Source organism: Capsicum annuum, chromosome 6 (genome assembly GCF_002878395.1).
Source record: "Capsicum annuum cultivar UCD-10X-F1 chromosome 6, UCD10Xv1.1, whole genome shotgun sequence".
In the NCBI taxonomy this organism is placed as follows: Eukaryota; Viridiplantae; Streptophyta; class Magnoliopsida; order Solanales; family Solanaceae; genus Capsicum; species Capsicum annuum.
In genome coordinates, this window is record NC_061116.1 from 4450658 (window position 1) to 4512919 (window position 62262).

Here is a 62262-nt window from a genome sequence, read left to right on the forward strand (position 1 = left end):
GGCTTGTCTTTTATGAGTCAGTTAGTTGATTCACACTCTACCTCTATCAAGAAATTAGAGTATCAGATATGGTAGTTATCCACAACTTTAATCAGTGTAAAAGTGCTACTTTGTCAAGTGACATGGTATAGAATCTACAAAATCATGGGAGTGTTTTAGCAATCACTATGAGAAATGGTAAAGTTCTACTAGTAACACAATCGATGATGCAAACATAAGTGGAAGATATATATAATGAGTATGAAATAGTGGATTATGATTTTGGTATCGATGAGATATCGACCGAGGCTGGAAATCTAATATTAGGTGGATTTATGAACCTAAGTGACATAATTAACACTTGTTTAACGTTGTTTTGAGGACTTCTTGTGTGATTAATGAGGTGATATTCATTTAATTGAGCATCTGTATGTTAAAATACTGATAATAATGTTTAATGTGTGTTTCAAACAAGTTTAGAATCAATTTGGCTACTTAGAGTTTAGACGAGAAAACTAGTTTTACTAGCTTGAGCTATGTGTTGTTCTAGTTTATCTCGATGTATTCTAGTGTGAGTAATGAGTTATTAAGGATATAATTGTATAAATGTGTGTGTAATAACATGTTCATAGTTTTTATGGTTCAATTGAAACAAGTTACGGGTCATAAATATCAAATAGAGTTTAGACAACGAAACTAGTTGCACTAGCTTAAGCTATGCTTGGTTCTAGTCTACTTGTTTGAATTCTATTGTGTTTTATGAACTAATAATTGTTGTTTGATTTTATCGGAGACCATTTATGATGTTAAGATTATTTTTGAGAATCTAAACAAGCTGAAAGTGAAGTGGAAAGACACCCAAGAAGTAAGGAATGTAAAAGCAAAAAGAAGGAGTGATCGATGACGAAATCCGAAATTTCTAAGCACATGGGCATCCCGCCCTTGGACCTACGGGATAAGGGAGAGCCACGCCCTTAGAAATAAAATAAGTATGTCCAAAATAGTGTTCATCCGCGATAAGGGTGTGCCACGCCCTAAATGTAGAGCAACACTAGTGTGGCATGCCCAAGGCACCAAAACAAACAACTTTTGTCATATTATAAATGGGACACTTGGGACTTGTTGTAAACACCTTGGACGACTTTGGGGATTGAAATAAACTTGAGGTGCCTTCAATTAGATTCTTAATCTTTCTTTTATTTTAATTTTGGTTTACATACATAAATTTCTTAATTGTGATTCACTGTAAGATCATGAGGGACTAAACACCTTCATCTAGGGTTGAGGCCAAGAACATGGTTATTTATGCTAACATTTGAGTTGGTTTATGTTATTCATTATTATTGGTTGCTCATATATCCTCGTATTTAATATTCTATGAACTCGTGACCCTTAGAATAAATATATATTTCTATTATGAGCCTAGAAGGAGGAATGATAGATTAGAACGTGGGATGTATAGAGTAGGATCTTAATCATTCAAGGGATTGAATTTACGATTTACATCTAAGATAGGAATATTACCTAATTTGTCCTATTTGGTTCATATATTGAATGAAATATAAATGTGTTTAACTTAGTACTCGCATCCCGGCTCAACGATGTAGTTGTGGGGCTAAGTTAGATAAACGATTATAAGATTAGAAGACCATAGTCATGTTCTCAACCTCGTGAACCAACAAACAAGATAATTAACAAAAACAATGAGATTATATACCTAAGTAGTATTTTTTGTAGTACCTTAACCCTGGGTTTCTCCCTTTTATTTTCTAACACTTTATACTGTCAAATTGTTTACGATTACTTTTAGTTTTCAATTCTCAATATTTTTGGTTACTTTCGCACTTGTTTAATCTTTATAGTAAGAATAGAATGGTTGATTTTCAGACAACAGTACACCTGGACCCCAGATTCACTCCAAGAAATATGGGCTATAGCACACCAATTTGGCCCAAAAATGCCTCATTCATGCCGTTTCACCCGTTTGACCACCCAAATGGCCCCGCCTAAACTAGCGCTGGTACACCCCGGTCGATTTTCGGCCCATATCACATTTGGACCTCGATCCTACCCCCGGAACCGGGGGCTATAGAACACCGATTTGGCCTGAAAATGCCCTGTTTTCCCTGTTTCTCTCGTTTGACCACCTAAATGGCCTCGTCCACCCAAATGACCCACACTAGGCCACTCCCTAGCCTCCCTGGCACACCCCGATCTATTTTTAGCCCACAACACGCCCAAACCCTGGGCCCACCCTCGAAACCTTGGGCTATAGCACACCTATTTAGCTCAAAAATTCATCGTTCGTGCCTTTTTACCCGTTTAACCACTCAAATGGCCCCACCCACCCCAACAGCCCACACTAGAATGCTCTTCATCCTCCCTAGCATGTCTCGATTGATTTTTGACCCACAAAACGCCCGGAATTTGGGCCCACCCCCAGAAATGTAGGCTATAGCACATCTATTTGGCTTGAAAAATGCCCCATTCGCGCTATTTTGCCCGTTTGACCACCCAAATGGCACCCCCAATGACCCAAACTATACCGTACCCCAGCCTCTCTGGCATACCCCGATCGCTTTTTGGACCACAACATACTCGGACCTCGAGCCTACCCTCATAACCATGGGTTATAATGCACTAATTTGGCCCAAAAATGCCTCGTTCGTGCTGTTTTGCCTATTTGACCAGCCAAATGGCCCTGACACCCCAACGACCCACACTAGGCCACTCCCCAACCTCCCTAGCATGCGTCGATAAATTTTCAGCCACAGCACACTCGAACCCCAGGCCCACCCTCAAAATCTTGGGCTATAGCACACTGATTTGGCTCGAAAATGCCCCGTTTGGGCTATTTCGCTCGTTCGACCACCCAAATGGCCTCGCCCAGCCCCCAACGACCCACACTAGGTTGCTCCCCAACCTTCCTGTCATACCCCAGTTGATTTTGGCCTACAGTACGCCTAAAACCCGATCCCACCCCTAAAATCGTGAGTTATAGGACAATGATTTGGCCCAAAAATGGTCCGTTCGTGCCGTTTGGCCCGTTTGACCACCTAAATGAAGCTCCCACCCTAACGGCCCACAAGGCTACTCCCCAGCCTTCCTGAAATGTCCCAATAAAATTTTGGCCTACAACACGCATGGACTCTAGGCTCACCCCCGAAATTGTAGGCTATAGCACACCTATGTGGCCTAAAAATGCCCCATCCGCGATGTTTTGCCCGTTTGACAACCCAAATAGCCCCGCCCACACGAACGGCCCATACTAGGCCGATCCTCAATCTATCTGGCATGCCCCAGTAGATTTTTGGCCTACAGCATGCCCGAATCTCAGGGCCACCCCCAAAACTGTAGGCTATAGCAAATCGATTTAGCCCGAAAAGACCTCTTTCGCACCTTTTTGCCCGTTTAACCACCCAAATAGCCCTGCCCACCCCAATGGCCCAAACTAGGCCTCTCTTTAGTCTCTTTGGAATGCACCGATCAATTTATGGACTACAGCACTCCCGGATCCCGAGTCCACCTCCACAAACGTAGGCTATAACACACCTATTTCGCCAGAAATTGCCCGTTCGTGCTGTTTCACCCATTTGACCACCCAAATTCCCCCCATCCTAACCGCCTATAGTAAACCGCTCCCCAGTGTCCCTGGCATGCCCCGATCAATTTTGGCCCATAATACACTCGGGATCACCCTAAAATCGTAGGCTATAGCACACCGATTTAGCCCAAAAATGCCTTATTCACGCAGTTTGGCCTGTTTGACCATACAAATGGCCTCACCCACCCTAACATCCCATACTAGGTTGTTCCTCAGCCTCCCGGGCATGCCTCAGTCAACTTTTGGCCCACACCACACTTGGACATCGGGCCCACCCCAGAACCGTTGGCAATAGCACATCGATTTAGCCCGAAAATACTTTGTTCGCACTGTTTCACTCGTTTGACTACACTAGGTAGCTCCCTATCTTAGCTGGCACTCCCCGATTGATTTTTGGCCCAAAGAATGCCCGGACCCTAGACCCACCCCCAGAATGTGGGCTATAGCACACCGATTTAGCTAAAAAATATCCCATTTGCATTGTTTCGCCCGTTAGACCACCTAAATGGACTCGCCCACCCTAACGGCCCACACTAGGCTGCTTCCTATCCTTCCTAGCCCATATCATGCTCAGACCCCAGATCCACCCCAAAACCATGGGCTATAGCACACCAATTTAGCTCAAAAATACCCTGTTTGCTCTGTTTTGAATGTTTAACCACCCAGATATCCCCGCCCATCCCAACGGCCCACACTAGGATGCTCCCCAGCCTTTCTGGCATGCCCTGTTCAATTTTTGGCCCACATCACGCTTGAACCTTGAGCCCATCCTCAAAAATATGGGTATAACATACCGATTTGGCTTGATAATTTCCTGTTCGAGTCGTTTCACTCGGTTGATAACCAAAATGGACCCACCCACCCTAAAAACCCATACTAGGTCGTTCACCAGCCTATATGACATGCTCCAATCAATTTTTGGCCTAGATCACATCCGAATCTTGGGTACAGCCCTGGAACCATTGTCTATAGCACACCGACTTGGCCTGAAAATGCCCCGCTTACATTGTTTCATCTATTTGACCACCCAAATGGATCCGCCCACACTAAAGGCACATACTAGGCCGCTCCCCAACCTCCTTGCCATACCCCGATCAATTTTTAACCCACAACATACCGGACCCTGGGTCCACCCCCAAAATTATGGGTTATAGCACACTGATTAAGCCCAAAAATACCTCGTTTAAGCTATTTCACCTATTTGACTACCCAAATGGCCTCGTCCACCCCAACAACACACTCTTGGCCGCTCCTCAGCCTCCCTAGTATGCCCTTGTCGATTTTTGGCCTACAGCATGCCCGAACATTGGCCCTCCATCAAAACCATAGGCTATAGGTAATCTTGGGCATATTTATATGTTCAATCACCAATATTCACCCATATTTGGACTTGTTCTGAGAGATAAAATATGCCGTTAGGGTGGGCAGGGCCATTTAGGTTGTCAAACAGGAGAAACGGCATAAACGGGTTACTTTCTGGCAAAATCAGTGTGCTATAGCCCACGGTTCTGGGGTGGGCCTAGGTTACGAGCGTACTGTGGGTTGAAAATCTATCGAGGCATTCCAAAAAGGTTAGGGAGCAACCTAGTATGGGTTGTTGGGGTGGGTGGGGCCATTTGGGTGGTCAAACAGGCGAACCAACGCGAACAAAATATTTTCAGGCTAAATCGATGTGCTATAGCCCACGGTTCTGGGGGTGGGCCCGGTTATGGGCGTGTTGCATGTCAAAAATCAATGGGGGCATGCCAGGAAGGCTAGGGAGTTGCTTAGTATGGGACGTTGGTGTAGGCGGGGTTATTTGGGTGGTCAAACAGGAGAAACGGCATGGACAAGGCATTTTCAGGCTAAATCGATGAGCTATAACCCACGGTTCTAGGGATGGACCTAATATTTGGGCATGTTGTAAGCCAAAAATTGATCGAGGAATGTTAGGGAACGGCCTAGTATGGGCCGTTGGGGTGAACGAGGCGATTTGGGTGGTCAAACGAGTGGAACGATGCGGCTGGGGCATTTTCAGGCCAAATCAGTGTGTTATAGCCTACGGTTATATGGGTGGGCCTAGGGTCTGGGCTACTATGGTTAAACGGGTAAAACGATGCAAACAGGGCATTTTTGGGCTAAATTATTGTGTTATAACCCACGGTTCTAGGGTTGTGCCTAGCATTTGGGCGTGCAATCAGCCAAAAATCAATGAAGAAATGTCAGGGAGGCTGGGGAGAGGCTTAGTATAGGCCATTGGGGTGGGCGGGGAAATTTGGGTGGTCAAATGGGAAAAACGGGGCGATTGGGGCATTTTCAGGCCAAATCGGTATGCTATAGCCCACAATTCTGAGGGTGGGTCCAGGATTCGATTGTGTTATAGTCCGAAAATCGACAGCGATATGCCAGGAAGTATGGGGAGCAGGCTAGTGTAGTCCGTTGGGGTGAGTAGAGCCATTTGGGTGGTCAAACAGATGAAAAATTCAAACTGGGCATTTTCCAGCTAAATCGATGTGCTATAGCCCACACATCTGGGGTCGACCTGGGGTACGAGCGTGCTGTGGGACAAAAATAGTTTAGGGCATATCAGGGAGGCTGGGAAGTGGCCTATTATAGGCTGCTGGGGTGGGAGGGTTTGTTTGGGTGGTCAAACAGGAAAAATAATGCGAATACGGCATTTTTGGGGCACATCAGTGTGTTATATCCCACAGTTTCGAGGGTGGAGCTGGGGTATGAGCATGATGTGGGACAAAAATTGACTAGGGTGTGCTAGGAAGGCTGAGTAATAGCCTAGTATTGGTCGTTGGTGTGATATGGGCCATTTGGGTGGTCAAACATGTGAAACGGCGCCTAACGAGGCATTTTTAGGGAAAATTGGTGTGTTTACCCCACAGTGCCGAGGGTAGGCCTAAGGTTCGATAGTGTTGTGGGTCAAAAATCGATTGGGGTATGCTAGGGAGGCTGGGGAGCAACCTAGTATGGGCCATTGGGATGGGCATTGCTATTTGGGTGGTCAATAGGGCGAAACGACGTAAATGGAGCATTTTTGAGCTAATCAGTGTTTTATAACTGACAATTTAGGTGGTGGACCCGGGTTACGGGCGTGCGGTGGGTCAAAAATCATCTAAGGCATGCAAGGGAAGCTGAGGAGCAGTCTAGTATGGGCCGTTGGGGTGGGCAAGGCTATTTGGGTGGTCAAGCGGGCAAAACGGAGAGAATATGATATTTTCGAGCCAAATCAATATGCCCACGGTTCCGAGGAAGGGCACGAGGTGCGGGCGTACTGTTGGACAAAAATTGATTGGGACATGCCAAAGAGGTTGGAGAGCAGCCTAATATGGGTCTTTGGGGTGGGAGGGGCCATTTGGGTGGTCAAATGGGCAAAACAACATGAACGGGGCATTTTCAGGCTAAATCAGTGTGTTATAGCCCTAGATTCTAGGGTGGGCTTGGGGTCCAAGTGTGTTGTTGGAAAAAAATCAATCGAATCATGTCAAGGAGGCTGAAGAATGACCTAGTTGTCATGACCCGAACTAGGGCCTGACCGTGACGGACATCCCAAATAGTGAAGGCCCGGAACGCCCTTCTCTATCTGGTAATCATGCACAACACTCATATAAAAAAAATTTAAAAAAAATGCAAAAACATAGTCAGCTACAAAAACATGGTCAAATTCTAATATCAACATAAGTATGGAAAACTGTAGTGCAACTACAGCTAAATAATATCTGACTCAGTCCGCGAAATCTCTACTACATGAAAATCTAATAACTGTCTGAAAACTGGGACAAGGTCCCCAGTAGACCAAAACAATAATAAGGGTCATAATCTGAAAGACGGGCGGGCCTTCTGGAATAGAGAAGCCTCACCAACTGAACACTGCAAACTCTGTCTGACGAATCTACTACCTTTTTGGACCCCTAGATTGAGCCTCAGAACCTGGAGGGAGGAGAGGGGTCAATACAGATGTACTAGTATGCAAAGTATTCCAAAATAAAACTTTTACATAGATAAAATAGTTGGAGATCAAATCGTCAGATACTATACATGAAATAGTTCTAAAACACATGGGCACTTTCTGAAAATCACAAATTATTCTTATCAATGCAATGTCTAATCTTTGTATAACTTCTGAGTTAGGTGGCACTCCCCTACAATTCTGATATTCCACGGGCTGTATGGAACCTGCCATTGACTCGGCGGGGAAGCCCCCAACCCGAGTGTACCGCAAGGGTTGGAGTTTCTGATTCTGATATGCCACACGACTCTAGGCCAGAGTAATATAATATGCCCGGATCGGCAAATCACGGTTTTGGGCAACGCGTTGTCTGACTCATGCCTTCTTCGGGGAACCACCTAAGCTCTCTTTATGCCCAATTTTATCCTGTTCTGAATCATGCATTATTCTAGTTTCAACATCTAAAAATTCTTGCATTATTGTAGTTTCAACATCTGAAAATTCTGACTTTAAACATGTATTCTATTTGTTCTGAATTACCATGGCATAATCTGAGTTGGTGTCGTCACACCAAGACTTGAAAGTCCTATTTCTGAGCCATAATGCATCATGCATAATTCTTTCATTAAAACATAGTTCAGACCACCCAAACATGCAAATAGTATAAGAGATTTCATGTTCCAAAAGCATGAGTCAAAACTATGCAAGAACTCTTCAAACATCAGGTGGTCATGTTCTTTGGGCAAAATCCATGCACTCTTTCATTATATGTATTTTCAATATTTTTCAATACAAACAATCCTCTCTCTTTTGAAATTGAAATCATAATTTAAATATAACATTATTCAATACATTTTAATAACATGCTTTTCAAGATGCAGTTTAGAACAATTTATATCATATGGAAGATAAGAAAGATCATAACAAGAGAGGGGTTCATTATAAGTCATGCTCTCAATTGAATATTCATCCTTAAATACATTCATATATATATATATATATATATATATATATATATATATACACACACACACACATACATATACATATATAATTTTCTAAATAATTTGGGGGAAGGCCTAAAGGCCAAAACAATATCGTCAAAACTTCTAAAATATGATTATATTCATAAATCCAAAACCCTTTTTCTTGAAACATGATTTCTAAGCCCATGAGATTTTAGGAAAACCCCACGTACCTCAAAATAGGGAAACAATGGGTGTTTCTTGAAGCCTATGATTTGGGGATTTCGAATCTTCAATCGATTTTGAAAATCCACGGTTGAATCTTGAGTTTCTTGAAGTTCTTGTTTGAAACTCTAGAGAGGATTCTTGATGATTTTGATGAAAATAGGGTTAAGTTGCTCAAACATACCCTAAATCCTTTGTTTGGACAGTTTTAAAGGCTAGGAAAAAGTCAAAATTACCCTTAATGACTCCTAAACGGAACTGGAAATTTGAACTTAAAAACCCGATTTCAGGTTCCACCGCAACGCGCCACAATCGCACTGGTCCACTGGAATTCGACGAGTGGGAAATTGGGTGCATTCGCGATGCGCCACCATCGTGGGACCCCACTGAAATTTGATGATTGTCAATTTGACCCTCTCCGTGATGCGCTAGACACCAAAATGACAATGTTTACGACTGGAACCTTAAATTATTCATAACTTCTTCACCGAGGGTCCATTTTGGACGAATCTTATATCGTTGGAAAGCTAATTCAGTCATCTACATAATGAAAGGTTGAAATCTAGGAAATTCTACATGAAAATTAATTTAAATCATTCTAGAATCTAATGCTTAGACTTTCTATGGACGGAATTTAGCTAAGAAGACGTCGGGGTGTTACAATATTCCCCCTTGGGATCATTTGTCCCCAAATGATGATACGGAACATAGACAAGCACAATTCCAAGCATACTAAAGCATAGAAAGATTTAGGTAAGGGTTGTACCTTCAACTTTGCCATCTACTGGGTCAAAAAAGTGTGGGTATCTTGCTCTCATGTCGTCTTTTGATTCCTAAGTGGCTTCTTCAACCTTCTGATTTCTCCACAACACCTTAATTGAAACTATTTCTTTACTTCTCAATTTTCAGAACTGACGATCTAGGATTGCAGTGGGTTTCTCTTCATATGATAAGGAGGTTGTCACCTTGATCTCTTCTACAGGCAACACCAAAGAATGGTCTCCAGTACATTTCTTTAACATGGATATGTGAAATACCGGATGGACAGAACCCAAACTGGCATGAAATTCTAACCATACGCAACACCACCTATATTTCTTAAAATCTGGTATGGTCCTATATATCAAGGACTCAATTTACCTTGTTTCTCAAATCGTATGCCTCCTTTCATAGGAGAAACTCTTAGAAATACCTAATCACCAACCTCGAACTCTAAATATCTTCTTCTAACATCGGCATAAGATTTCTGACGACTCTGAACTGTCTTATGTCATTCCTTAATGACTTTCACATCTTACATTGCCTGATGAACAAGATCAGGCCCAAATATCTGCGTCTCACCCACTTCATACCACCCTATTGGTGACCTATATATTCTCCCATACAATGCCTCAAATGGCGCCATCCGAATACTGGAATGGAAACTGTTATTATGCGAACTCTATCAATGGAAAGTGCTCTTCCAACTACCTTTGAAATCAATCACACAGTCCCTCAACATATCCTCAAGGGTATGAATGGTGCGCTCAGCCTTCCCATCGATTTGAGGGTGAAAAGAAGTACTTAGGTTCACTTGGGTACCTAAACCTCTCTGAAAAGATCTTCAAAATTGGGAAAAAAACTGTGTACCTCGGTCGGACATGATGGACACAGGTGCACCATGCAAGTGAACTATTTCTATAATGAACACTTGGCATAGTCCTCACCCGAATAGTTAGTCCTGACAGGCAAAAAGTGAGCTGACTTGGTTAGTTTATCTACAATCACCCAAATGGAATCGTACTGGTTTCGGTACCTCTAAAGTCTTGTAATGAAGTCCATATTAATCATCTCCCACTTCCACAAGGGCAAAGCTATCTCTTAGGAAGAACCACCTGGCCTCATATGTTCTAGTTTAACTTATTGGCAATTCAAACACTTGGAAACAAAGTTAGCCACATCACGCTTCATATTATTCCACCAATATATAGATTTTAGATCATGGTACATCTTAGTAGAGCCTGGGTGAACAACATATCTCGAAGTGTGAGCTTTGTCAAGGATTCTATTCCGCAAACCATCTACATCTGGTAGACATAATCTACCCTGGTATCTCAAAATACCATCACCACTGATCTCAAAAGACATCACCTTCTGCTGACCCACATCATTCTTAATTTACATCAAGATGGGATCTTCAACCTGCTTCTCTTTAACTTTCGCACAAAGGGAAGACGTAGCTATCTCCTGAACAACCATTCCCCCATCTTTAGAATGCAAGAGTCGCACTCCTAGATTTGTAAGTCGGTGAATATCTTTCATCATCTCTCTCTTCCCTTCCTCAATATGAGAAAGACTACCCATAGACAATCTTCTGAGGGCATCGGCTACAATATTTGCCTTACCTGAATGATAGTAAAGTCTAATGTCATAGTCTTTCAAAAGCTCCATTCAACGCCTTTGCCTGAGGTTTAGTTCCTTCTATGAGAAAACATACTGCAACTCTTATGGTCAGTGAAAACATCTACATGCACCCCATAAAGATAATGCCTCCAAACTCGAAGCGTAAAAACCATAGCTGCTAATTCCAAATCATGAGTGGGGTAGTTCTACTCATGCACCTTTAACTTCCTAGATGCATAAGCCACTACCTTACCGTGCTGCATGAATACACACACAAGTCCCACACGGGACGTATCACAGTACACAACAAAACCCTCTGTACCTTCCAGAAGAGTCAAAATAGGAGCCATAGTCAACTTGTCTTTCAACTTCTCAAAACTATTCTCACAAGAGTCGGACCACAAAAACTTTACCTTTTTATGAGTCAACTTAGTAAGTGGTGCATTTATGGAGGAAAAACTCTCTATGAACCTTCTGTAATACCCTTCCAAGCCCAAGAAACTCCGAATGTCGATTGGAGTCATGGGTATGGGCTATTTCCTTACTGCCTCAGTCTTTTGGGGATCAACCTTAATCCCTTCACTAGACACAATGTGCCCCAAGAAAGCAATAGCATTCAGGTAGAATTCATACTTGGAGAATTTTTCATACAACTTATGATCTTTGAGGTCTGAAGAACAACGCGGAGGTGATTGACATGGTCCTCCTCACTTTTAGAGTAAACCAAGATGTCATCCAAAAAACTATGACAAACAGGTCTAGGATCTAACGGAAAACCCAATTCATTAGGTCCATGAAAGTTGCAGGAGCATTAGCCAACCCAAAAGACACGACCAAGAATTCATAATGACCATATCTGGTTCGGAAGGTTGTTTTAGGAATGTCTGGCTCGCTAACTTTCAACTGATGATATCCCGAACGAAGGTCTATTTTAGAAAAACACTTAGCACCCTGAAGCTGATAAAAAAGGTCACCGATTCTAGGAAGAGGATATTTGTTTTACACTATAACCTTATTTAATTAGAAGTAATCTATGCACATATGTAGGGAATTATTTTTCTTTCGCACGAAGAGTACAGGTGCACCCTATATCAAAATACTAGGTCTGATAAAACCTTTATCTAGGAGATCTGCTAGCTGTTCTTTCAACTCTTTTAGCTCTGCAGGAGCCATTCTATATGGAGGAATAGAAATAGGACGGGTATCCGGCAATACATCAATGCCAAAATCTATATCTCCCTATCAGGTGAAATTCCTAGGAGATCATCTGGAAAAATTTCTGGGAATTCATTTACTAAAGGGACATACTGAAGGGAAATACTTTCAGTGTTAAAATCTTTAACCCAAATAATATGATACAAGCAACCCTTGGAGATAAGTTTTTGGCCTCTGAGATAAGATATGAAGTGTCCTCTAGGTGCTAAAGAGTTCCTCTCCCACTCTATTGCTGGCTCATTCAGAAAAGAAAAGGTAACTTTTTAGGTCTTACAGTCTAGTGTGGCATAACACCGGTAGAGCCAGTCCATCCCTAGGATCGCATCAAAAGCAACCATATTAAGTTCTATGAGGTTTGCCACCGTATCCCTACTAAGAATAGACACTACATATTTTTTATACACCCTCCTTGCCATAATAGAATCACCCACCGGGGTGGAAATAGAGAAAGGTTCGGTAATCACTTTGGGCTCAAACCCAAAACTAACGACCACATACGGGGTAACATAGGATAAGGTAGACCCGGGATCAAGTAACACAAAAACATCACAAGAAAAGATTTGTAACATACCAGTGACATTATCTGGTGAGGCTTCCACCTCCTGTCAGTTGGTCAATGCATATAACCGATTGCAATCGCTCCCAGCATCTATAGTGGCGCACTTTTGGGGCGGTGGTGGTGCGAAAGAGTTTGCCTGAGACTTAGATCCACTAACAATTCTCCTAGCGAAGGGACAATCTCTCTGGAAATGGCCCATCTGACTGGAAGAATAACACACAAATGCACATAGCTGACACTTTCCCGGGTGATGCCTACCATAAGTCTCGCACCATGGAAAAGTATGATGTTGTTGCGCTACACTACCCTACAACTGAGTATCCTAAGCTCTGGGTCCATGACTAGTCTAAAAACTCTAGGGGCGTCTATCAACTGGGAGTCTGGGCACTGGGGTGCTAGATGCAGACTGCGCCTTGTCCCAAAACTTTTTCTTTTGCCACTTGTTACCCCAATTACCACCCTGCTGCTGACTGAGGTTCTGATCCGCTGATCTGGCTCTCTTTGTTTGCCTGTCCTTCTCTAGAATCAGCTATCTTCTTCTTCCTCTCCTCAACCTGCTGCATGTGGATTATCATCCTAGCAAAGTTCAATTCCCTGTTTAGCATCACCCCTTTACATTCAAGCACCAGATCATCTGAAAGGCCGGAAGCAAACTTCCTCATTCAGACCCTCATACTACTCGTCATCTCAAGAGCATAACAGGCCAGCTGATTAAACTTTAAAGTATACCCTGAACACTTATCCTACCCTGCTTAAGGTTCATGAACTCCTCTGCTTTAACTTTTCTCATCTCCAAAGAAAAGAATCGGTCAAGAAAAACTTCCATAAATTCATCGCACACTGTGGGCTCAGCACTGTCACCCTTCACCTTTTCCCACTCATCATACCATTGGTTCGCTACATCCTTTAGCTGATAAGCCACTAGTTTGAAACCTTCCACTTTATCCACATGCATCACTCTAAAAATCTTCTCTATTTCATCTATGAACTCTTTCGGATTCTCTTCTACTTTAGTGCCAGTAAAATTAGGCGGGTTTATTCTCATGAACTGACCCACCCTAGTAGCTTCAGATGTAATAGGTGTAGACCCAACATCTTTTGATCGTTAGGCCTGATTGGCCACCAACTGTGTTAGAATATGAATAGATTATCTGAATTCTGCATTCAAAATATCCCTCTGAGTAGTCGAGGAGCAGTTAACATTGGTCCATGGAGCCCTAGGTGGACTAGTTCAGACTGGAGGGACTCCAGAGTAGGGACAGGTTCTGGAGTGTGAGCTCTGTTATGTGTCCTCATCCCATGAGTGGGATGTATTTCATCCTCTTCAACATTAATGTTGGTGCGACGGAGAGGCATAGCTGGTTTTCTAAAAAGCTAGAGATCATTGATTAGGGGATAGATCAGACTCTGAAGCACGATCTAGATCACAAAGAAGAGAAACATTCCTAAACTCCTAGTAGCCTCCTGCCTATAAGTGTGGCGTGCAACACACCCATAAATAAGACTCTACCCAATGCAATTTTGCAGACACCCTAGGACCATGAACCGTGCTCTGATACCAAGTTTGTCATGACCCAAACTAGGGCCTGGCTATAACGGACATCCCAAAACGTGAAGGCCCAAAAGGCCCTTCTCTATCTGGTAATTATTCACAACACTCATATAAAAAAAATACGGAAACATAGTCAGCTACAGAAACATGGTCAAATTCTAATATCAACATAAGTATGGAAAACTATAGTGCAACTACAACTGAATAACATCTGACTTAGTTTGCAAAATCTCTACTATATGAAAATTTGATAACTGTCTGAAAACTGGGACAAGGCCCCCAGTAGACCAAAATAATGATAAGGGTTATAATCTGAAAGACGGTCCTTCTGGAATAGAGAAGGCTCACCAACTGGACACTGCAAACTCTGTTTGACGAATTTACTAGCTTTTTGGACCCCTAGATTGAGCCTTAGAACCTGGAGGGAGAAGGGGGGTCAATACAGATGTACTGGTATACAAAGTATTCCAAACTAAAACTTTTATATGGATAAAATAGTTGGAAAGCAAATTGTCAGATACTATACATGAAATAGTTCTAAAATACGTGGGCACTTTCTAAAGTCACAAATCATTCTTATCAATGCAATGTCTGATCTTTGTATAACTTCTAAGTTAGGTGGCACTCCCCAACAATTCTGATATTTCAAGGGTTGTATGGAATCCGCCATTGACTCGGCGGGGAAGCCCCCAACCCGAGTGTACCACAAGGGTTGGTGTTTCTGATTCTAATATGCCACACGACTCTAGGCCAGTGTAATACAATATGCCCGGATCAGGAAATCACGATTTTGGGCAATGAGTTGTCTGACTCATGCCTTCTTCGGGGAACCACCTAAGCTCTCTTTATGCCTAATTTTATATTGTTCTGACTCATGCATTACTCTAGTTTCAACATTTGAAAATTCTAACTTAAACATGTATTCTATTCTGTTCTGAATTACCATGGCATAATCTGAGTTGGTGTCATCACACCAAGACTTGCAAGTCCAATTTCTGAGCCATAATGCATCATGCATAATTCTTTCATTAAAACATAGTTCAAACCACCCAAACATGCAAATAGTATAAGAGATTTCATGTTCCAAAAGCATAAGTCAAAACTATGCAAGAACTCTTCAAACATAAGGTGGTCATGTGCTTTTGGAAAAATCCATGTACTCTTTCATTATATGTATTTTCAACATTTTTTAATACAGACAACCCTCTCTCTTTTGAAATTAAAATCATAATTTAAATATAACATCATTCAAGACACTTCATAACATGTTTTTCAAGATGCAGTTTAGAACAATTCATATCATATGGAAGATGAGAAAGATTATAACAAGAGAGGGGTTCATGATAAGTCATTCTCTCAATTGAATATTCATCCCTAAACACATTCATACATACATATATATATATATATATATATATATATATAATTTTCCAAACAATTTAGGGGAAGGCCTAAAGGCCAAAACAATATCGTCAAAACTTCTAAAATATGATTATATTCATAAATCCAAAACCCTTTTTCTTAAAACATGATTTCTAAGCCCATAAGATTTTAGGAAAACCCCGCATACCTCAAAATAGGGAAACAATGGGTGTTTCTTGAAGCCTATGATCTGGGATTTTGAATGTTCAATCGATTTTGAAAAAACCCACGGTTGAATCTTGAGTTTCTTGAAGTTCTTGTTTGGAACTCTAGAAAGGATTCTTGATGATTTTGATGAAAACAGGGTTAAGTTTCTCAAACATACCCTAAATCCTTTGTTTGGATGGTTTTAAAGGCTAGGAAAAAGTCAAAATTACCCTTAATGACTCCTAAATGGAACTGGAAATTTGAACTTAAAAATCTGATTTCAGGTGCCACCGCGACGTGTCACAATCGCAGTGGTCCACTGGAATTCAACGGTGGGAAATTGGGTGCATCCGCGATGTGCCACCATCATGGAACCCCACTGGAATTTGATAATTGTCAATTTGACCCTCTCCGCGACACGCTAGACACCAAAATGATGATGTTTACGACTGGAACCTTAAATTATTCATAACTTCTTCACCGAGGGTCCGTTTTGTTCGAATATTATATCATTGGAAAGCTAATTCAGTTATTTACGTAATGAAAGGTTGAAATCTAGGAAATTCCACATGAAAATTAATTTAGATCATTCTAGAAGCTAATGCTTAGATTTTCCATGGACGGAATTTAGCTAAAAAGATGTTGGGGTGTTACACTAGTGTAGGTTGTTGGGTAGGTGGGGACATTTGGGTGGTCAAATGGGTGAAACAGCACAAACGGGGCATTTTTAGACTGAATCATTGTGCTATAGCCCACAATTTCGGGTGTGGTCATAAGGTTCGGGCATGTTGTTGGCCAAAAATAGACCTAAGCATGCCAAGTAGGCTGAGGGGTGGCCTAGTGTGGGTTGTTAAGGATAGAGGGGCTATTTGGGTAGGAAAACGGGCAAAATGACACGAATGGGGTATTTTTGGGCCAAATCAGTGTGTTATAGCTCACGATTCTGGATGTGGGCACAAGGTTCGGGCATTTTGTAAGGCAAAAATCAATCAGGGCATGCTATGGAGGTTGGTTGAGTGGCCTACTGTGGGTCATTGGGGTGGATGAGGCCATTTGGATGGTCAAACGAGCAAAACAGCGCTAACATAGAATTTTCAAGCCAAATTGGTGTGCCCACAGTTTTGAGGTTGTGCTCGAGGTTTGGGCGTGTTGTAGGTAGAAAATATACCAAGGCATACTAGGGAGACTGAGGAGCGGCCCAGTGTAGGCCGTTGGGGTGGGAGAGGCCATTTGGGCTGTCAAACGAGCGAAAAGGCGCAAACGAGGCATTTTTGGGCTAAATTTGTGTGTTATAGCCCACAATTCCGAGGGTATGCTCAAATTTCGGGCGTGCAATAGGCCAAAAATCAATTGGGGTGTGCCTGGGAGCATGGGGAGTGGCCAAGTATGGGTTGTTGGGGTGGGAGAGGCCATTTAGGTTTTCAAACGATCAAAAAAACAGGAACGAGGCATTTTTGAGCTAAATTAATGTGCTATAGCCCACAGTTTTGTGTGTGGAACTGGGTTACGGGTGTGTTGTTAGCCGAAAATTGACCAGTATATGACAGGAAGGCTATAGAGAGGCCTAGTGTGGACCGTTGGGGTGGGCTAGCCTATTTGGGTGGTCAAACGGGTGAAACAACGCAAACAAGGTATTTTTGGGCCATATCGATATGCTATAGCCCACAGTTTTAGGGGTTGGCCTTAGATCCTAGCGTGTTGTGGACCAAAAATCAATTTGAGTTTGTCAAAGAGGTTGGGGAGCAGCCTAGGGTAAGCCGTTGGGGTGGGCGAGGCCATTTGGGTGGTCAAATGGGCAAAATGGCCTAACGGGGCATTTTTGAGCCAAATCAATATGCCCGATAGTTCCAGGGGTGGGCTCGATGTACGAGCATGCTATGGGCCAAAAATCAACCGAGCCATTCTAGGGAGACTGGAGAGTGGCCTAGTATGGTCTATTAGGTTAGGAGGGGTCATTTGGGTGGTCAAATATAAGAAACAACGCAAACGGGGCATTTTTAGGCCAAATCAATGTGCAATAGCCTACGGTTCTGGGGGTAGGGTCTGAGGTTCGAGCATACTGTGGGCCTAATATCAACCAGGGCGTGCAAGAGAAGCTGAGAACTGACCTGGTAAGGTCTTTTGGGGTAGGTGAGGCCTTTTATGTGGTCAAATGAGCGAAACAACGCGAACGAGGCATTCTCGGGCCAAATCGATGTGCTATAGCCTATGGTTCCTGGTGTTCGAGCGTGTTGTAGGCTAAAAAATTGACTGAGGTATATCATGGATACTGGGGAGTGGCCTAATATGAGTCGTTGGGGTGGGCAAGGCCATTTGAGTGGTAAAATAGGTAAAACGGCACGAATGGAGCATTTTCGGGCCAAATCAGTGTCTATAGCCCATGAATTCAGGAGTAGGCCAGAGCTTCGGGCGTGCTGTGAGTCAAAAATTAAGTAAAGTATGCAGGGCAGCTGAATACCAACCTAGTGTGGGCAATCAGGGTAGTTTGGGCAATTTGGGTGGTCAAACGGGCGAAACAGCGAGAACAGAAAATTTTTAGGCAAATCAGTGTACTATAGCCCACAGTTCTGGGGGTTGGCCCAGGGTCCGGGCGTGCTGTGGGCCAACAATCAATCAAGGCATTCCAGGGAGGCTGAGAAATATCCTAGTGTAGGCCGTTGGGTGGAAGGGGACATTTGGGTGGTCAAATGAGCGAAACGGTGTGAGCAGGGCATTTTTAGGCCAAATCATTGTGTTGTCGCCCATGGTTTCGGGGGTGAGCCCGTGGTTCAGGCGTGTTATGGGCCGAGAATTACCAGGCTATGTCAGGGGGGTTGAGGAGCATCCTAGTATGGTCCATTGGGGTGGTCAGGTCCATTTGGGTGGTCAAACAGGCGAAACAACATGAATGACTCATTTTTTAGCCAAATCGGTGTGCTATAGCACACAATTCTGGGGGTGGGCCCGAAGTTCGGGTATGCTGTAGGTTGAAAATCTATCAGGGCATAGTAGAAAAGATGTAGAATGGCTTAGTGTGAGCCGTTAGGGTGGATTAGGCCATTTGGGTGGTCAAACAGGCGAAACAACATGAACGGGACATTTTTGGGCCAAATCGATGTGCTATAGCCCACGATTCCAGGGGTGGACCCGGGTTTCAATCATTATGTGGATTGAAAATTTATCAGGGCATACTAGGAAGGCTGAAAAGCATCCTAGTATAGGACGTTGGGGTGGGAGTGGCCATTTGCTTGGTCAAATGGGAAAAAAAGCGCGAACAGGATATTTTTGGACCAAATCGGTGTGTTATAGCCATGATTCCAAGAGTGGGCCTAGGTTCCGGGAGTGTTGTAAGCCTAAATTCGACCAGGGTATGCCCGAGAAGCTAGGGAGAGGCCTAGTGTTGCCTATTAGAGTGGGCGGGGCCATTTGGATGGCCAAACAGGCAAAATGGTGCAAATGGGGTATTTTTGGGCTATATTGGTGTGTTGTAGCCCACGGTTCTAGGGGTAGGCCTGGGGTCCGAGCGTGATGTGGACTAAAATTCATTCAAGGCATGCTAGGAAAGCTGAGGAGCGGCCTAATATGAGTCGTTGGGGTGGTAGGGGCCATTTGGGTGGTAAAACGGGCAAAATGCCAATGAATGGGGCATTTTTGAGCAAAATCAGTGTGTTATAGCCCACGATTTGAGGGTGGGCCCAGGGTACAGGCGTGCTGTGGGTTAAAAATTGACCATGGTATGATAGGGAGGTTGGGGAGTAGCCTAGTGCTGGTTGTCGGTGTGGGCGGGGCTATTTGGGTGGTTAAATGGGCGAAACGGCATAAATGGGGCATTTTTAAGCCAAATCAGTGTGATATAGCCCACAATTTTGGGGGTAGGCCCGAGGTCCGAGAATGCTGTGGGACAAAAACTCAATCGGGGCATGCAAAGGAGGCTGGGCAGCAGCCAAGTATGGGCCTTTGGGGTGGTTCAGGCTATTTGGGTGGTCAAATGGGATAAACGGCATGAACGGGGCATTTTTGAACTAAATCAGTGTGCTGTTGTCATGCCTCAAATCCTATTGGGGCGGACTAGCACCCGTAACTGAGGAGGCCCGGGAGAACCAGCTCATAACCTTATACTTCCCATGCATACCTTTATGACAACCCAAAATTCGGACAGCATCATGTCGCATATAAAAGGAAATAATCACCTGTATAAGCTCGAGCACACATATATATGTATATACAATACTTGGCTGTTGGAGCCATCACGTCTATTAACAAAACACCACTTTGACTGTACATTAGGTCTACACAGCCTCTAGACAATACACAGAGTTTAACTAAGGCCGGGACACACCCCGCCATATAACTAACTTCTATACAATACCAAAAGTGACTGGATATGACACGGAAATCCCCAAAGTAAACTGGAGCTCACCAAAAGTAGTTGGGTATCCTAGCTCCTACTTGTGCGGTGTATGAGCTGAGGTACTTGTGCCTGCAGCATGAAATGCAGGTCCCCGTGGGGAACGTCAGTACGAAATATATACTGAGTATGTAAATCTGTAGATAATCACTATGATATAGGAGCGCAATAGAAATCAGAAACAAGTGAATAAATCGTAATAGGAGTGGACCACACTTACTAGAACTTGTGACAACTTGTACGTTGTATTTATTCAATCACTCTACCTTCGTTCTTATCATCTTTGTAATCATTACTGTACTGTACTGTGACCATTAGGCTGCCTCCAGTACATATCAACTGGGATCGACCCATGATAGGCTTATGCCCCTGGGATACCACCCATAAACACATAACTAGGGAACAACCCATGATAGGCTTATGCCTCTGGGATACCACCCGATAAGAGAGAACTTCCATCACTTAGTTCAATTAATCTTTGAGATTGTTATTTCGGTCGCCACTGCATTTTTGATACTTTGAAACAATGATACATCAATAAGAGACATATAAATAGACCATCAATGCAATAACAATGAAGTAAGAACTCATTGGCACATCAATGAAGTGTTTTGGAGTCATCAATGCCATAACAATGAAGTAGGAACTTATTGGAATATCAATGAAACGTTTTGGAGTCATTAATAGCACATGGATCTTGTTTGAGTAATCGGATACCTTCTGACATTCATTAGTGCAATAAACATGTAAGATTTGGAAAACAAGTAAGTATTGGAATGTCTTGATATCTTGTAGGGTGGAAACAAGTTCATTGGTAACGTAGGACATCATACAAAACCATTATGGATCACATGTTATTGAATAACTTTGGAAACTTTCTTAATAAAACAATTGTTCACTTTCATGCCAAAGAAGAAGGGGGACATACTAGTCCCAAATGGATTTCCCGTCTTTTCGGATTACTTATCTACAATGAACATATATAGCAATCTAGTATTAGCAACCAAATGTCACAATTCAATTATTTGAATTCACCAAACTAGTGGTTGAGTAGTAAGCCTTAATTACACCATAAAGGGTGTCACTTTAACCTTCTTATACTCCAATTACATTCACATGCCATGCATATTCATACAACATCCTCCAATATCAAGTTTGGATTCATTTATCCTTCCAACCAATCCATTAAGCCAAATTGAGCCATGGACATAAATAATCATCAATTCAATAGTATATCACCATATCCACCTTCCATAACTCAATTACCATATCCACCTTCCACAATTCCATACAACCAAACCATGCAAAATAGTCCATAACCCTATTTTCATCACCTTTCAATAACAACCAATACATATAATCCTCTATCACACATATACATATGGAAAAGAACAAAGGCAAACAATATTCAAACCTTATAATTCACCTCTTGATTATGCAATCCTTTTTGCACAAATAATAGGTGCCGTTCGAAGCTTTCGAGATGACAAACACAGTTATCGGTTTACTTTGGAATTTCTACGGTTGAATCAAAAGTAATTGAAAGGTTAAATTTGGCTAGGGTTTGTTCTTTCTCAATGATTGATGATGAAAATGAGTTTTTGAACTCACATACATGTATATATACACATATTCCCGTCCATAATATAATAGGAAATGACCAAAATGCCTTTAAAATTTAAATAATGCCAAATCTATCCTTTGGTGGACTGTTTTGATAAGCTAAAGTAGATCGACCATAACGCTTTGCTCCGATATCGGATTTGGGTGAAATTGGTATCGTTGGAAATATAATTCAAAGAGCTTTCATTTCATATAAAGTAGGCCACCCATTTCGTCCTGTACATGGAGTTATCATCATTTGAAGTTAAATCTAAAAATCTGTTTTGAGAGGCTGAAGTAAAACGAGTATAACTCCTTACTCAGACGTTGGATTTGGATGAAACCAATTTCATTGGAAATAAGACTCAAAGATATTTCTTTTAATAGGTTGCAGCTCTCCCAGTTCATTATATTAAGGGAGTTATGATTGTTCAAAGTTGATCCAAAAAATTGGCTGGCCTTAGTAGTTTGTGTGCAGGAAATTTTCCTGCACATTTACTATTCCCAAATATCCCGGCCACCGTTTTATAGTTTCTAACGTGCTTGATTATATTCAAAACCTATCCATTTTTGGAAATCTTTATATCGTTCGAAAGCTTATTCAATAACCTTCGCATCGAACCATCAACGGGCAAATTTCGGTATAAATAAAATAAAAAAATCAATTCCATATAAATAAGACCAATACACGTACTTGAATATGCCAATACATGTACTTAAATACGGGGTGTTACAGCTGTAACCCACAGTTTCGAAGGTGGACCCGGGGTTCGGGCATGCTGTTGTACAAAAATTGATCGGGGTGTGCCAGGGAGGCTGGAAAGCGGCTAGTCTGGGCAGTTGGGGTGGGCAGGGCTATTTGGGTGGTCAAACGAGCAAAACGGCAAGAATAAGGCATTTTTAAAATAAATCGGTGTGCTTTAGCCCAAGGTTCCGAGGGTGGGCCCAAAGTTCGTGAGTGCTATGTGATGAAAATTGACTTAGGCATGCCGGGGAGGTTGGGGAGCAGCCATGTTTAGGTCGTTGGGGTAAGCGGGCCCATTTAGGTTGTCTAACGGGCGAAACAGCACGAACGGAGCATTTTTGGCCAAATCGGTGTGCTATAGCTCACAGTTTTGGGGGGGACCAGGGTTCATACATGTTATGGGACAAAATCGACTTAGGCCTTCCAAAGATGCTGGGAAATGGCCTAGTATGGGATATTGTAGTTGGCGGGGCCATTTGGGTGGTCAAAAGTGCAAAACAGCGTGAACGGGACATTTTCTAGCTATATCGATATGTTATAGCCCACGATTCCAGGGGTGGGCCTGGGTCCAAGTGTGCTGCGGGACAAAAATCCACCGGAGCATGACAGAAAAGCTGGAGAGCGGCTTAGTGTAGGTCGTTCGGGTAGGAGAGGCCATTTGAGTGGTCAAACAGGCAAAATGGTCGAATGGGGCATTTTTTAGCTAAATCAATTTTCTATTGCCAACGGTCCGGTGGTGGTCCCGACGTCCGGATGTACTGTGCGTTGAAAATCAACTGAGGCATGCCAGAAAGGCTAAGGAATGACATAGTATGTGTCGTTGGGGTAGGTGGGGTTATTTGGGTGGTCAAACAGGAGAAATAGCGTGAATAGGGCATTTTTGGGCCAAATCGATATGCTATAGCCCACGATTTTGGGGGTGTGCTTGGGGTAGGCGGGGCCATTTGGGTGGTTAAATAAGAGAAACGACGTGAATAAGGCATTTTCAAGTAAAATTTATGTGATATAGCCTACGGTTCTGGGGTGGGCCGGGGGTCCGGACATTCTGTGGATTGAAAATTGACTGAGGCATGCCAAGGAAGTTGGAGAGAGGCCTAGTATGGGTCGTTGGGGAGGATGGGACCATTTGTGTGGTCAAACGGACGAACTAGCGCAAACGGGGCATTTTGGGGTCAAATCGGTTTCTATAGCCCACGGATATATGTTGTGGGCCAAAAATTAAGTGTTTCATGCCAGGGAGACTGGAAGAGGCCTAGAGGGGTCATCGGGATGGGAGGGGCCATTTGGGTGGTCAAACGAATAAGGCCAAATCATTATGCTATTGCCCCGGTTCTGGGGATGGGCCTATGGTTTGGGCATGTTGTGGGCTAAAAATCAACTGGGCATGCCAAGTAGGTTAAGGAGCATTCTAATTAAATGGCACGATAGTGCCGCATCGCGCCAAGGGTCCAATTCGGGGAATTTTTACTGAAATTAAATGGCGCATCCTAGGTTAAAATGGTCAACTTTCCACCCCTATTTAATCCCTTTAACACGTGATTCAGTTATTTTTCACCCAAAATATACTAGTTTCTCTCAAGTTTCTCTCAAGAACAAGCTAGAGTTTTCATAGAAGATCCAATTTCAAAAAAGTTTCACCGTCAATCTTCACAAAATCACGAACTAAGGTATGTGTTGTGTTCATTCATGGATCCTTCCATCCATGAAGCTCAAGAACCTTGTTTTATCTATAAATCATGGTATTTATGTTGTGGTTTATTTGTAATCATGTTGTTGACGCTGATTGATTTCAAAGTTGGAATCTTTGTGTATTTATCATGATATTATGTTACCATGCAAGATAAAATTCATGAATTTAGTTGCTTATGATGTATAATTTGATGAATTCACTTATGCCCTAAGTTGTGCATGCAAGGTGGTTGATAAAATGCATGAAAAAACAGAAATCATGCTTTATAGCTCAAGAAATAAGCTAAATATGACATGCTTGTCATCCTCCTATGTTTAAATGGTTTCTATGCTATCATTGTGAAATGTGTATGTTGTCGAAATGGCAATGATATTAGAATATGAGATTATGATATGATTATCAGCATTCTCATCCATGTTAGATAGTATGATAACCCTGTACTTCGTGAAATCCACAACTTATTAAATTATGTATTGTTGATGTAGGTCTTGTAATTGATAAAGTCATGCTTCATCAGTTTCCTTCTATCGAGTCTTGGGGGTACTTATACCCGAAACATTAGCTGTGTGTCTAAAGCCATGTCATGTTTTCACGATAATCTCAGTCAAGCTATGATCCTTAGACTTCGGACAGTCTTATGACTCAGTAAATCTCCATGATCTCATGAACTCAGTCAGTTGTCAGATATCAATAGTATTTCGCCAGTCAATGGAATTCACTAACTCAGTCCATATTCAGTTCAGTAAATCATGTTCAGTGTCTATTCATATGGGAGTAGAAATTAGCACCGAGCGAACCTAAGGATGGGAACTCACCTAATATATGAGGGTGTGATTCTTAGAAGCAATCCTTGCATTCCAGAACTATGTAGCCAGCATAGTTTAAGACATCATAGCCTGCTATATGAGGGTAGATGAGGTGTCTTCTCCTGCTATATGAGGGTTCCCACCATTCTTACTAGAGTTATATATTATATTAGGGTCACTCACATGTTGTCCTTACTAGTGGCGCGGTATTGGCACCCTTCCAATCAGGGCATAGATTGGACCCCAATTCAACTGTAATGCATTATTTGGGGCATATCGGTTAGATGAATACCTCCCACAGTCTCAGTATCAGTCTCAGTAAAAGAACTAAGATAGTTCTTTAGAATTCAGGACTGTCAGATATAGTCAACTTAGATACAGTACGGAACTCAGCTAGTTCCATCAGATTTGGGACTGTCAGATACAGTCACTCATGTTATCAGTTATAAGAATTCAGTCATTAGTCATATTAGTCATCAGCATACTCATGTTATCACGATTTCAGATATAGTTACTATGTATGCATGCATGTATTGTAATGTTCATATTAGTCAGTTAGCCAGTATTGTTCATGCATATGAACCCCATGCATTCAGCCTATCTCACATGCATACCAGTATATTCAAAGTACTGACGCATTTGCGCTATGGGGTCTTATACCATAGGTTCAGAGACACGAGCTTCAAAGCATCAGGAGATTCCAGCTATCAGCAGTCAGAGCTAACAGTGAGTCCTCATTCTTTGAAGACATGATTATTTCCCTATTATCTCATTAATTAGTTCATTGGTTGGAGTTAGTTGGGACATGTCCTATCAACTCCTTACTAAGACAGTTCAGTCAGTTAGAGGCTTTCCAGACTATTATATTCAGACAATTATTTCAGTTGTTTTGGGTATTTTATACCCCGTTTAGATGTTATGTTTTACTTTAGTTATATGAACCTTATGGCCTTTAAGTTCATGTTTCCACATTATTTAGTATATTATGCAGTATACAAGTACAGATATCAGTCATGGGTTAGCTTGTGGTCCTTCAGGATCATGAGCACCGTGTAGCATTTTGGGTACTAGATTCGGGGCGTTACACGAATCTATTTGTGTGGTCAAATGGGCAAAACGGTTCAAACGGACCATTTTTAGCCAAATCAATGTACTATTGCCCACGATTCTGGGGGTGGACCTAGGGTCCAAGTATGCTGTGAGCCAAAAATCAACCGAGGCATGCCAGGGAGGATGAGGAGCAGCCTAGTATGGGCCGTTGGGTTTAGAGAGGCCATTTTGATGATCAAATGGTAAAAACGGTGTGAACTAGGCATTTTTAGGAAAAATCGATGTGTTATAGCCCGCGATTTCGGGAGTGGACCTAGTTTCAAGCATGCTGTGGGCCAAAAATCGACTGAGGCTTCCCAAGGTGATTTGGGAGCGGCCTAGTGCAGGACGTCGAGGTAGGGGGTAATTTGGGGTGTCAAACGGGCGAAACAACGCGAATGAGGAATTTTTGGGCCAAATCAGGGAGTTATAGCCCACAGTACTTGGGGTGGGCCCAAGGTTTGGGTGTGCTGTGGGCCAAAAATTGACCAGGGTGTGACAGAGAGCTTGGGAAGCGACCTAGTAGGGTCGCTGGGGTAGATGGGGCCATTTGGATTGTCAAACGGGCAAAACAATATGAATGAGCTATTTTTGATCAAAATTGGTATGTTATAACTCATGATTTTTGCGCTGAACTCGGGGTTCAAGCATGTTGTGTGCTACAAATTGATCGGGGCGTGCGACAGAGGTGTTGAAGTGGCCTAGTATAGGCCGTTGGGATAGAAAGAGCCATTTGGGTGGTCAAATGAATGAAACACTGAGAAAAGGGCATTTTCATGCCAAATCGATGCTCTATTGCCCACGGTTCTGTGGTGGACCCGAGGTCCGGACGTGCTATAAGCCAAAAATCAATCGAGCCACGCTAGTGAGGCTGGGATCAGCCTAGCATGGGTCGTTGGGGTGGGCGAGGTTATTTAAGTGGTCAAACAGGCAAAATGGTATAAACGGGGTATTTTTGGGCCCAATCGGTGTGCTATAATCTATGCTTCTGGGGGGTAGGCCTGGGGTCCACGTGTGATGTAGACTGAAAATTGATCGGGGCATGTCAGAGAGGCTGGAGAGCATCTTAATATAGGTCGTTGAGGTGGGTGATCCTATGTGGATGGTCAAACGAGAAAAACAGCATGTACGAGGTATTTACGGGCCAAATCGGTGTGTTATAACCCACGGTTCTGGGGTGGGTCTTGTGTTCGAGCATGATAAGGGCCAAAAATTGATTAGGGCATTCCAGGGAGGCTGAGGAGCGGCCTAGTGTGGCCCATTGGTGTGGGTGGGGCATTTAGGTTGTCAAATCGTTGAAACGGTGCGAATGGGGCATTTTTTAGTCAAATTAATGTTCTATAGCCCACAGTTCCGAGGGTAGGCCCGGGGTCCGGATATGCTATAGGATAAAAATCGATCGGTACTTTCCAGGGAGGCTGGAGAGTAGCCTAATGTGGGTCATTAGGGTGGGTGAGGCCATTTGGGTGGTCAAACAGGCATAACAATGCGAACGGGGCATTTTTGGGCTAAATCAGTGTGCTATAGCCCACGGTTCCGGAGGTAGACCCGGGGTTTGGGCACGTTGTGGGTCAAAAATAGATCAGGGCATGCCAGGAAAGCTGGAAAGTGGCCTAGTTTGGGCCGTTGGGGTGGGAGGTCCCATTTGGGTGGTCAAACAGGTGAAACAGCGCGAACGGGGCAGTTTTGGGCCAAATCAATGTGTTATAGCCTACGGTTTAGGTGGTGAGCCAGGGGTCCAATGTTTTGTGGGCCAAAAAATTGACCAAGGCATGCCAGGGAGGCTGGGTAATGGCCTAGTATAGGCCATTGGGATGGGAGGGGCTATCTAGGTGGTCAAATGGGCAAAACAACGTAAACGGGATATTTTTGGGCCAAATTGATATGCTACAGCCTACGATTATGGGGGTGGGCTTGGGTCCGGGCATGTTGTAGGCTAAAAATCAATTGGGGCATTCCAAGAAGGCTGGGAAGGGTCCTAGTATGGGCCATTGGTGAGGGAAGGTCTATTTAGGTGGTCAAACAGGTGAAACAATGAAATCTGGGCATTTTTAGGCCAAATCGATGTACTATAGCCCACGGTTCTGGGGTGGGCTTGGGTTTCGGGAAAGCTGTGTGTCAAAAATCGATCGGGGCATGTTGAGGTGTCTGAGAAGTGGCTAAGTGTGGGTCGTTTGGGTGGGCAGCACCATTTGGGTGGTCGAACGGGTAAAAAGACGCGAATGGGGCATTTTTGGGCAAAATTAGTGTGCTATATCCTACAATTCCTGGGGTGGGCCGGGGGTCTAGGCATGCTGTGGGATAAAAATTGATCGAAGCATGTCAGGGAGGTTGGGGAGCGGCCTAATGTAAGTCGTTGGGGTGGCCGGGCCATTTGGGTGGTCAAATGGACGAAACAGCGCGAATAGGGCATTTTTAGGCAAAATTAATTTGTTATAGCCCACAATTCTAGGGGTGGGCCCATTGTCTGGGCATGCTGTGGGCCCAAAATTGACTGGGGCATGCCAGGGAGTATGGAGAGTAACCAATTACAGGCCATTGGGGTGGGAGGGGCCATTTTTATGGTCAAACTGGAGAAACAGCGCGAACGGGACATTTTTGAGCCAAATCAATGTGTTATTGCCCATGGTTCCGGGGATGGGCCCAGGTCCGAGCGTGTTGTGTACCAAAAATTGACTGGGGCATGCCAAAAAGACTTGGAAGCATCCTAGTATGGGTCGTTGGGGTGGGTGGGGCCATTTGGGTGGTCACCTAGGCGAAAAAGGCCAAATAGGGTATTTTTTAGCCAAATCGGTGTGCTATAGCCCATGGTTCTAGGGGTGGGCCCGAGGTCTGGGTATGTTGTGGCAAAAAATTGATCGAGGCATGACAAGTAGGCTGGGGTGCAGCCTATTATGGGCCATTGGGGTAGGCGGGGCCATTTGGGTGGTCAAACGAAAGAAACTGTGCAAACAGAATATTTTTAAGCCAAATCGATATGCTATATCCCATATTTTCGATGGTGGGCCTCGGGTCCAAGTGTGTTGTGGGTCAAAAATCATCCAAGCCATTCTGGGTAGGCTAGAGAGCGGCCTAGTGTCGGACGTTGGAATTGGCGGGGCCATTTGTATGGTAAAATAGGCGAAACGGCGGGAACAGGGCATTTTCAGACTTAATCGGTTTACTATAGCCCACAATACCGGGGGTGAGCTTGGGGTCCGTACGTGCTATAGGTTAAAAATTGACCTTGGCATTTCAGGGAGGATGAGGAGCGGCCTAGTGTGGGCCGTTGGGGTGGGCGGGGCCATTTGAGTGGTCAAACAGGACAAATATCACAAATAAGGCATTTTTGGGCCAAATCATTGTGCAATACCCACAATTTCGGGGGTTGGCTCGTGTTACGAGCGTGCTGTAGGCCGAATATCTACCAAAGAGAGCTAAGGAGGCTGGGAAGCAGCCTAGTGTGAGATGTTGGGTTGGACGGGGCCATTTAGGTGATCAAACAGGTAAAACAGTGCGAACGGGGTACTTTCAGGCCAAATCAGTGAGCTATAGACCACGGTCCCGTGGGCGGGCTCAAGGTCCAGGAATTTTGTATACCAAAAATCGACCTAGGTATGCCATAGAGGCTAAGAAGCATCATATATGGGTCGTTAGGGTAGTAGGGGCCATTTGTGTGGTCAAACGGGCGAAATGGCGCGAATGCGGCATTTTTGGGCCTAACTGGTGTGCTATAACACACGGTTTCGGGTGTGCTGTGTGAAAAAAATTGAACGAGGTATGCCAGGAAGGCTAAAGAGTGGCTTAGTATGGTTTGTTGGGGTGGGATAGGCCATTTGGGTTGTCAAACGGGCAAAATAGCATGAACAGGGCATTTTTGGGCCAAATCGATATGTTATAGCCCATGGTTCTAAGGTATGCCCAGGGTTCGGGCATTCTATTGGCTGAAAATCAACCAAGGCGTGCCATAGAGGATGGGGAACGGCCTAGTGTGGGTTGTGGGGGTGGTAGGGTTCATTTGGGTGGTTTAATGGGCGAAACGGTGCAAACGAGGTATTTTTTAGCCAAATTGATGTGCTATGGCCCACGGTTTCAGGGGTGGGCCTGGGGTTCGGGCGTTCTATGGGTCAAAAATATATCGGGACATGCCAGAGAGGCTGGAGAGCAGCTTTATGTGGGTCGTTGGGGTGGAAGAGGCCATTTGGATAGTCAAACGGGCAAAATAGCGCAAATGGGGCATTTTCGAGCAAAATCGGTATGATATAGCCCGCGATTCTGGGGGTGGGCCCGGGATTCAGGCGTGCTATGGGCCAAAAATCAACCAAGGTATGCCTGGGAGGTTGGAAAGCAGCATAGTGTAGCCGGAGTACGTGCGTGTCTCGGGCCAAAAATCGAGCGGGTGCCCTTAGGCAAGTTGAGGAGAGACCCAGTATGAACCTTCGGGTTTGGCTGGGCTATTTAGGTGGTCAAATGGGCGAAACGATGCGAAGGATAATTTTCAAGCCAAATCGGTGTGTTGTATCCCATAGTTCCTGAGGTGGGTCCAATGTCTAGGCGTATTTTGGGCCAAAAATTGACCGAGTACCCCCAGTTAGGTTGAGGAGCGGCCTAGTATGAGTCGTTAGGGTTGGCGGGGCCATTTAAGTGGTCAAACGGGCAAAATAGCATGACATTGGGCTAAATCAGTGTGCTATAGCCCATAGTTCTGGGGATGGCCCTGGGGTCCGAGCGTATTTTGGGTTGAAAATTGATCGCGGCTTCCCAGGCAGGCTGAGAAGTAGCCTAGTGTGAGCCGTTGGGGTTGGCGGGGCCATATGGGAGGTCAAACGGGCAAAACGGTGCTAACAGTGCATTTTTAGGCCAAATCGGTGTGCTATAGCTCATGGTTTCGGGGGTGGGCTCAGGCTCCGGGCGTGTTTTTGGTCAGAAATTGATTGGGGGCCCCCAGGTAGGCTGAGGAGCAACCTTGTATAGGTCGTTGGGGTTGACGGGGCCATTTAGGTGGTCAAACAAGCCCAATGGTGCGAACGGGGTATTTTCGAGCAAAATCGGTGTGCTATAGCCCACGATTCTGGGGGGGGCCAAGGTTCGAGCGTGTTTTAGGCCAAAAATCGATTAGGGGTCCCAGGAAGGCTGGGGAGTGGCTTGGTGTGGGCCGTTGGGTCGGCGGGGCCACTTGAGTGGTCAAACGGGCAAAACGGCGCGAACAACGCATTTTCGGGCCAAATCAATGTGCTATAGCCCACGGTTTCAGGAGTGGGCTCGGGGTATGGGCAAGTTTTGGGCTGAAAATCGATCGGGAGCTCCCAGACAGGCTGAGGAGTGGCCTGGTATGGGCCGTTGGGGTCGACGGGGCCATTTGGGTGGTCAAACTTGCGAAACAGCGCGAACGGGGCATTTTCAAGCCAAATCGGCGTGCTATAGCCCACGGTTTTGGGGTTAGGCCTGGGATCCGGGAGTGTTTTGGACTGAAAGTCGATCGAGGGCCCCTAGGCAGGCTTGAGATGTGTGCTATGTTGTTGTTGACCGTGTGTTCGAAACCTTGTGGAGGTTCCTTTTTCTCCTATTTAATTTTTTTCTAGCTTTATTTATTTTATTGGACCCCTGTGGAGGTTTCTTTTTTTTTCATTTAATTTTTTCAAACTTTATTTATTTTATTGGGAACCCACAAGTTTGAAATCCTAAATCCGCCTCTGACCAGACCTTATTTTTCTTTATAGTAATTAAGTTTAATCTTCAAAACTAATGTGTAACATTATATATGTAACGATGAGAAACGATACAATCTATCTAAATAGTGTATTCGTCAAAATAATACATACATTACAGCACAATATATTAATACTTACAAATCGATATGTAACAAGTTGTGTGGAGGGACAAAACGTCCCTTAATTTAAAAAAATATAATAAAGTTGTTATTTATACAAGCCGTGAAAACAGTCTCTGGCAGAAATGTAAGGTAAGGACCGTGCAAAATAGATTATTGTGATCCGACCCTTCCCCGGTTTCACACATAACGAAAGTTTTAGTGCACCGAACTACCCTGTTTCTTTACTACTTGTACAATTCCATAATCCAAGTTAAAAAATGAAAAAAGTATAACTTTGAAACCAGAAAATCCAGCCCAATGCAAATATTATAGAGCCCAAACAAGAATTTTCAAGAATGGCCATCTCTCTTGTTCTCAACTAGTGGACTTTCTCATATTGCTGATTTTGGGATCCCTATTTAAGGTATAACTAATGTTTATAATTTTTTGTAGGTTTAGTCACTTCAAATATATTTAATTAAAGTTGTGAAACACTGACAAACATTCTTTAAAGTTTGGCATAGTTTGTGCTAGCAAATTTAAGAGGTATATGATTAAGATTGAAATAGTTACTTCGAGAAAACTCTGTTATGAGCGTTTCCCCCGAATGGGGCCCTACGCGGCGCGAATCCGGATTAGTCGGACTCCAATGTGGGTACCGAATACCGGATGGAAAACCAAAAAAAAAAATTGAAATTGTTACAAGTGAGGCTTGCTCATGAGTTGAAAACCCCCACCATCAACTAGTAGGTTGAAGCCAGTGGCGGAAGCAGGATTTCCATTGAGGGAGTTCAGAAGTACACATACGAACTAGTCGAAGGAGGTTCAATATCTACTATATATAAGTAAAAAAATAAAATTTAACCATATAATAATAGTATAATTTTCCGTCGAAGAGGGTTCGGATGAACCTCTTGGATGAAAGGGGGTTCGGATGAAACCCTGAATGAAAGGTGGCTCTGCCCTAGTTGAAGCTTCGACTCGCACTAGAATTCAAGTTATTTTCAAAGTGACATTGTTATTTTGTAAAATAAAATGTATGAATTTGAATGACTTTATTGGGACAAATATAAAAGAGAAATGAGTTTACTAGATAATTTGGTTATGGTTGAATGACCATTCGAGAAATTAACTATAAATTATTTTCAAATATAAAACATACTGTTCTTTCTTTTTCCCCAAATGTTATTCTTTTACAGTAATATACAAATAAAATTATATTTTCACTTAAAACGGAATAGAGGAAGTGATATATATGCCATAAACATCAATTAAATTAAAGAACAATTAATTAAGTTGAAAATTTTAAGCTTGATGATAAGGTGTATAGTCTAAATGATGATATAATTAGCTAGTCTCTAGACTCTATACCTACTTATATGATTTATAAGCCAGCATGAGTTGTGGGGCGTACATTACTGTTTCTCGAGTTTAAGTTTATGGAGAAAGTTTTTCGGAAAAGTAACATAAACATACACATTAAATTATCATATTTACACAAATCTCCACCCTTGCAAAGTAATTACAAAAATTCCAACTAATTGTGCATCTTCATTGGATATATCGGGAGCTAATTATGTATTTCGACAGACCCAAAATAGAAAAAAAAAATATCAAGCGCTAAATATGTATCTTTATAAAGAAAAAAAATATATCTTCGTTGGATGTACCATGTATCTCGACAGACATAAAATTGAGAATATATATTGGGAGCTCATTATATATTCTTACAAAGAAAAAATGTATCTTCGTTGGATGTATCGAGAGCTAATTATGTATCTCGTCAAATTCAAAATTGGGATTTTCATTAATTATGAAAAATATCGAAATTTTCTGTAATTAAACTCCAAAATATTGGGATTTATGTTGTTTGATCAAATCTTATTTAGAATGCCATCCTCTATAATGGGTTCTATAGTTCGCGATTCAAGTTTGTCTCGACTCTAATATAAACTTGAGACACCGAATTAAAAAGTTTAAAAAATGAATTTTTTTTCGCAATTTTCATTTTAAAATTTTGATTGGATATGTTGTTCATGAACAATGATAATAGGCGTGCTACAACATCAATCAGTTAAAACAACAGTAAAAGATGTTGTCCATTAATTCAGACAAAGATATAATTTGCATGGCTCCACCAATTTGGAAAAAAAAAATGCAAATTTATAAAGGGAATTCTTTTTTGGAAGGAAATAGTAAATATTTTTTAGTGTATGCTTTTCGGGTGCTGCTTAGAATAGAGATAGTCCGACTCTAATTTAGTATATGTTTTTTTGGTGCTATTAAGAATATAGGTAGAGGCAGAGTCAAAATTTTTATTAAGGGGGCTCAAAATCGAAAGAAATAAACATACAAATTAGTCGAAGGGAGTTCAACATCAATTATATATTTATCAAAAATAATTTTAACCATATATAAATAGTATATTTTTTGCCGAAGGAGGTTCGAGTAGACCCTTTAACGATAAGGAGGCTCCGCCCCTAAATATTGATTGTCGAACTATAACTTAGCACGTGTTTTCTTAGGTACTATTTAAAATAGGAAATAATACATAAAGTAGCATACTTAAGTATTAAATTAAAAAAAATAGCAATACTTTTATCAAATTATATTTTGTAGCATATGTATTTGTATTTTTGTAGCAACAGTTTGCAAAAATACAAAATACATATCGATCATAAGGGCAGTAAAAATCATATCTATTTGTATTTTTGTAGCAACAGTTTACAAAAATATAAAATACAACTTGCTATATTATGTAATTATAAAATTATTGCTATGAAACTGATAATTAAAGGGACAATTATGCTATTTCTGAATTTTATCCTTTAAAATATAGATTAAAAGTGTCAAATGAGTGAGTCAGATCTGAATGAACTGAGATAATAATCCGTTCATAAGTCAATTGGCTTGAAATGAACTAAAAAGTGGGTTTTAATATCCAACCTTCCCAATTGTTATTAAGATATAGTAATCTTATTGTTCTTTTATATTGTTTTATTAGTACCTATAAAATACTTCTCTTTCTTTATTATGGCTATGTATAATATTTTGAATTTAAAACAAAATGTCTTTCTAAAAATATTTTGATAAGATTTCTCATGAATCAATTTGCATTGTATATCTATCTGAGCTAATAAATGAGCAAGTCAACAACCAACTCAAATTTTGACCAGTTTTTGTGTGTTAATTTTATCACCTCTAATAAAAATAGTCAAATCCTAACTTGAGAATGTTACAACGTTATGAAATAAGAAAATTTTGATCGACCTGATTGGCTCTCATTCTGATTTGACCTACACCTTCACTTGAAAGAGTATTATTTTCTCTACAGACAAATGACAGGTGAAAGATACTTTATTAGATACGGGAAATTTACAAAATTCTTTTGAGTTACTTAACATATATATGGTTTATCTATATATGTTTCCTTTTCAATTTGGAAAAATGGCATAAGGATATATAGTAAAACACAATCTAATCACTTGATTACATTCAAATTCATTTTGTTAATAACTCGAGCTAAAATTGTTTTTTTTTTTTGGTTTCCCAAGGTATTCCCACGGTCGGCAGCCGTGAGACTAATCCTTCGTTCCTACTGTTAGTTCACTAAGCGGTAGGGAACTGGCCACGGAGTTTTTTCCATTCACCAGAGGTGGAGATCGAACCCCAACCTCTTGCTTAAGGGTTGAGATGCTGAACCACCGCACTAACCACAAGCTAAAATTGTTTTGGTTGAGACAAGAAAATTTGATTGATTTGAAAATCAAATAATATCAAGTGGAAATAATATTTAATAATTGATCAAGTGGAAGAAAATGACCCTTTAAGTTGTCTTGTATGTTAAAATTTATCAATCATTTCTTATGTTCAAATCATCACTTAGTTGATGAGATTTTCTATCTAGGATTTTTTTTGGTTTTTTCGTTTTTTTGGGGCATATGATGTTTGTATAAGAATCTGATTAAATTTGAATTCATACATTATAGAATTTATAATTTGGGGCAATTTTTCAACATGATTTTTTTTTCGTTCACAACTTCTAATTAAAGATGGAAAAATCCTAAATCATCTCAAAATCGATATTAATTTCTCTCTAGTATTTGGTACTTAGAAAACATTGACAGTATATATAAAATATTTGTAAAATTAGATCATTTAATAAATAATTGCATTATAATTTTATTTAATTAATTGATAATCTAAAATGAATACTATATACTTATTGGAACAAGTTAAAGTACAATGTTAATATAAAAAATTATTATACTATTAATGTAAATAATTATATCCATTTAGAAATAATTCATCACACATGAATTGATACAGAAGTGATTAGCGCTTTGAGGAATATAACTATGCAATAACGGATATGCGACATAGAATATATATTCTTTCCGTCAGGTATATCCTTTAGTAAGTTTTCGCTCTCGTCTTCATTAACTAGACTTGGAAACAACGTCTTCATTCCCTTTTTCCGCTTTTCTAGTTATATCCAATTTTGGTTGGCCTTTCACCCTTAGCCACAAGTTATCCCCGTATTTTACCACATACGTGGATTCAATCCTCCAAAGCCTATTAGAGCTCTCTTCAAGCTGCTCATAGCTATATCGATCAATTTCGGATCAAATAGGAAGAACTAGAAGATTTCACCTCTGTTAACATAGTAAAAGAAAAAATAGATATAAGCATCCAGTACCCCTCCGAACTATGGTCAAAGTTGCTACGACACACTCCAACTTCACAGGGGGCATATTCCCCCCCCCCCCCCTCCCCCTAAACTCAATTTTAGCGTATTTGTGTCACCTTTTTGTCCTGATGTGTCACCTTTATTACATAAAATGGGGCACACATCAAAGATGATACATCAACTAAAAAGGTTGACAAAAGGTGTCACTGTAAAAAAGATTGACAAAAATATACTAAAATTTAGTTCTGATGAGTAATTAAACCTCCATAAAGTTGAAGTTTGTCGTAATAAATTTGGTCATAATTTAAGAGATACCAGATACTTTACTAAAAAAAATAAGGATAAAGGCCCAATAATTACATTTAAGAATGACTTTAATTTCATTGTTGCACAAAAGAATTCATAATTTCAACATGTGATGGATAAAGTAATAAAAATATTAGAAATTAAATCCATTAAATTATATTTTAAATATGCCTATGAATAAGAAGACTAATTCAAAAGGTTTTAAACTTTGAGGGGAATATTGACCACCAAAATAACTTTATATATGAGTGCATGCAGCATGCGTAAATGATTATACATATCCACTCATATTCTAAATCTTCTTTAAGGTTGATGTTTATCTTGATTAAATTCATTATTTATATATGATGAACAGACTTCTCTATAACGGCATCTCTATAATAACATTTTATTATAGGTTTTGTTTTAGAATTGACTTTCATATTAGTTGTATTATATTACATATTTTTTATAATAGTATCTCATTTTAGCAATCAAAAAATATCTAAACAAACACATTATTAAAGAGAGATCTGACTATAGTTTTATTAATTGATTAATAGTTTTATTGAAACAATATTTTCTCCTAAGAAGATTGATTTACAACTCGGCTCATTAAGAACAACTCAATACAACCAGAAATCAAGACCGATAAAGTTCTCCTCATTATTTATTAAAATTATCATTTTGTACTTTTGTAATAGTGATTTTGAATTCGAATCTTAGGAATAAATTTTCTTCGACAAAGAGTGTTTTACCCCATATATATATATATATATATATATATATATTAAGAATTTTCGATACGAATCTACATTAATGGGCTCTACCCAACAAGAGTGGAAATTCAAAAAAAAAAATTGAAAATATTACGGTATAAATTTATTGTTCATTATATAACTTAGGGATAGATTTTTCTATAATAATAATCCTCTCTAATAATATTTCATTATAGGTTTGCTTTGGAATTGACTTTCATATTAGTTATTTCATTATGTGGCCATTGAAGCTGCTTCTTTGTGCAGGGGAAGGAAGGAGAAGGAGGAAAGAATAAAAGAGAAGGAAAAGTAATCAATTTATTATATTAAAAAAAATGATGTGGCAGCGCGTGTAGGTCACTACTTGAAATAAAATCTGGGTATGAGTTTTTAGACAGTTATATATTTCATTTTTAAATAGTTCAGGGGGGTCATAGGACCCCCGCAAAGTATAGATGTGTAGTTGAAATTTAGGGTAAAGGTTGGGGAGGTATTTGGCCATTTTCTCTAATTTTTTATAATGATATTTCATTTTAGCAATCAAAAGATATCTAGACAAATATATTGCTATAGAGAGGTCTAACTATAGCTCTAATAATTGATCAAGTAATTCTATCAAAATAATATTTTCTCTTAAAAAGATCGATTTGCAACCCGGCTCATTAAGAATAGCTCAATACAACCCGGCACATTAAGAATAGCTCAATACAACCCGAAATCAAGACCGATAAAGTTCATCCTTAAATCGGTTAGGTTGGGCCCAGTCCAACCAAGTAGCTAGGCTTAAGAAAGGAAAAAATTTAGAAATAGCAATTATAGAGCCTTAATTATAACTTTTATAGCAATAGTTTCATAATTACGAAAAATAGCAAATTGTATTTTGTATTTAAGTAAACTGTTACTATACAAATACATATACAACAAGATCTACTGTCCTTGTTTTACTCAAATTAGTTGAGTTAAATAAGGAATAATTATCCCATCTAATTAAATTCCTATAAATTACTCTTATTTAAATTAGTAGATTTCTTTTCCAAATCAAACTCAAAAATGAAGATTATTATTTTAATGATCTTCAAAATTTCAAAATATCATTCTCTTATATCTCTAACTATTTTTTCTTGTTAGTTTTTTTCATTTTTTTTATATTTTTAATTTTAATTTCTTTTTCTTTTCCATTTTTTCTTCCCACTTTATTTTCTCTCTTCTACTTCTCTTCTCTTTTTTTTTCTTTTTTATTTTTTTTCTTTTTTTTTCTTTTCTCGTAATTTTTTTCATTTTCTTCTTCTTCTTTTTAAAAAAAAAAAATTGCTTTTGTTTTAACACTTCTATTTCTAGTTTCTATTTATCTTTCTTCTTTTTTTTTTTCCCTTTTCACTTCTTTTTTTTTTGAATTTTTATTTTTTATTTTTGTTTTTTCTATTTTTTTTTTTTTACTCTTCTATCTCTATCTTTTATTTTTAAAAGACAAATATCAATATCATATATACATATTCAAAAAATATACAAAATAAATAGACATACAGATCTGCATATGTATTTACAGAAATACATATCTGACTCACATGTATATATAAACGTATAGGACACAAAATCTCTTTAACAAAAATGACAATTATATACATATACATATAGGTGATAAAAAAAATACATGATACATATACATCTTAAACAGTAAAAGAAAATAAATAAGTACATATATTACCCTCTAAAATAACGTAGTATGTACAGTTCAAAGACAAATCCAATGCCGTATAAAATACATATAGCTCTGCATATGTATTTACAGAATACATACCTGATCCATATGTATACTCTTATTTTATATGAGTCACCTTTGTATTTCGCAACTACATATGAAACTATATAGTATAGTTATGTTTGTTACTGTTTAATATGAATATGATATGTATTTCGTAAATACATATGTATGTTTTATACTGAAATACATATCCAGATCTATATGGCTATGTATTTTATATGTTTTTTGAATATGTGTATGTGATATGCATATTTGTCTTTTCAAAATAAAAGTTAAAGATAAAAGAGTAAAAAAATGGAAAAAAAAATAAAAAGAAAAAAACGAAAAAAAGAGAAGTGAAAAAGAAAAAAGGAAGAAAGAGAAATAGAAGTATAAAAATAAAAGAGAAAAAAATTAAATTAAATTAAAAAAATTAAAAGAACAAAACGAAAATAGAAAAAGAAAAAAAAAGATACGAAAAAGAAAAAAAAAAAGAAATAGAAGAGAGAAAATAAAGTGAAAAGAAAAATAAATCAAAATAAAAAAATAAGATGAAAAAAACTAATAAGAAAAAAAGGTAGAGATATAAGAGAGCGAAAGACAGTAATAATGTTTTATATTGAAATCTTGAAGATCATGGAGATAATTATCTTCAAATATGAAAAAGAAAAAAAGAAAAAAAAAGAAATAGAAGAGAGAAAAATAAAGTGGAAATAAAAAAATAAAAATAAAATAAAATGATAAAAAATACGATGAAAAAAAAAGGTAAAAAATATGGCTATATTCGAGGGAGGTGAAATAATGGAGTGAAAATAGAAAAATGTAAAGTAGTGAGAGTAAAACATGCACTTGCCTAGTTAATGAGTAAAATAATGTTACTCTTGCTATAAACTGTAATTTTACAAAAGTATTGCTACTTATTGTAATTATAGTTTTAAGCATGCTACTTTTTGTAATTTTTTCCTTAAGAAGGGATCATCCCAATTTCCCTCATACGGGCTTTCATGGGTCGATTTGAATCGGTTATTAGTCAAAATTATAACCAAACTAACGTAGTCGGTTTTTAAATTTTTAAATCAAATCAAACCAACACAAAATATAACTGTCAGTTTGGTTCTTGTTAGTTTAGTTCGTTTTGATTCGATTTTTTCGGTTTATAACTTTAGCTAATGATAAAAGTTGAAATTTAAAAAAAAAAAAAAAGCAAATCCAATCCAACATATAAGATGTCGACTGAGTGTTATGCTTCAACCGTGAAACTAAGATGCCAATTCAGTGTTATACTTAGGTAAAGCCACAAACAACACCATATGAACGCTTCTGCAAAAAATATTTACAAAACACATATAAGAGAATGATATGATAAACCCCTCAAAAGGTGAACACATAATTTTTTTGCTTAATAGGGAACAAAAAGAAAGTTCAAAATTAGTGATTATCTATAGTCTAATGACACCTGTAAAATCCCATAGACAACAAGATAATTTTCACAATTAATATCATTTGCCATTCAAAGTGTGAAAATTATTTAGAATCTCATAACATACTGTCAACTAGATGAAGACATATGACTAAAAGTGCTACGGCTAAAGTTAAATTTATTACATTTAAAATGTAACAAATATTTATATTTTATTCATGAATAATGTAACAAATATATATATATATATATATATATATATATTACAATCTAATAAGAGGCAAAAGGAAGGAGAAGCAGGTAGCTCTCCGTCAACATGTCTGCTTCAGCTGTTTGCTCCGTAATTTTATTATATTACTACTAATTAATTATTATATATCATTTAAGTATTAAAAATTAATAATATTTAATAAAAAATTAAAATAGATATTTATGTCGTGTCTGCTTCAATCGCAATTTTGCTAAATATCACCGCTAATTAATTATTATAAGTCATTTAAGTATTAAAAATAAATAATTTTTAACAAAAAGGTAAAATAAATGTAAAATGATAAATTAACTCTTGATATTTTAAGTTAACTTGACGTTTCATATGAGATCCACTTAAATTTTTTTCACAAGTATTTTCTATATTAATTTTGTTATATCACTTCTAATTAGTTGTTGTGAGTCATACGATATCGCTTCTAATTAATTGTTATGGTTATATAAGCATTATGTCACTTAAATTAGAATAGAACAAAAAGTATTATAAATCACGATAATTAAAAATTTAAAATATTTTTAAAATATAATTGACTATTAATGTCATAAAAGTTTGTATAAGGAGATATATTATTTGAAAATTACATAAAAAGTATTATAAATTACAATAGTTAACAATTTAAAATATCTATAAAAAATTAATCTGTTATATATTTCAAAAGTTACATAAAAACTCCTATAAATCATAATAATTAACAACTTAAAAGTTTAAAAGATATAAAATATTTGGTTTGACTTTAGAAATTATATCAATATCACTTAAATTAGATTAGAAGAAAAGTATTATAAATTATAGGAATTAAAAATGTGAATTATTTTTAAAATAGAATTGACTATCAACACCATAAAAATTTGGACAGAAAGAGTAACATATATTATTTGAAAGATACATAAAAAAAATCTTATAAATTACAATGGTTAACAACTTAAAATATCTAAAAATATATTAAAAGTATGATTGATTATCTAATTTATCTGTGACTCATAAATTGTGACAAAAAAATAACATATATTGAGCATGTGGTATCTGACAAATCAATAATATAGGCCCATCACATTTTATTTTTCGTACTCTTTATTAATTTATACATTTGTAGAGTTTAATTTTGATCGTGAATTAAATACTTGAAATAAAATTATATATTTGAGTAATAAATCACAATAATTGATAATTTAAAATATTTTAAAAATATATATTACTCTAAAAAAGAAATTTATTTAAATTTCAAAATTCAACAAATGTCACAGTAAATGATATGATTCTTATTATAATATTAATTTATTATTATAATATTAATTTAGAATATTGTTGAGCCCGTGCTTTGCACGAATTTTTCGTAACTAGTATATATATATATATTTAAAATTATCGCTTCGTTTGGTTATTTTAGAGTAAAATCAAAATCAAACCACATAAGTGTTGATTTTTTAAATTTAAAACCAAATCAAATCAAACCTAACCAATTGTCGATTTTTTGATCGAATTAATTTGACTCGCAGTTCAATTTGATTCTTAATCAAACCATGAAGATCCCTAGTGATAAATAAACAAATACTTACAATTATGCTCTTATTCTCCTCGTCTTGTTGAAAATATTATTTTGTGCTTGTGTAGTAATTTTAAATTTAAGCCTTAGGAATAAAATTTGGACAACTAAATTACTTTTTATTTCTACTCTTTTTAAAATTATATAAAATTCTTGATTTTTGAAGTCAGATATATTTTTGATACATAACTAATTAATTAAATTCATATGTATCAGTAACACAGATCTAATTCAGATACATAAGTCTTATGTATCAGTAATACAAAAACGCATTCTGAGACATAATTATCATATTTTCAACCGGATACATCTTATGTATTTGTACACAAAAATCAGTACGACGCATAGCTACCGTGATATATCTTCATGTTCTTCACCATCCTGACATAATCAGATACATTAGTCTATGTATCAACAAAAATGAAAATCTATCAGATACATAAATTTTGTCGTAAATTTTGTCGAATTCTTTAAACGGATGAAACAAACATTATCGATCAAATCTGGTCAAATCTCCTCTTGCATCGTTTGAAATTTCTTCGACATTCACCGTAAAAAATAAAGCTTTGAAAAGTTTTTATTTTGATGATGATTCACTGTCGTTGGGTTGTTCAGAGTAGTCATGGTGTTTGATGGGACCTGGCAGAGAAAATGGTGTTGGGGTCTGGTTGATAGGAAAAGAGAGGAAGAAGGAGCGCATGAGCGAGGTCGGAGGTCCGCGATTTTCTGGTGGATTAGTGACAAGGGTGTCTCAACAAAATTAGTAGTCTAAAGCCAAAGCTTAATTAAAGACCTTTAAATACATTCACATACATACAAAAATAATATTGTGATGCTTTTAAAATTGTTTTTTTTTTTTTTTGTACACGCATATTAGTTGTTTTTGGTGTAGCATATTTAAAAGATACATAACATTTAACTTCACATATTAATATGATAATTAATAAAAGTAAGGATTAATTCTAGTAAATAAAATGTTAAATATTTATTTGCGATACATTAACTTGGATCTTGTTGTTAAAACTTTATTTATTAATTAATATAAAATTTGAGTTGTTTAATTCAAAGTTCTAAAATATTTCTGGTAAAAATTAAATAATTTTTTCTTTCTTTACTATTTCTTTTCTTACACGTATTTCACAATCTTCATTATTATTTCAAATGAAGTTGAAAATCATAAATTTACCGTTAAAATATTTGAAGCCTCAAAATTTTGAGGGCCTAAAGCAAACGTTTTACTAGTCTTACACTTGAGTCACCTCTGATTAGTGGCTGGAAACAGAGAAGACGGCGGAGGGACTGATTTTGTGGGAGCTGCTGGTTGGAATTTGGGAATATATGTAATGTATTCGATGGTTCAGAGATAGAAAGTAAAAAAACGAATTCATGTAATTATTTTAAAGAGTTGAAATTTTAAATAATAATAAGTTAAAAGTGCGGTATTATGTAAGTTATCCGTAAAATTTTCTTTGACAAAGAGCGTTGGTGTGGTATTATGTAATTTATCCATAAAATTTTCTTTAACAAAGAGTGTTTTACCCCTATAGGTATATAGTAGCACTTTCCAATACAAAACTAATCAAATCTAGATTAGTTGGGGTCTAAAATTAAAAAAAAAAAAAAAAAGAGTATTAGGTCTTTTATAAATGTTGCGGTGGAGTGGCGTTCCTCCATCCTTAATTAGAGATTTCGAATTCCAACTTTAATAATAAAGTTGTCTTTGATGAAGAACGTTTTACCCCAAACATAATAGAACTTCCTAACAACAATCTGAATTAATGTTGGGAGGGAGCGAATCCAAGAAAACAAATGAATGAATATTAGGTTTACCATCAAAGGGAGCAATAAAGTACTGATATTCATCTGTTCAGAGATCTCGAATTTGAGAATTAAAAATATAATTGCCTTTAATAATGAACGTTTTACATCATATATAGCAGAATTTCACTTTTTAGTTTTTACAACATGAATTTGAATTAGTTGGTTTCTAAAACGAGTACCAGTAATAGGGTCGGAATCCAAAAGAAGGAAAACAACCAAACAAAGAAGTATTAGCTAGATTTAGTACTAAAGGGCGTCGCAGCGGAATATTCCTCCCTCCTTAATCATAAAATTTTAAGTTGGTATCCTTAAATAAAATTGTCTTTGATATAGAGCATTTTACCTTATATATAGTAGGACTTTTCGAGATAAATTTGTTCAATTGAGCTTTAAAACGAATGTCAAACGCCAGACAGAAATTCAAAAAGAGAAATAAAAAAAGTAAACAAACGAGTAATAGGTTTGAATCTCACGTGAAGTTGTGTAGTACAATTAGGTGGTATCTTTTTTGTTATTGAGCATGCTTGTGCTCACAAAGTCTTATGTGATTCATTGACTTTGACTTTATTGATAATTTTTTTTATATATATAAAAGAATGAGATTGTTTTCAAAGTTTGACATAGCATCAACTTTACCAATTACTTCAAGATTTTATTGATAAATAGTCGTTTTATAATTATTATGGAACTAAACCAAATATGTTGATGGAGTAAAAAGTTAAATGTCAATGGAAAGTGTTACACTATTTTTAATTTTTTTTAAAAGAAAATTGTTATACCTTGTTCCATCATTTTCATAGTTTTAATTTTTTTTCTTTTAAAAATAAAAGGACAGTTTGGTGCACTGAAGCTTCCGCTATTCGCATAGTTACGGGAAAGGCTCCACCAGCCTTACCTTACATTTCTGTCGGGGGTTATTTTTAAGGCTTGAACCTGTCACCTCCTGATCACATGATAGCAACTTTATCAGTTACTCTAAGACTTCATTAAAATAGTCATTATATAATTATTGTGAAATTACACCAAATATGTTGTAGTAAAAAGTTAAATCTCAAAGGAAATTGTTACATTACTTTTTAAAAAATTGTTATACCATGTTCCATCATTTTCATAGTTTTAAAGTCAACAAAAGCTTGATTATATTGGAATAAATGGGAACATTTTGGGCCTCCCATCAAAATTTGTTCTATGATTTTAGTTCAAAGTGGTGGGTAAAGGATAATCATGATCTTAGTAAATTATAAATAGTCCCCACCTTTAGCTTTTTATTTTTTTCTTGATTATGTTTACTTTTTTTTTTACCCAACTCTTTTTCTTCCTTTTTCTATAATATTATCATTGTGAAAAGGAGATTGAGTTCTAAAAGCCAAATTTTGCGATTTACTATTTCATTTTTTCCCTTTAGGCTTTCAATTATTTTTTAACTATCAATGTGAAACTTGAACGATATATTTTTCTCTTAAACTAAGTTTGACATGATTCATCATCGCGATTCATAGGTCTCACCGTTAAATTAAGTTCGACATGATTCATAAATTATTCGTAGGTCAATTTTTGAGATTTATTGTGTGTATTCCACATCGTTAGACTATTTATGACAACTGAAGCCTACAACTAGCCTCTTTCTGTACGAATGTACAAAAAAAAAATGTCTCACGTCATCACTCTGTCATCGGCATACTGGTCCCGTCGAACACAAGCTATGATACTAGATTATTGTGCTAAATCACGCAGGCTATAGATACTTTTAACATAGTGTGATACTATTGTTCATTTTAGATCAAGTCAGCGCGACAGTCTCCTTCTAAAAGGCATCATACAATTAAGAATATCGTTACATCTTATTTAATTTATAAATTTCAATCTTTTCAACTATCAATATGAGACTTAGACTATATTGGAGCATCAATTAACTTACTCATTACATGTCATTAATATTGAAAAAACTATCTATAAGAGCTAACTTTATACACAAACAAAGTTAAAAAAAAAAAAAAAAATCACTTATATAGTACTAATAGTATAAAGAACTTTATACTATTGATCATATTAAAGATAACTACAAGTTATTGTTCTTAATAATTGAAATAAATTACATGAAAAATAATACAGGAAATTTGTTTATAAAATTACAGGTAGTGTAAAAGTTTCACTCTTCAATGTACTACAACAATAACATATTAACATATCCAGCATTATTCACATGTGGGATCTGAAAAGGATAAAATATGGGCATATTTTATTTCTACCTCGTGGACATAGAAAGGCTGTTTAAGAAAGAACAAAGATTATTATTCTCTTCATTCACTTCTACTTATTACTTTTTAACATAGTATACCCATTAAGGAAAAAATAAATGGTATAGTGAGTTTATAATATTTGCCCCTATGATTTGGAGAATAAGTAATTAATGTTAAGGGTAAAACATGAAAAAAAAAAAAATTACCTTTTCTTGATTTGACAAAAATGACAAGTAAAACTGAGCATCTAGTATCCCTGAATTATGATCATATTTGCTATGACACACTCCAACTTTACGGGAGTTCTATTATCCTCTTGAAGTAAATAGGACCCTTGTAAAATTGGAGTGTATCGTAACAATTTTGATTATAATTGGAGAGTTACTGGATGCTTATCTCAAAATGAAAATCATATTACAAAAACAGTTACAAATAAATCCAAAGAGAGGGAGCACAATGTAGGTGAAACATATCCCTATGGTTATTATTACTAATAAAAACATGTCCCACGAGAGGGTCCACTGCTTTAGACAAATGCAATCTATGATTTTTTGAAAACAAAAGCCAAATGTTTGACAAAATATGGCCAAAAAACTACTCAATCAACAACAACAACAACAAAATCTCCTACTTGTGTCTCTATCTCTTTATTTTCTTCTTGTATTCTTTAACAACTTTTCACATTCTTCTTTCCTCTTTGTTTTCTCTAAATTCAAATAATCTTTTTGTTCTTCACCATGGCTATGGACAAGCACCACCACCACCACCACCAAATGCCTCTAACCAAGTCTTCTTCAAGGCAAAGATACAACGAATGGTTCGTGTTATATATATACACTGACAGTATAAAAAAAAAATTAAGTTATTTGTCTAGTTTTACGTGTTGTAATATGTCATTTATCATGTTTTGCATGTTACGAATATATGAAAAATAATGTTCGACCTATATACTTCATATAATTTTATATATACATAGTACAAATTTTTTGACGAAGGATGTTCATCAACTGGCCAACATGCATGTAACTTCATGGTATAAAAAAAAAGGTTTTATATTGTCAGTGTATACTAGCTTTAACTTGGTTGGCTCATATATGAAATTTCACATTTTGGAAAAAAAAATTGTTAATTTCTTTTCTTTTTTTTGGGCTAATTGGCTATTTTTACATGTTATATAGGGTATTTCGAGATGTTCCAAGTGATATAACAATAGAAGTGGATGGTGGTATATTTTCATTGCACAAGGTAAGCCTCTCCATTCAATGTCTTGTTGTTGATCAGAGGCGGATTCAGTATTTAAACTTTACGTGCTCTATATTTATACTACATTTTCGAAGTTTTTTCATGTATACATCTATGATCTAGTTGGAAAAGGTTAGAGGGACTATTAAGACTTCGCAATTACCTTCAACTACAGATTATGACTGGACCTCGGATTAGATAATATTGAGATAAGCATCCGGTACCCTCGGAGCTATGACCTAAGTTGCTACGATACACTACAACTTTACAGGGGTCCTATTACCCCCGGAACTCAATTTTAGCGTATTTTTGTCACCCTTTTGTGCTGATGGGACACTTTTTGTCAACCTTTTAGTTGACGTGACACCTTTGGACCGGCGTGAAGTTGAAGTGTGTCGTAGCAAATTTGGTCATAGTTCAGGGGTACTAGATGCTTTGCTCGATAATATTGTTGTTGCATAAGCCATAAAGTGTTCAAAAAGTTTTTGTTTTCATGCCTATGAGCAAGTTCATAGATCACATCATGTTGTAGAAATTCCCTAACATATGTGGATTGTGATTTCAGTTTCCCCTTGTGTCGAGAAGTGGACGAATTCGGAGGCTTGTGGCAGAGCACAGAGATTCTGACATATCAAGAATTGAGCTTGTTAGTCTACCAGGTGGATCTGAATCATTTGAACTAGCAGCCAAGTTCTGTTATGGTGTCAACTTTGAGATCACAGCAACAAATGTTGCTCAACTCTGCTGTGTATCCGATTACCTCGAGATGTCAGAGGATCACTCGAAAAACAATCTTGGTTCGAGAGCTGAAGAGTATCTCGACAGCATTGTCTGCAAGAATCTTGAAATGTGTGTTGAAGTCTTGAGACAATGCGAAAACCTGCTTCCCCTTGCTGATGAGTTGAAAATCGTTAGTAGATGTATCGACGCTGTAGCCTCAAAAGCTTGCGTTGAACAGATCGCTTCAAGTTTCTCGCGTTTGGAGTATAGCAGCTCAGGGAGGTTGCATATGAGTAAACAAGCCAATTGTGAAGGGGATTGGTGGATTGAGGATCTTTCTGTTCTTCGTATCGACTTGTACCAACGTGTTATAACAGCGATGAAGTTTCGCGGTGTTAGGCCTGAGAGCATTGCAGCATCACTAGTAAGCTATGCACAAAAGGAGTTGACACAAAAGTCCATTTCTGGTTCAAATGTCCAAGAAAAACTCGTGGTTGAGACGATCACGAGCCTGATGCCTGTTGAGAAATTTGTTGTTCCTTTGAGCTTTCTATTTGGATTGTTGCGTAGAGCTGTGATGCTAGATTGCAATGCTGCTTGTAGGCTTGATCTCGAGAGACGGATAGGATCTCAGTTGGATATAGCTACTCTGGATGATATACTAATACCTTCGTTTCGTCATGCTGGTGATACATTGTTTGATGTTGACACAGTGCATAGAATCTTGGTTAATTTTTCACAACAGGAAGGCGATAGCGATGATGATATGGAAGATGTATCGGTTTTTGAATCCGATAGCCCTACTGCTACGCCATCACAAACTGCATTGTTCAAAGTATCAAAGCTAGTTGACAACTACCTAGCTGAAATTGCACCAGATGCAAATCTGAAGCTGAACAAGTTCATTGCTATTGCAGAAACATTACCAGCACACGCGCGTACTGTCCACGATGGACTTTATCGAGCTATCGATGTTTACCTCAAAGTATGTATTACCACCTGCTTATTTGAAATATGCTTAAAAAGTTTTGCTGGTATGAATGAGAGACGTAAATCCCTTCATAATATGTTGCACGGACTCTCCCAAAATGTTGCCGCACACGTATTGGATCCTCCAAAAATGTACTACTTTTGGAGGATCCGACATGTAGCTCATGATGTTTTAGAGAGTCCGAGCAACATAGCCTTCATAATTTCACAACAGGAGATATATTTTGGATCAAGTTTCTTTACCTTGTTTTAGAGAAAAAGGGTCAAATATATGTCTTTACTATGTGAAATATCTTAATTTTACCCTACGTTATACTTTGGATCCATTCATACCCTCGTCGTTAGTAAATTGTCTTGTGTTACCGTTGACTTTAGTCGAGCTCCAACATGAAGTATAGGGGTTTTAACTATAGTCCAAAGTAAATGGATAAAATTTTGGACCTTCGTGAAGTATTTTGACACGTGAAATTCACTCTATCGATGTTGGAGCATCGTTTAAGTCATGGACAAGCATGAGACAATTTTCTGACGACAAGGGTATGAATTTCATCAAAGTTTAACGGACCGTAAATTTATGTCCTGAGCCGGGGGTCTATCGGAAAAAGCCTCTCTACTTCATTTGAGGTAGTGGTATGGACTGCGTATACTTTACCCTCCCCAGATCCCACTTCGTGGGAATATACTGGGTATGTTGTTGTCGTTTCTGTTGTTGTTGTTGTATAACGGATCGTAAATTAAGATATTTCATATAATACAAGAGTATATTTGGAGTTGTTACCTTTTATATAGTGATTTCTAAGATTCTTCATAAATTCACATTTCCAGGCTCATCAAACTTTATCAGATCCAGACAAGAGGAGACTATGCAAATCGATCGATTTCCAAAAGCTCTCACAAGAAGCTGGTGCACACGCTGCACAAAACGAACGTCTTCCTCTCCAATCAATCGTCCAAGTACTCTATTTCGAGCAATTGAGGCTTAGAAACGCCTTGTTTTGCTCCTATCCTGATGATGACATTAAGCCAATGCACCAATCTTGGAGGATAAACAGTGGTGCTCTTAGTGCAGCAATGTCTCCCAAGGACAACTACGCTTCTTTAAGACGAGAGAATAGGGAGCTGAAACTTGAGTTAGCGCGGATGAGGATGAGACTGAACGACTTGGAAAAAGACCACGTTTGTATGAAGAGAGATATGCAGAAATCTAGCTCGAGAAGATTCATGAAATCTTTCTCGAAAAGGATTGGTAAAAAGTTCAACATTTTCGGACATAGTTCTTCGAGGGAGTCTACTACTTCTCCCTCAAGGCATTCAGAAAGAACCGAGTCTAAGATAACAGATAGAACATGACTGTTGTTCTTGCAGGTACATCTAGTTACACGAATAATGTGTCTGCTTGTAATCTTTGTTCCATCTCACAATCCATATTTTCTCCGAAATCTTGTATAGATAAGGCGGCTACAGAGATCTTATGAGTGAGAGGCGCGCTGAAGGATGTGATATTAGATGTATACGTATTGAATTTTCATTTTTGAATGTGTATACATTGTTCGAGCTGAAAGCAATGGATTCGGTTGAACTCATAGAATCCGGCCTAGACAATTTGGAGTCTCATTATGAACTTCACGACAGATCAGCTGTTGTAAGACAGGATGAGTCGGATAGGACCACATCCAAATGGATCTAATCGTAGCTTCGAGTTCAGGTGCTGTAACGGGCCTATTTTGACTAGTGAATTGAATGGGCATTCATGTTTTTCATTTCGTGAAGTAAAAAAATTAGTACTTATCTTAAAACCTTTCAAAGTAATTTGATGATCGACGAATCTATCTGGAGCAAAACCTTTTGGGTTCACCAGTTTTGCATCACCAAGAACGCAAAACTGGAAGCAACCTTCAACTTACTCATTTGTCTGAACTCAGTATTTTCAACAACGAATATGGATATGCATGTGAATGTGGTGTGTGAAGCCGCTAAAATTTCAACAAATTTAAATTTTGAACCCATATCCAAAAGGCGCATTGAGTTCAACACTAAACAACAACATACCCAGTGCATTCCCACAAAGTGGGGTCTGAGGAGGATTAAGTGTACGCAGTCCGGACTACTACCTTAAATGAAGTAGAGGGGTTATTTCCGATAGACCCCCGGCTCAGGACAGATAACAGTATAATCAAACAAACGAACGAAAAACATAAAAGCACGCAACGAAAATGAGTTCAACACTACGAAGCTTAAAAGTGGAATGTCTCAGTTTCAAAATCTTGAATCCGCCTCTATAATTCATAGTTCAAAAGCAAATACACAATCCAAGTTCACAATATTGAGTTGAAGAACCCAAATATCTATTACAGCAAGAACATGTGACTATATGAAGTCTCAGAAATAAGAGTCTGAATTTGCAGACTCTTATTATGAATTAACCGGCACCTATGTTGCTCGGACTCTTCAAAAACGTCAACGCATGTCAAATCCTCCAAATATAGTATATTTTTGAAGGATCCGGCAGGACTGGGGCAACATTTTTGGAGAATCAAGCAACTTAGACCGGCACACTCAAATCTTCAAGCGGATTGTTGTTTGCTGTAGAAGCGGATGCCAACAGCTATACCCAAAATCATCAAGGGAACTAAGAACTGGAGGAGCTTAATTACGAACTCGGATGTCTTGTCCTGGTTGTAATGAGGTTGATTGGGAGGAGTATACTTCATTTTCGTCGGGATGCTTGCTGAATCGATATCTCCAATGTAGTACTCATCCAACATTGCTCGAGCACTGCTGCTGTGGCCAACATCCTCAAAATCATCAGTTGCATCCTTTCCTGCATCAAATTACCATCAAGTTTTTCAAAGATAGCACCGCAGGATAACCGTGGTGTCCAGGCTAGCTTGCACGCACCCCGCAGGATAACCGTGGTTTCCAGGCTAGCTTGCACACACCCCGACTAATTCCACGGGTTACCTGTCATCCCCACCAGCAACAGGTACCAGGTAACTCTATCCACCGAGGCTACAATAGATGGGTAGAAACACCTAGTGTTTTATGTCTCCGCGGATTTGAACTTGACCTCATAGTTCTCACCCACTTCATTGACCATTAGGCCACACCCTTGGGTGCAGAAATTCAGAATTTAAAATAAGTAGGTTACGGTCTTTACATATATAAGAGTCCGAGCTAGACAGCGATTTCTATTGATCTACTACTTGATGGCACAATATGTTTACTCAACTTTACAACTCAAATACGATTGTAACATATATGAACGAGTATTACAAGGTGTGGTTTCGGTAGGAAAAAGATGGTATAAGTGAATTACCAGTTGCAGCCAATAAAACCTCATCGCCACCAGGGTGGTCGTCCATGAATTTTGTCACATCGTACACCTATCAAGTAACAGATCGGTATCCGTCAATGAATCTCAATTGCAAACTTCTTCAACTAGCACAAGAAAGATACAGTAAGCTAAGAAACTGCAATACATTGTATGCTAGGAACCCAAATAAGAAGAAAGTTATGGCGGAATTTTAATGCTCATCTCATGTTGTTTTTTCCCTTTGGGGAGGACAAACGGGGACTAGGAAGGCACGACGGAAAGTTGAATAGCAATTCACCATGTTTTGCAACCGTGAATAAGGGAATTACAAGATTATAACTTTCTTCGGAAAAGTTACAAAAGTACAAAGTTATTTGCGTACTAATAAACAAGCAACAGCTTTTAACCGCTTGAGCCTTCATATTCAAATCATCTAAATAGTAGCTCTTCACCATATCGATAAATTCCTCTACTCATCCACATAAACACTTAAGAGCAAGACCATAACAATGAACAAATGAATTTTCATCTATAATAAAACCAAAGTCATCATCTAGATTGATAATTATTCATGAAGACCGAGTTAAATTCGTGAAAAAAGTTAAGATAAGTTGAATTTAAGACGTAGACACAATCCACAGACAATGACGAACCATCAATCAAATGTCAATAAAATGAAAAGCACCTATCTCAGCACTTTAAATGTGAATAATGTGTATGCATGATGCATCCTTCCCCTACCATATGAATGTAGAGTAGTTGTTTTCGAAGTACTTCTAGTGTGTGCGTATGTGTGTGAATAATGTCATCACTAATCATGCTAATGCCAGGTAAATGCTAAAACTCGCAAAAATCCAGCATGAGACAGTTCGACGAGGAAGCTAAAGCTTCAAAAGAGGGATTGTTCGATAAAACCAAATTTAGATCACTCAAAAGTCAAACCAGAGTAATCAAGAACCAAACGTGAGTGAATCCCTCCTCGGGAAAGAGAAAGAAGTTAAAATCCTGCATTTTATGTAGTAATTCTCGCAAAAGAAATCAATACAACCACGCTATTATTCATGAAACCAAACACACAACCACCAAGTGAGTTATTGGATAAGGAGTGTCACTAAAGCTAGCTCTTTTATGACAATTGACAATGGGTGCAAACTAAATACACAACACAACATTTCATTATATAAAGTTTAAATCAAATGCACACTTTTTCTATAACCGTTGTGTCCGGGCCAGCTTGCGTGCACCTCGGCGAATTCCATGGGATACCTGTCACCTCCCACCAGCAACAGGCATCCAGTAATTCTGTCCAACAAAGTCAGACAGGAAGAAGTCACCTATTGTTTTTTTTTCTCCGCCGGAGTTTTAAACCTGACCTCGTGGTTCTCAACCTACCTCACTCAATGACCACTAGGCCACACCCTTGGATGCCACACAAAAAGGGGTGCAGAAGGCTAATCACAGAGGTTACCAAGATTATGTTTTGCCAAAATTTGTGAGCCAACAGATTGAATTTATTAACAAATATTGGTAACGAAAGAACAAAACGAACATCTACTCCAGTTAATTACAACAAAAGGGGTGGACGATGAAAGGTAATTACAGACACAGAGATCACAAAGACTATGTATTGCCACTAATAAAGACTCAAAAATTGAATCTTTAACAGATATTTGTAAAGTAAAGCGGATGAAAACATCAATACCAGTTAGGCAGAAGCTAATTACAGAGATCACAAGGACTATATCTATATATTGCCACTCAGAGGCGGCGGATCCAAGATTTGAAGTTCTATGATTTCCTACACTGACCTTGAGTTAATATATAATACAAACTAGCTTCACGGTCACATACTTATGCATATTATATGTATTTCTTAATAAACATTACAGCCTCTACGCAAAAGCTACTGGTTCCGTGAAACCATAAATTACGCATTACATATACTATTGTTGCCACTAATACAACAACAACAACATATCCAATGTAATCCCACACGTGGAGCCTAGGTAGGGTGGTATGTCCGCAGCCTTACCCCTATCTTGTGAACATAGAGAGGCCCTATTGCCGCTAACAAAAATTCAAAACCTGAATCTTTAACAGATATATGTAAAGAAAACAGCAACGAAATAAATTAAATCCAAAAGGGGTGGAGACATAAAGGTAAAAACAGAGATCACAAAGACTGTAAGTTGCCCCCTAATAAAGACCCAAAAATTGAATCTTTAACATATATTTGAACAAAAGCACAAGAAAGAGCACAAAGGTAATTACAAAGATCACAAAGATTATAAAATTGCCAGTAATAAAGACCCAAAAATTGAATAAAGGGAAGGTCAGTGCACTAAAGCTCTCGCATGCACGGGTACAAGTAAAAGGGCCGGACCACAAGGGTTTACTACAGTGCCTTACCCTGCATTTCTGCAAGAGGTTGTTTCCACGGCTTTGAACTTGTGGCCTCCTGATCACATGACAAAAACTTTAAAGTTACTCCAAAGCTCCTCTTCTAAGACCCAAAAATTGCATCTTTTAACATATACTAGTATATTTACCAGCGCAATGCGCGGATAATCGACGTATTATTTATAAAACTTTCAGAACGCAATGTCTTGTTTAAGTATATTGAATAATAGTACCTTTTACATCCGAAAAAACTAAAAAAGTTTATTAGATAAAGTAGAGCCTATATCTGTATTAGGCTACTTAATAAGATATTGATAAAATACCAGAATCACTCCTTCCTACTAATCCTAACTCGCATCTTCCACTCCTTTCTATCTAGGATCACATCTTTGATAAGTTGAATTAATGGAATTATAATAATTACCTAAATAGAAGATAACTTGTAGGATTGTAAAATTTACATTACAGGTAGCTAAAGTTGGAAGGAAAAGAAAATTGGAATTGAATGCAAAATTTAATGGTAGTAGTAATTATAGAAAAAAAAAAAAGATTTAAAAGAAATGGGGAATGTATTGAAGGGGACATGGCCAGTAATTCTATGTATTAACAAGAAACAAATTAAGATTATTGCAACATTTTACATTGTTAAAAAAGAAAATAACTAAGAATTGGTCTGAATGTTTTCAAAAAGATGTAGTATGTGAACGCTTTCTCCATCAGCAATTCTTGAACAAATTATAGCTTGTTTCATTTATGTGATACATTCTAAATAATGCTCAATATTGTTTAGCTATAAAAGGTAAGAATTAACTTGTAAATCAAAATTTTACTTCCTATGGCCAACTAAAAGGTTAACAGTGTTGTGATATAGTATATATTATTAAACATGCATTAATCATCAAATTACAATTCAAATCTACCGATCAACCTATTTGCATTCTAGTGTAAATATTTTCAATATAAAATGAAGTGATTGAGTTGATGGATTATTAAGCAAAGAATATAAACCATCATCTCTACTAAGTAGCTTGCAACAGATCGATTATAATATTATGGCGAATTATCAGTTCACGATAATAGTATTGCTGCTAGTTCAATTTCTATTCGTTGGAGTTACAACGGGTCAAAACTCTTATGACCTAATGGCATATGTTCTTCAATGGAAAAACACTTTCTACAAAATCATGAGCAATCCTTGCAAATCGGATCCTGGTGAAATCTTCTCCATTCATGGCCTATGGCCTGCCAATGCTACCGAACACCGCATAATGTGTCTATGTTGTTATCCTCGAATGGAAAAAGGAACGTAGAAAAAAGGATAATAACAAAAACAAGACATGCACAAGGTAATACTATAATATATCTATTCAAAAAATATAGGTATCATCAATACACCATAGACATACACTTACACACTAACCCTCTACCCTAATCCGTGTCTTCCACACCTTCCTATCAAAGGTCATGTCCTCTGTAAGCTGTAACTACTTCATGTCATGTCCAATCGCCTCCCTCCAATACTTCTTAGGCCTACCTCCAACTCCGCACAAGATTATTATCCTTTTTTCCACGTTCTTTTTTTTTCGTTTGAGGATAACAACATAGACACTTTATGTTGTGTCTGGTAGCATTGTCAGGCCATAGGCCATGAATAGAGAAGATAACACCAGAACCCGGTTTGCAAGGATTGTTCATGATTTTGCACAAAGTATTTTTCCACTGAAGAACATATGTCATTAGGTCATAAGAGTTTTCACCCTTTAACTCCAACGAATAGAAATTGAACTAGCAGCAATACTATTATCGTAAACTGATAATCCGCCATAATATTATAATCGATCTGTTGCAAGTTACTTAGTATAGATGATGGTTTACATTCTTTGCTCAAAAATTTATCAATTCAATCACTTCTATTTATAAAGAAAATGTTTACACTATAATGCAAATGGATTGACCAATAAATTTGAATTGTAGTTAGGTGCTTAATGCATGTTCAACACTATAAAATATATCACAATACTGCTAACCTCTTAGTTGGCCATACGAAGTAAAATTTTAGTTTACAAGTTAATGTTTACCATTTATAGCTAAACAATATTGAGCATCATTTAGGATATACCACATAAATAAAACAAGTTATAATTTTTTCAAGAATTACTGATGGAGAAAGTGTTCACATACTATATCTTTTTGAAAAAACAACCATCCTAGTAAATTAAATTAACGGAAAAGGGCCTATAATGCCCTTCAACTATGTGAAATAATGTAAAATTGTCTTTCATCCACCTATTGGGCCTGAAATGCCCTTCTCATCTACTTATTGGGCCTAAAACACCCTTCCTATCTACCTGATTGGGGTTGTTTTGCCCTTTCATTTAACAGAACTTGACCCCGCTTCATTAATGACGTACACTTACCCTCCCCAGACGCCACTTGATGGGAATATATTGGGTATGTTGTTGTTGTAAAAAAAAAAGATACGTCATTAATGAAGTGAGATCAAATTGATCTATTAAATGAAAGGGCAAAATAGCCCTAATAGGTAGACGAGAAGGGCATTTCAGGCCCAATAGGTAGATCGGAGGGCATTTCAAGCCCAATAGGTGGATGAAGGACATTTTTGCACCAGTTCACACAGTTGAAGGGCATTTTAGGCCCTTTTCCGTTAAATTAAAAAGGGGTGGAGGCATAAAGGTAAATACACACAAAGACTATAAAGATCCAAAAAGTCTGAATCTTTAACAGATATTTGTATAAAAAAACACAAGAAAATATCAACTCTAGGCAGGCATAAAGGTAATTATAGAGATCATAAAAACTATAAGTTGCCACTAATAAAGACCCAAAAATTGAATCCTAGTGCAGTAAAGCGCCCCTACGCACAAAGTACGAGGAAGGGCCAGACCGCAAGCACTGGCATAAGCCAGGAATTTGGCGAAGGGTGTACAATTTTTATTCTTAGTTGTGTTAAAGGTGTGTGAAATTAACTACGCACGCATAATCACAAACATTTAAGCTCTATCCACCACATAACTTCCGGCGAAGGGTGTGCATCTGACCACGCTTCGCTAAAGGTGGCCCGCCCCTGACCACAAAGGTCCACTGTCCGCAGCCTTACCTTGCATTTCTGCAAAAGACTATTTCTACGACTTGAACTCGTGACCTCCTAATCACATAGCAACAACTTTAAAGTTACTCTAAGGCTCCCCTTATAAGACCCAAAAATTGAATCTTTAACATACATTTGAACAAAAAAAAACAAGAAAATATCAACCCCATTAAATTAAATAAAAAAGGAGTGGAGGTATAAAAGGGCAACTCGGTATCCTACATTTCTGCAAGAGGTTATTTCCACTGTTTAACCTCGTGACTTTTTGATCACATAAACTACAAGTTGCACCTAACAAAGACCCCAAAAATTGAATCTTCAACACATATTTGAACAAAAAGCATAAAAAACATAAACCCCATTTAATTACATTAAAAGGTAATTACAGAAATCAGAAAAGACTATAAGTTGCTCCTAATAAAAACCCAAAAAAAATTGAATCTTTTTAACATATAAATTAATCTTTTAACATATAAACAACACAAGAAACAGCAACACCAATAAATTAATTTTTTTTTTTTAAAAGGGTGAAGGCATAAAAGGTAAATACAGGTACCCCAAAGACTATAAGTTGCACCAAATAAAGAGAACAAAAATGAATCTTTAACATACAAAAAACACAAGAAACATCAACTCCATTTAATTACATTAAAAGGTATTTACAGAGATCACAAAAGATTATAAGTTGCTCCTAATAAAGACCCAAAAAGTTGAATCTTTTTAGAGAAAAAGGTTCGAAATATACCTATATTTTGGCAAAATTTATTGTAACACATCTCATCCTATGACCCTCCCCATTTATTACCTTATTTTTGTGGCACATATGTGTTTAGTTGTGAAAAAATAATCTAGGGGTCATAAAACCCACAAAATTGAGTCATGTTACAACAAATTTCGTCAAAAATCAGATATATTTCTGACTTTTTCCCCATCTTTTTAACATATAAATTAATGTTTTAACATACAAAAAACACAACAAACAATACCATATAAATTAAATTAAAAAAAAAAAAAAAGGTGAAAGAATAAAGGTAAATAAATACAAAGATTTAACAAAGACAAATATATACCTTGCCATTAATAAGAAGCCAACAATCTTTAACATTGTTGTGAGGGACAACTTCTGCCAAAGTATAAACCTTAGATTCACTACCCATCTTTGAATTATGAATTATGAATTACACAAAAACAAAAAGATGGGTTGATGAATCTTGATTTTGAATCTTCAAGACTAGTTTTTCTTAAAAAAAAAAAAAAAAAAAAAAAACTTGAAGAATGAGAAAAAAAAAGGGAAGGGGAGAGGTTTTTGTAATATACTTTTTTTGTGAGTTTGGTGGAAGTTATTGGAATTCAAAGATGGTTGGCTACAAGTTGGTGGCAGGGTAGGTGAAGAGAGAGTTAAACCAATAATTAATGAATGGTCAAACCAAAAATTGGGCATCGGGGGAGAGGGCAGTGCACTGTTTTCGTACTAAATTATACACGAAACTATTGTAATGCATTCGAATTTTAAGAGTGTCTTGTTATTTTGAATTAATTAAAATTATATTTTTAATAATTTTAGTACCTACATGATATATATGTGTGTTTACATAGATTTTTATTGTGTTGAGTAACTGATATGTCATATATGTTCCACATAGGCAATAGGATTGTCAAAAATACAGTTATAATTAGTGCAGGGGTGTAGTAGGACCTCTTAAAGTTCGGACGTATGTCAGTAATTTTATATATAGTTCAGGATGGAAACGGAGCATTTTTCCTTTATTTATTTAAGGAAAAAATTCAAAAATATACCTAAACTTTAATGAAATGATGCGTAAATACCCCTAACATTAATAGTTGAGGTATATGTGTATCCAAAGTATGACGGAAGATATATATGTATCATTTATCATATTTCGAGGAATTATTTATTCCTTTTTTCCATTTAACATTTTATGTCAAATAATTAACTCAAACCCACTACATGTTCTAATAAATCCACTATTCGACACGATCCCAATTAAAATCCAAGAAACGGCTATCTAACTGATGTGTTTTTCACCCCTATAACGATATACACCAATAAAACACTATCACTCACTACTATCAATTTTTTTAAAAAAAATAAAACTATTAACTCATAACACCCCAAAACAACACCGCATAAATTGAACCCGTCACGTTTCAATTTTCAAGCCACCATTTTTTAACCGAAGACACCCCACCTATGAAACATTGTCACGCCTCTAGCTCTGGTCTAATCTCCAATCTCTTCAATCAATAAACACGAACTAGCAGCAACGATCAATCACTGCAATTTGTCCGGAGTTCTCGTTTAAGGGAAAAACAGAGGGAGTATCAAGTTTGGAACAAATAATAGAGGTCGGATCGAGTTGGTTTGAGATTGAGTTCTGTGAATTTATTGAAACGGGTAGTGGGTTTGAGTTAATTATTTGTAATAAAAAATTAAAATAGAAAAAAAAAACAAATATACCTCAAAACTAAGATAAATGGTACGTATATACCATCCGTCATACTTTGGATACATATATATCTCTACCGTTAGTGTGAGGAACATTACATACCATTTCATCAACGATAAAAATATATGTGTATCAAAAATATGATGAAGGATATATAGTACCATTAATCATAATTCAGATTATATTCATCCATTTTCGAAGAGGAAATGATCGTCCTTTTTACAATAGACTAAAAAAAAAAAGCCAAATAAAAAAAATAAACAATAATATATATATATATATATATATATATAAAAATTATTTATGTAACCGTGTTCGATAATCCTTTTTACAAGTAAAAAATTTAATTTGGATATGATAAAGTCAATGTCTTCTCTATTCGCACATGTATTTGAAAAAAGAAAAAATTAATGCCAGCCACTTAACTTTATTTTTATAAATAAAAACTTTAATGACAGCCAGTAAACTTTATGTATTTTTAAATAGACACTATATATTTGGTAAGAACACAATGCATATGTTTAATCACCTCCAACTGTCTATTTCTAGCTTGTTATAAAATAATATTTTCTTCATTTTTATTTACTTTTTCACCTTTTTAAGTTAGAATATCTTTTAGAAAAAATATTAATTAGAAAATAATTCAATTAAATTATTTTTATTTATTACTTCCTTCGTTTTAGAAAGAATGACCTATTTTGAATTGACACAAAGTTTAAGAAAATAAAAAAAACTTTTGAATCTTATGGCCTTAAATTAAAGTTGTGTCAAATATACCAAAATGTCTTTTACTCTTATGGTCCTAAATATGTCATGTGCAAAATTGAAATTAAAGTATTGTCAAAAGAAGAAAGAGGTCATTCTTTTTTAAACAACTAAAAAAAAAAAGTTAAAGGCATCGATAGACACTCAAACTTGTTGCCAAAATTCACTTAGACACCTAAACTAAGGTCTGTTTCTATCAGACCCCTAAACCCCTGACATTTTATTCCAATTGGGCCTTTTTTGCCTATGTGGCACTGCGAGTGCAGTGCCATCATGGGAGACGAGTGAGGAACATCTTTTTACTAATTTACGAATAAAAAGATGTCAAGTGACATTGAGGCCCCAAATTTTTTTTAATAACAATTTTTTTCTTTTAAACACTAAAGGCCCCA

The 62262-nt window shown here is 37.8% G+C and overlaps 2 protein-coding genes across 2 annotated transcripts; one reads left to right on the forward strand and one right to left on the reverse strand.

Annotated features, from left to right (window-relative positions):
- Nucleotides 1-47388: 47388 nt before the first annotated feature.
- LOC107873616 (BTB/POZ domain-containing protein At5g48800) lies at nucleotides 47389-51575 on the forward strand. The gene is made up of 4 exons (XM_016720535.2): nucleotides 47389-47680; nucleotides 48042-48108; nucleotides 48671-49810; nucleotides 50641-51575. Exons 1-4 carry the CDS (start codon nucleotides 47601-47603, stop codon nucleotides 51163-51165), a joined length of 1812 nt encoding a protein of 603 aa, XP_016576021.1. The 5' UTR covers nucleotides 47389-47600; the 3' UTR covers nucleotides 51166-51575.
- A 490-nt stretch (nucleotides 51576-52065) lies between these two features.
- LOC107873615 (cytochrome b5) lies at nucleotides 52066-60067 on the reverse strand. The gene is made up of 3 exons (XM_016720534.2): nucleotides 59708-60067; nucleotides 53132-53198; nucleotides 52066-52636 (listed from the first exon to the last, which is right to left on the reverse strand). Exons 1-3 carry the CDS (start codon nucleotides 59792-59794, stop codon nucleotides 52380-52382), a joined length of 411 nt encoding a protein of 136 aa, XP_016576020.1. The 5' UTR covers nucleotides 59795-60067; the 3' UTR covers nucleotides 52066-52379.
- Between the last annotated feature and the right edge of the window lie 2195 nt (nucleotides 60068-62262).

Excerpts from the sequence above, each read along its gene's own strand:
- LOC107873616 (XM_016720535.2), top strand. The coding sequence starts at position 47,601 with ATGGCTATGGACAAGCACCACCACCACCACCACCAAATGCCTCTAACC. Across the intron at positions 47,681-48,041 it reads AGGCAAAGATACAACGAATG|GGTATTTCGAGATGTTCCAA; the intron begins GTTCGTGTTATA and ends CATGTTATATAG. Across the intron at positions 49,811-50,640 it reads CTATCGATGTTTACCTCAAA|GCTCATCAAACTTTATCAGA; the intron begins GTATGTATTACC and ends TCACATTTCCAG.
- LOC107873615 (XM_016720534.2), bottom strand. The coding sequence starts at position 59,794 with ATGGGTAGTGAATCTAAGGTTTATACTTTGGCAGAAGTTGTCCCTCAC. Across the intron at positions 53,199-59,707 it reads GGCTTCTTATTAATGGCAAG|GTGTACGATGTGACAAAATT; the intron begins GTATATATTTGT and ends GTTACTTGATAG. Across the intron at positions 52,637-53,131 it reads GGTTTTATTGGCTGCAACTG|GAAAGGATGCAACTGATGAT; the intron begins GTAATTCACTTA and ends AATTTGATGCAG.